The 60,470-nt window shown below is 40.1% G+C and overlaps 1 protein-coding gene across 1 annotated transcript; it reads right to left on the bottom strand.

The window, feature by feature from the left end:
* Positions 1-10,825: 10,825 nt before the first annotated feature.
* Positions 10,826-51,334, bottom strand: LOC140198687 (ADP-ribosylation factor-like protein 13B). Its single transcript, XM_072259706.1, has 15 exons — positions 51,276-51,334; positions 47,706-47,776; positions 40,582-40,831; positions 33,953-34,058; positions 24,233-24,435; positions 22,099-22,216; positions 21,211-21,424; positions 20,953-21,060; positions 19,049-19,178; positions 16,912-17,029; positions 16,023-16,236; positions 15,765-15,872; positions 13,861-13,990; positions 11,723-11,840; positions 10,826-11,047 (listed from the first exon to the last, which is right to left on the bottom strand). Exons 1-15 carry the CDS (start codon positions 51,332-51,334, stop codon positions 10,826-10,828), a joined length of 2,169 nt encoding a protein of 722 aa, XP_072115807.1.
* Positions 51,335-60,470: the final 9,136 nt, after the last annotated feature.

The following is a 60,470-nucleotide window of genomic DNA, read 5'->3' as shown; positions in this document are numbered from 1 at the left end:
CTTGGAGGCATCTTTGATAGTATGTTTCCAGGGATTTTATGTGCCTGCTGGATGTTGTCCATGACTTTGATAAGGTCCCACATAAGAGGTTAGTGGGCAAAATTAGAGCACATGGTATTGGGGGTAGGGTACTGACATGGATAGAAAATTGGTTGGCAGGCAGGAAACAAAGAGCAGCGGATTAACAGGTCCTTTTCAGAATAGCAGGCAGTGACTAGTGGAGTACCGCAAGGCTCGGTGCTGGGACCACAGCTATTTACAATATACATTAATGATGTAGATGAAGGGATCAAAAGTAACAATAGCAAATTTACAGATGACACAAAGCTGGGTGACAGTGTGAAATGTGAGGAGGATGTTATGAGAATACAGGGTGACTTGGACAGGTTGGGTGAATGGGCAGATGCAGTTTAATGGGGATAAATGTGAGGTTATCCACTTTGGTGGCAAGAACAGGAAAGCAAATAACTATCTGAATGGTGTCAAGTTAGGAAAAGGGGAAGTACGACGAGATCTGGGTGTCCTTGTTCATCAGTCACTGAACGTAAGCATATAGGTACAGCAGGCAGTGAAGAAAGCTAATGGCATGCTGGCCTTCATAACAAGGGGAGTTGAGTATAGGAGCAAAGAGGTCCTTCTGCAGTTGTACAAGGCCCTGGTGAGACCCCACCTGGAGTACTATGTGCAGTTTTGGTCTCCAAATTTGAGGAAGGACACTCTTGCTATAGAGGGATTGCAGCTGAGGTTCACTGAGTTAATTCCAGGGATGGCAGGAATGTCATAAGTTGAAAGATTAGAGACTGGGCTTGTATACACTGGAATTTAGAAGGATAAGAGGGGATCTGATTGAAACGTATAAGATTATTAAGGGATTGGACACGCTAGAGGCAGGAAACATGTTCCAGATGTTGGGGGAGTCCAGAACCAGAGGCCACAGTTTAAGAATAAGGGGTAGACCATTTAGAACGGAGTTGAAGAAAAACTTTTTCACACAGAGGGTTGTGGATCTGTGGAATGCTCTGCCTCAGAAAGCAGTGGAGGCCAATTGTCTGGATTCTTTCAAGAAAGGGTTAGATAGGGCTCAAGATAGCAGAATCAAGGGATATGGGGAGAAGGCTGGAACAGGGTACTGATTGTGGATGATCAGCCATGATCACAGTGAATGGTGGTGCTGGCTTGAAGGGCTGAATGGCTTACTCCTGCACCAATTGTCTATTGACCCCACTCCATATAGCAAGGAGGGGAGAACTATAGTTTTATAGACCAGAAGCTTAGTGTTGGTCCTGATATCTCAATCTTCAACAGCCCCCCTTTCTCAGCCTGGCAAAAGCTCCACTTGCACAGCCTATTCTGCAACTCACTTCAAGATCAATGCTGCCTCTTGAAGAAAGAAGGCTGCCAAGATATGGGAAATGATCAGTGTTCTCCAGAGGTATGTTGTCAACTTGGATGGTTAGAGGTTTAGGAGCTTGATCTGGAGTAGGTTGGTGCAGGACTCGGATTTTCTTGATGTTCAGATCAAGCTAACAAATAGATATTGAATCAAGCTAACAAGTGTAATGCCCAACTTGTTGGTTTAGCACAGGTAGAAAACCAACCCTTGAATAGGGATAAGTAGTAATTAAGGGTTTAAGAGACAATGCTACACTGTAGACAGGCCTATGAGATAAATGGATTGAAAACAAAACCTAAAGAGATTTCCCAGGAATTTAAGGAGGTTTGATTTATCATCAAACACTTAATAAACTTCTACAAATGCACTGTTGAAAGTACCCTGAAATCATGGTGTGGTATGGCAATTTGAATGCTTGTAATATAAGAAGCTGCAGAGTACTGGATTCTGTCCAATATATCACAGGCATGCTCCTCCCCACCACTGAAATCCAAGGAAATTCAAGAAGGCAACATCTATCAACAAAGAACTCCACCATCTAGGCCATGCCATCTTTTCTCAGCTACCATCAGCAGGAGGTACAGAAGCTCAAAGTCCCACACCACCAGGTTCAAGAACAGCTACATCCCTTTAACGATCTGATTCTTGAATCGACCAGCAAAACCCTCACCACTACAGTTGAGGAACATTATGTACACTTTGAACACATTGCACTGAAATGGACTTGATTCTGGTTCTAATTATGTTTTCTTGTAAAATAGTGTATAATTTATCTTTTTCTGTGAATGCTACTTAGATCATACAATATACATATGATGCTCCGAAAAGTAAATCCTTCATTGTGTCTGTGTATACATGTACTTGTGCATTTGACAATAAACTTGACTTTGAGCTTGAAAAGTTAAAATTTTCATTTCATCTTTAAGTGAGTGCAAAGCAGGAGGAGGAACAAACAACTTAAAGCACCAATTCTAAAACTTGAAGCATCATTCAAGTTTACAAAACAGGAGGTAATTATTTTGCCAGATATGTAATTGAATCCATCCAAATCAATCCTCTTTACCTTGCTCGTCCAAAAGCACAGTATTTTCGTTTACATTCATTACTTCTTCCCTTAAGGAATGTAGTATCTTTTGTCATGCCTACTGAAAAACATCTAGTTGAACAATGTCTATTCTGCTGTGGAGGGGGAGGGGGCAGACCACATTCAGAAGAACCACCAAATAGCAAGTTTAATAATTTAGCTTACAACAATATACGTGAATGACAAAGACTGATATGAAACAAAAGCACATTAGAAAATCCATGAATTCCTAAGATTTTTGTATACCTTCAACCAACCTACTTTACAATTGTTAAGGCAAATAATTGAAAAGTTTATATTTCCTTCTTTGTTCCTGTGCTGTGCTTTGCTCTTCACTGCCAAGTACTGCAAGATGCTGCTGGACTTTATAGTCGAAAGATTGAGATTGCTCCTCTCCTTTGCCATTTTTCTCCACTTCCCTCGTGCATCAAACCAAGTTCACAATCATATCGCGGATCTGGATTCTTTCATTGGTCTTTCGCTAGATTGGTCTCCACCCAAGAGGGCACATGAATCTTCAATGTAACTTCTAAATCTTCTAACAGGGCACTGCTTTCTCAGTACTGAGCTGTGTGACAGCCTGGTTTTTGTGTTCAAGTCTTTGTGTGAGCCTTGAATCCACAATTTTCAGAAACTGGTGCAAGTTCTCAACTATGCTATAATGAACATTACATCTAGACATTTTCAAATATTATTTAATAAAATTTAGTTTATAACATCCATATTTATCAATAAAAAACAAATCAAAACAAGAAAAATCATTCCCACTTTAATGTAGATTTGACCTTTAAAACAAAACTGTACTTTGTATTTCATTATTTTTACCAGTTATTACTCAAGATGGTCCAGTCATACCACTTATGATTATGATTTATTTAAACAGCAATGTCACAAAACTATGCATTTGGCATGCGAAGCAGGTGACTAAAACAAGCACTTATCCTAAACTGATATCTCTTAAATTATAGAAAATTTATCAGTTATATTAACAGGATTTGTGTTTATTAAACCCAAGTCATTCTTTCATTTATCAAGCATTCAGTAACATACAAAGATCCTTTATACATGCTTCTAAAATATCAAACAAAATACAAACACATCTGTATTTTCATTTCATCAATTCTTAAGGAATTCACAAATCAGATTTAATGTGCTTTCCAACCGTACGCTTGGTGGTTCAATAAATACTCATTATCAAATTTTTGCAGAATGAAAATATTCCTGTATTCGTCCTTTCAATTACATGGCTCTACGGTCAAAAAAGTAATAGCTTCTTGGATGAATAGATTTGATGTTATAAATCGTCTTTAGAGATAAAGTTATTTAGTCTATGACACTGTTTAAAGGGACAATTCATAGTTCTCATATTTTTTGACGAAGTCATTTCTGGTTCTTCTAAATACATGGCCAGGTTTAGGTAAACTTACTGCAGATGAACTGTACCTTTTCCTGCAGTTTGCTTTGAGCTAGCATCTCTGACAACCGTATTTTACATTTTAAATAAAGACATTTATCATAACCATCACACTATTTTACATTACTTCACTCTTTCATTTTATATTAAGTCATAACATATTAAATCATATTATAAATTACCTCCATTCACTGCTTTTAAACATTTACTTACACAAGCGTCCTGCTGGATGCACTGCAGAATGTGTTTAGCAGGGATGAGGAAATCAATAAGGTAGCACAATCCATCACCACAATGTGTTTTCTCCACTACATCAAAAACCTGACAGAGAACAGTGGATGCTGTGGCCTCAAAGGGGGGATAGAGTGTTGACAGAGTATTCTGAATACACGTATCCAAGGACTCAGAATCCTGCCAAAATAAGAGCATAATTATTCAGGAACAACGAAAATAAATAGAATTCTCCCTTGAAACTTCAAAAAAATGGGATTCACATCAACCCTTAAGTATTCTTACAAGTTAACTAATTTCTATGAAGAAAATAATGACTAATCCTATCTTTTTGACTCAGGAATACAGATGTGACCAATGGCCATTTTGTTGTATCCTATGAACAAAACACGTTGAACAAACTATATAAACAAAATGTACACAAGGTATCATTCATAAATAGATTTCGCATTTTAATTTGTTGCTATCTAAATATAATTTTTTGATAAAGGTTTAACTATGATCTTCTTACATTATTTCTTACATCATGCATTCACGTTACAACATTTACAATGACAGAGACTGCTCTACCACTAATAAATCATTGGCATTTTTTTTAATAGGAAGTTAAAGATTTATGCTTTTATCTGACTATATTGAGAAATATTACTTGTTCCATCATATGCCCATGGCAAAAAGAGTTGCTGTAAATTGTGAAGTAAAGAATAAAAAGAATTCTATTTTTGCTATGCAGCTCAATAAACAGATGAAACTCCGGAAATGCTGCACATTGCACCAATAAATATGTAAAATATCTACCAGAATTCATATCTGAGACATTGTATTCTATCCATTGTATAGAATGGATGACAACACCCTCAATGTTTGCAGACTGGCAGGTAGAACTGCTCAAATGCTTGCATCAAATCTAGTAAGGAAACAATGAGGTAGCTTAAAAAGCTTCTGTTCATTAACTAAACTTCAAGGAAGAGGTATTAATATGATGGTAATTGTTTTGAATGAAGCATAATCCTCTTATTTCACCTCAACTACATCATGCTTTATCAGCAGAAAGAGCAGCATAATTCAGAGCTAAAATTATTCACGTATAGAAGTCAGTCAGGTTTTTTTTCTCTTTATTTATTCATGGGATGTGGACATCGCTATCCATGCCTGCATTTATGTCCATCTCATTCTCTCCCTGAACTAAACAAATAGTTAAAAGTAAACTCATCAACAGGTCTAGAGCAGTGATTCCCAACAAGGGCAGTTATTTGTCCCAAGGGGGCATCAGCAGAAATAGAAGTTGTCGGGGGGTGGGGGGTGGAGCAATAAGCAGCACCCTAACTTGAGGCATGAGACTTGACCAACAATTAGTAGAACAGGCATTTTCTAAAACAAAAGGATGAGGCACTGGAACACAGGAAGAACCATAGCTCTGCAGGCAGTGAGCACTTGTCTTCACAGCACATCTGAAACTCAGCAATTTCATCCAACTGTATCAACCGGGAGGCACCTAATTAATTAGCTTGCTTGTCCCATGGGAAGATAGCTTGGAAGAGGCCTTTGAAAGGAAGCTCTTTGAAAGTAGGACAGGTCAGCAACTGTCAGCAGGCTGGATGGAGAGCGAGGTGTCTCCCAGTGGAGGTTGGTTGTAGGGGATTCGTAGCCCGTTCTTTAGTTAGAGCCTTCAGCATTTTGGGCATCGAGGGAGAGTCCCTTGAATCTCCAGTAACAGCCGGAGTGCCCCAGGGGACTGTGTTGGGACCCTTACTTTTTCTCATTTACAACAACGACTTGCCAAATATAGTCAAGTCCAAAGTCAGACTTTTTGCAGGTGACTGCATAATCTACCCTGAGATAAAAAATGACCAAGATGCTCAGCTGCTGCAAAACGATATTGATTCATTAGGTCAATGAGAGTCTCAATGGCAAATGTCCTTCAACTCATCTATATGTTATGCTGTGCACGTCAGTCACAAAGCTAAACCAACCAACACGACATACAACATGAATGGACAGATTCTTGAAACAGTCACCCACCACCCATATCTTGGTGTTGAAATTAGCGAGGATCTTAACGGGGCATGCCACATCAATCAGATTACAGCCAAAGCAAATAAAATGCTGGGTATCCTGAGAAGAAACCTCCACTCATGTAGTAAATCCATCAAGGACATGGCATATAAGACACTCATCCATCCAAAGCTCGAGTATTGCGCGGCCATATGGGATCCCCATTAAGCTAACAATAAGAAGTCCATCGAAACAATCCAGCGCCGTGCTGCTCGCTTTGTGTTAAACGATTACAGCAGGAAATCCAGTGTCACCAACGTGCTCTCTAACCTTCAATGGGAACCACTTAAAAACTGACGTATTAAACTACGGTTGATTTTCATCTTCAAAGAAGTTCACAACGTCACTCCATCAAACATCCAAATTCCTCACAGGGTCAGTTCAACTCGACAGCAAACTGGACCTCACATATTGTATAAAATTCTGAAGCAAATATCACACCGTCTTTAATGTAAAAAAGCCAAAGATAAAAAGTGGATGGGTTCCACAACAGGATAATGAACCTAAACACACCTCAAAATCCATAATGGACGACCTCAAGAGGCGCAAGCTGAAGGTTTTGCCATGGCCCTCACAGTCCCCTCATCTAAACGTTATCAAGAATCTGTGGATAGACCTCAAAAGAGCAGTGCATGCAAGGCAGCCCAATAATCTCACAGAACTAGAAGCTTTTTGCAAGGAAGAATGGGTGAAAATCCCCCCAAGCAAGAATTGAAAGACTCTTAGCTGGCTGCAAAAAGCATTTCAAGCTGTGATACTTGCCAAAGTTGGTGTTACTAAGTACTGCCATGCAGGGTGCTCAAACTTTTGCTTCAGGCCCCTTTCCTTTCTTGTTATTTTGAAACTGTAAAAGATGGAAATAAAAAAGTTTTCTTGCTTAAAATATTATAGAAATGTGTCATCTTTAACTTTATGCCTTTTGGAAATCAGTTCATCTTTTACTCGCTTAGCTATTCACAGTAACAGAAATTTTGACCAGGGTGCCCAAACTTTTGCATGCCACTGTATTAGTTGTATTCTGTACAAACAAGTCACAGATTTAGCCCTAGATCATGACAAATATGTGGATCAGTGAGAGGGGAAGGTAAAGCAAGTGATGCCAAAGCACAGGGAATTATTTGAGAACTATCCATGGGATTTCAAGTGTGAATTTTGGAAAACAGCTTTGGTTTGAGTTGCAATGTTGCAATTGTTCATTCATATCAGCTAGGTATTTGTGTGACAAAAATATGTTCAGGCTTATAACATATAATGTCCCTACTCAGCAAGATACCTGATGGTTGCTGACATTTGTACTCTAAATATGAAACAATGTCTTCAGGTGAACCAGGTTGTATTATTGGGAGAAGACAGTATTTAAAGGGTTGGGACTCATCTACTGTACGGTTTCAGAAAAACAAAATTCATGAAAACTCCAAAATTTATAAATTTATGAGATGTACAAAATCTAACTAAGCACCAACTGCATTTTAAAAATGTTATCTTGCACTGAAATATATTTGGATTTGTTGTGATCATTTTAACTGATGAAACAATGCTTGAATGTTAAATGTTTCATTGAAGAAAAACCATTAGGATTCAGTTACTGTATGAGAATATACAACTGTTAAATAGCTTTGTGATTGATGTAGTTTAAAAATACATACAGAAAGGGATATTGGAAAAGTGGAATAAAAACAATTCATGACATAATATATACTGTCGAGCTGATCATAGTTGTGATGTTAACAACTTTCTCAGAAAACACAAGCAAACTATCTCATTACTCTTAAACTGAAGTGACAATCATGGGTATTTTCAACATCTCATTGGATTCTAAATACAGTAGTTTTGAAAGTAAAAAGTTTATTCAAATGAAATTTCAATTTTATAATTAAAACCCATATGGTGCTTTATAATACAAAGCAATTTAACAGGAATCCTTTTAAAAACTAGTATTTTCTGAAACTTAATGATTCTTTATTTTGAAAGGTATGTAAAGTGCTTGAAAACTAAAGTGCTTGAAGACATCTTTGACAGATGTGTAAAGGTATTCAAATAGTCTCTGAAAACTCTTGATTGCAGAGTAAAATGGACTCTTCAGTTATGAAGATAAAGCTTAAATTGCACATATACCTTTAGTGACCACCAACATACCTATATTAAAAAGTGCTCTCTGGAAAAACATATATCGCCATCTCAGAATGGGAAGCCCAAGTTCCAACTGTAACAATTCTTCACTTGACCATAATCAACATAGATGTGATTTCTGTTTGCTGAGAATGAACCACTTTAATGACATCTTAAAGTAGTTATTGGAGCTTAACCAGAAGCAGCCCAACAGTTCAAAGGAGTGTATACATTTTCCCTTCATTGACATTGCCTGACTTATTGAGCTCCTCCAACTTTGTGTTGCTCCCGATTTCCAGCATTTGCAGTCTCTTCTATCTCCATTAAGCTCCGAAGACTTCATGGTGGTTTGTACTATATTAAAACTGATTTTTGTTCCAACTATTTTATTCTGCCAGTTTTCAGTAGATCTGTAAAAAACTTTCCTCAAAGTCTGTCATTTTTTGCATTGCTAACATGCCAGTGTTTTTCAGTACAAAGGATCAATTTCTGGAGCAATATTCAATTCTTTTTCTTCTTAGTGTTAGGTCCCACAGGTCTTTCCTGATTTCATAAAACAACTTTTTTTATGTCGTGACTATACATACAATTTTTTCTGTTTAAAGAGAATCACGACCTTCAGACCGCCGAGACCTTCAGACATCATCGGCCTCAGAGTCTGGTTCATGAATTGTTGGGAGTCGTGTCACTGACTTAGTGTCAAGCTCTGCAAAACAGGTTATATGGAAAATACACCAAGTTAATTGTAGAAACAATAAAGTTTTCTAAGTAGAATCAAAACTACAAAGCAATTGTGCCAATTCCATTTCGTCCGAAAACATGCCATTGAACTTCTGTGTAGGGAGTAGGTCGCCATCAGCAAGATATCTTTTATACATTTAGCCCTACTGACATTACAGGATAGTGTTTATGAAAATGAATAAACAGTCAACGTTTTGAGCTGAAACAGTTCATCAGGATTCAATGTCAACGGTGTATTCATTTCCAGACACTGTCTGACCTGCAGATATTTCCAGCATCTGCAGAATCTCTTGTCTTACAGAATTTTATTGCATTGCTCTGTGCATTTCTCAACACACCATGTTAATTTATATTTTGACACCTCAGCCAATAAATTATTCTCCAATGAAAATGCATTAACTGCCCTATGAGCAATCATCATATGAATTTTCAAACTGAGATCACTAAGGGCTTCATTTAGTTAAATATTATTAAAAATTTTTAAGGATGTTACAGGGGCCTTTACTTAATTGAAGCCATGGAAGAGAGATCATATAATCGCCCAGGGACATATGTATCTGTGCAAGAGAGATGCCCATGGTGTGGAGAACTATATCTATTGTTTCTGTATGACTTACTATTAAAAAGACCAGATAAAGGGTGTGAACTTGTGGATAAATGTTTCATTTTCATACAAGTAGTGTTCCACTGTAAATAATTACAAGGACAATTAGGTAACCTGAAAGACTACAAGATAATAAGATTCCTAATTGTTTATTAACATACTATGTTTTCCTTATTTCCGTTCAGTTTTCTGGAGGTTATCGTAACTTTTACCAAAAAATTTACACCTAATAAGTGTACCTCTGCTGCAAGCATTGAATTCAGCTGATCTGCCAAAATACCCTATCAGGGGATCATTCAAGTACAACTCTTGACTACATTTATAGCAGAACTTGCTTCCTATCTGACATTTGCTTTGAAATAGTGGTGTGTGGCATTTATTCTATTGCAAATAATTTTCTTCATTTTACAAACACCAAGCAATGAAATTTCAATTTACAATCCGGTGAAGTACATGGGGAGAAAAATGGCTTTGAATATCCTGCATCACAATATTAAAGGACTCAGACCTTCATTTGGACAGTACAGTATCATATTCATTCTTTATTGCTATCTCACCAGTAACTTGCTTCTTAAAAGTTCTGCTACATTACAATTATATAGATTTTAGCAAACACTTAACTGTGGCTGTTGTTCATCCATACTTGTTCAACAGACACAAAGCAACTGGTTGGTGTCTCCTGATCTGTGTTAATTTGAACTACCCAACATTATGCAATATATACAATTAGAAATCAGATTTTTGGACTGCGGTTAAGAAAGGGTAAAGATGTATTCACTAATCTTATTAATAAATAACTATATTAATTTCACAGATAAAGTATTATTTATGTTAATCCACACACACTACTTAAATCCATGTGTTCCTTTTGGTGATCAATTCATTTCAAGCAACCTGTTTACTGTCAATACATTGTTTCCCTGTGACTGTATCAGACTGAAAATATTTTTACTTACCAGGCAAACGTACTATGCTTAACTTTCCTAATCTGCCTGGTCCAACAACATTCTTAATCTCCATAAGAAACTCGTTGAAGTTTTCATTCCCTGTCACTGTTTAAAATACACAATTGTAAATATACAGCAAAATATGAACATTTGAATGTGAAGATTGATACATAACATCCATTTTAAATTTGATAATAGCCCTGCACAGGAATTCGACACACTGTTTACACTTTCCAAGCAACATTGTTTAATTACCAGAGTCTTGCATTTTCTGGTGCGATCCAGGTACTTGGAGCTTATCAGTTACTGCTTCTGCAGTGGCACCCAATTTCAGTGGCTGATCATTTGGAACAGTATCTCCGGTACTCTTTTCCATCTTAGATGGTCCCTGTTCTGCAATATTTAGTGGAGGTTCTCCATTAGGGAATCGATTGTTCTTTTCTTTCTGCCCTTCGATTTCCTCTTCATTCTGACATCAACATAAACAACAAAAATCCTTTTAATGCACAGAATCCAACAGGGAAAGTGATTGACAAGAGAGATGAAGATAGTATGAACTCCAAAGAAGCTAACAAAGCTGTTAAAATAGCTGTTAAAATGATCTCAGGAACCAGAGCATTTGGAAATTAACAATGCTGAACCATGAAAACGAGTTTAAAAGTTGCAAGATAGAATACAAGACCAGAACGGTCTGAACATTAAATAAATTGTAGGATGAGGGGGAAAGAAAAAAGGAAAATACTTGTAATGGCAGGTTGAGCCCCTTACAGGCAGAGATAGGAGTATTTAGAAAGGAGCATAAGGAATAGCAGAGGAATTAACAATTACTTTTGTACCTGTCTGAAAAATAGAAATAACACAAAAATAATGCCAGGTAAACAAACTAGAGAACAAGAAGTCAGGAGAGAATAAGAACTGGAAGAAACGGAATAACAAACAATAAGTGCCAAAGGTGAAGTCAGTCTTTACTATAAACCTTTAACTACATTATGCCACAGACACCACGAGATTAAGATTATCAGATTACATTAACGTTAACTACAGTTAGACATTACAAGCTGATGTTTATTTTAAAATTGAACACTTCAATGGGACACCCTTAAAAGTTGACAGGGGGATTTTGAGCAGATGCACCAATACCCACCACAGAAGTGACCTTGGGTAGTGGTTGAATAGGGTTTGTTTGTAGATCTGGTTCATCACCGTCATCTTGATTTAACAGGTGTCCATCTCTTTTAGCATCTTCCCTTTCTTTCAGTTCTCTGCAAAGACATGAATGTTTAAATAATATCAAGATCATCAGGTAGGAGATACAGAAGCCTGAAGGCTCACACTCAGCCATTCAGGAACTTCTTCCCCTCTGCCATCCGATTCCTAACTGGACTTTGAAGCTTTGAACACTACCTCACTTTTTTTAATATACAGTATTTCTGTTTTTGCACATTTTTTAACAACCTATTCAATATACGTAACTGATTTACTTGTCTATTTGTTTAATTTTATTTATTATTATTTTTTTCTCTCTCTGCTACATTATGTATTGCATTGAACTGCTGCTGCTAAGTTAACAAATTTCATGTCACATGTCGGTGATAATAAACCTGATTCTGATTTTCCTGTGAATTGTTTTTTCCTTCAGCGATTAGATTTTGAAAATTAATTCCTGGTAAGTGTTTGTGTTAGCTTTATACCCATATTTCATTGTCTTCAGTTGTGAGACACAACTGCTCCTGACATGATAGTAGGATTTATGAGTTAACGACGGTAGTGTGGAACTAGCCAGTCACTTATAGGCCAGAATGGTAAATATGGCAAATTCAAACCCCACCCCCCCCCACCCTGCCAGAGAGATACTTGTGTGACTGTGATTGCATTTAATAGAATCAATGCCTTTTAGAATATAACAATTTTGTGCACTAGGCATTAAAATAAGGACTCTATATGTGACCCAGATTCATGTGAACTTTACATTGGTTATATTAATAAATATTTTTTCTTTAAATATTGCTCAATGCATATTATTTACACTTGAGTTTTTCCATAATGTTTAGAAATGTAAAGGTTGAATTTTGACATCTTAATGGACTAGAAACTGGGGGACCGCCAGTGGGCAGCAGAACAAAAGTATCCTGCAGTCCAACTAGCAGAACCGCTTTGAAAACAGAACATAAACACAGCATTTTCAACATCCTGGCAAATGGTACTGAGTGAGTGTAGTGACAACACACATGGCTCAGTTTCAGAAGCAATATTTAAAGCCTCAATGCCAGCAAAACATCTATAGGATTTTAAAATCTGGCTGCACCACACCAGGGAAGCAGAATGTGGATTACACATGAATCAAGGCTGTCCCAGGATTGATTAACTCTTCACTGGATATGTTCCTAGGTACTGTTCGGGTTCTTGGGCTATCATGCTCATTAACGATGGAAGGAATTTTACTAGTGACACAAGGGATCATTCACCTGATGACTCCTACATTACATACAGGCAAGAACCGATGATGAAATTAGGAAAGGTCATGGGAAGTCAATACCACAGGACCCAGAAAGTTTAGCCGTCCTCACCCGAGCATGTGGAAAATTCCAACCTCATTTGTGCTTAAAGAGGTGCTGAGATTTCTCCATATCTCCGGATACAATAGACAGCCCCGAAAGATTTGCAGGTGAAGTGTCGCCGTCCCTGGCAGGACTGTTTGGAGGCCTGAGTGGTTGTAAGGGACGTGTACAGCATGTGTAGTACTCGTCCCACTCGTAGAGAGAAGTACAAGGAGGGAGATCAGTGGGGAGAGACGAGTGGACAGGGCAGACTCCTAGAGAGTAATCTCTACAGAAAGTTGGGGGGTTGGCGGGGAAGGGAAAAATGTGGTTCTTGGCAGTACCCCATGGGAAATGGCAGATGTTACTGAGAATCATGTGTGGATTACGGAGATCCTGGGATTGCAGGTAAGGTCAAAGGGAACCCTATCCCCGATATGACAGGAGGATGAAGCAAGTGTAGACATAGAAGAAATGGGCGAGATACAGGTGAAGGTAACATTGAGTGATGAAAGGAAAACACCATTCTTTGAAAGAAAGAGAAATCTCAGGTGTTCTGGAATGAAAAGTCTCACCTTGAGAACAGATGTCCCAAAGACAGAGTAACTGAAAGAAGGGAATAGCAATTTTAAAAAATGATAAGCTGGGGAAACTTCAAAGAGCTTGAAAGAAATGTTTCAAAAGTCATAATGTTGAAGATTAGAAATTTTTTAAGTAAGGCAAGCATAACTGTTTAGTCTTTTACCTCTCCTCTTGGATTTTTCGTACTCTTTCTGCACGTTCTCGTTTCTCTTGGTCTTCCCGTGCCTTCTGCACCATTGCATCTTTTTCAACCCGTTCTTGAAGCAACAAATGATCTGCAGGTTGAGAAGTATCTGTTGGGGGAAAAGATTTTTTCAGTGTTTCAAATCAACAACCTGCATTGGGGCTGTGGAGAGGAAAGACAGCCAGTAAAAACACCAGAGATTGAGTTCTACGGTAAAAGTCAGCTGGCAATGGGTGATGGGTGAAGGATGAGCTCCCAGGTGCATACCATTTTAACTCTTACTCCAAATTTGTCGACTACATTTGGTGCTGCTGATATGTTCCCTCTACATTAGTGTGACCAAGCACATGCAACTAATCTCCACAGCAGCTGAGCTCTGTCTGCAATGGCCACCCCAAGCACCCAGATGTGTGCCATTTCCTTCTCATTCCACACCTACTTGCCTTTCCTGTGCCTTCCCCACTGTTAGGGTGAGGCCCAGAGGAACAACACTCATATTGCATCTGTGTGGTCTACAATCCAATGGGATGAATGTTGATTTTCCAGTTTCAAGTAAACTTCCCCTAACCCCCACTCTCTCTTTCCAATTGACCTCCAGTCCTCCCATTTTGTTCCCTTTCATACATCCTTCTTCAGCCCCTCATCACTCATTTTCATCCCCCTCCTCCACCTGATTTCATCCCACCGACTAGCCTCAGATTTTGCCTACCAAATCGCTGCTTCCCCCCTCCTGCTCCACCTGAAGACCCCCTAATAGTTCCCATTATCTGCTTCCTTATTTATCAGATTTCAGCGCGGGTAGCCTTTATATTCCTGTTTATCACCTTGCTAGTCACGTCCACTTTCATTCTCCCTTCCCTCCACTTGGCTCCATTTTCCTTTTTGTTTCCACCACCATCCATCTCTCTGCCTGCCTCTGTCTTCCAATTCCATTCCTCTCCCACCTCCAAACTCCCTAACCCCCAACCTGGCTCCATCTGCCCATCAGCCTTCATCAATCTTACATCCACCAATCATTTACTGGCCTCCAGCTCACTTCTTCACCTCCTAATTTTACATTGGCTACCTTGCCACTCCACTCTTAGTCCTGAAGCAGAGTTTTCACCTGCAACATCAACCGTTTCTTTCCCCACTTCAGATGCTGCTCAAATTCCTGAGTTCCTTCAGCAGATTGTTGATGTCTCAACACTCAATGATAATGGTGCAATAACAAATTAATAGAGATTGAAAAGCGAATATGAGGGGAAACAAACAAATGTTCCTGATACTTGCTTCCTATTTGACATTTGCTTTGAGATAGTGGTGTGTGGCATTTATTCTATTGCAAATAATTTTCTTCATTTTACAAACACCAAGCAATGAAATTTCAATTTACAATCTGGTGAAGTACATGGGGAGAAAAATGGCTTTGAATATCCTGCATCACAATATTAAAGGACTCAGACCTTCATTTGGACAGTACAGTATCATATTCATTCTTTATTGCTATCTCGCCAGTAACTTGCTCCTTAAAAGTTCTGCTACATTACAATTATATAGATTTTAGCAAACACTTAACTGTGGCTGTTGTTCATCCATACTTGTTCACAAGACACAAAGCAACTGGTTGGTGTCTCCTGATCTGTGTTAAATTGAACTACCCAACATTATGCAATATATACAATTAGAAATCAGATTTTTGGAAAGGGTAAAGATGTACTGATTAATCTTATTAATAAATAACTACATTAATTTCACAGATAAAGTATTATTTATGTTAATCCACACACACACTACTTAAATCCATGTGTTCCTTTTGGTGATCAATTCATTTCAAGCAACCTGTTTACTGTCAATACATTGTTTCCCTATGAGTGTATCAGACCGAAAGTGTTTTTACTTACCAGGCAAACGAGGTACGCTTAAATTTCCAGAGTCATCCCCTACATTGCCTGGTCCAACAGTATTCTTCGTCTTCATACGAAACTTCTTGAACTTTTTCTTCCCTGTCACTGTTTAAAATACACAATTGTAAATATACAGCAAAATATGAACATTTGAATGTGAAGATTGATACATAACATCCATTTTAAATTTGATAATAGCCCTGCACAGGAATTCGACACACTGTTTACACTTTCCAAGCAACATTGTTTAATTACCAGAGTCTTGCATTTTCTGGTGCGATCCAGGTACTTGGAGCTTATCAGTTACTGCTTCTGCAGTGGCACCCAATTTCAGTGGCTGATCATTTGGAACAGTATCTCCGGTACTCTTTTCCATCTTAGATGGTCCCTGTTCTGCAATATTTAGTGGAGGTTCTCCATTAGGGAATCGATTGTTCTTTTCTTTCTGCCCTTCGATTTCCTCTTCATTCTGACATCAACATAAACAACAAAAATCCTTTTAATGCACAGAATCCAACAGGGAAAGTGATTGACAAGAGAGATGAAGATAGCATGAACTCCAAAGAAGCTAACAAAGCTGTTAAAATAGCTGTTAAAATGATCTCAGGAACCAGAGCATTTGGAAATTAACAATGCTGAACCATGAAAACGAGTTTAAAAGTTGCAAGATAGAATACAAGACCAGAACGGTCTGAACATTAAATAAATTGTAGGATGAGGGGGAAAGAAAAAAGGAAAATACTTGTAATGGCAGGTTGAGCCCCTTACAGGCAGAGATAGGAGTATTTAGAAAGGAGCATAAGGAATAGCAGAGGAATTAACAATTACTTTTGTACCTGTCTGAAAAATAGAAATAACACAAAAATAATGCCAGGTAAACAAACTAGAGAACAAGAAGTCAGGAGAGAATAAGAACTGGAAGAAACGGAATAACAAACAATAAGTGCCAAAGGTGAAGTCAGTCTTTACTATAAACCTTTAACTACATTATGCCACAGACACCACGAGATTAAGATTATCAGATTACATTAACGTTAACTACAGTTAGACATTACAAGCTGATGTTTATTTTAAAATTGAACACTTCAATGGGACACCCTTAAAAGTTGACAGGGGGATTTTGAGCAGATGCACCAATACCCACCACAGAAGTGACCTTGGGTAGTGGTTGAATAGGGTTTGTTTGTAGATCTGGTTCATCACCGTCATCTTGATTTAACAGGTGTCCATCTCTTTTAGCATCTTCCCTTTCTTTCAGTTCTCTGCAAAGACATGAATGTTTAAATAATATCAAGATCATCAGGTAGGAGATACAGAAGCCTGAAGGCTCACACTCAGCCATTCAGGAACTTCTTCCCCTCTGCCATCCGATTCCTAACTGGACTTTGAAGCTTTGAACACTACCTCACTTTTTTTAATATACAGTATTTCTGTTTTTGCACATTTTTTAACAACCTATTCAATATACGTAACTGATTTACTTGTCTATTTGTTTAATTTTATTTATTATTATTTTTTTCTCTCTCTGCTACATTATGTATTGCATTGAACTGCTGCTGCTAAGTTAACAAATTTCATGTCACATGTCGGTGATAATAAACCTGATTCTGATTTTCCTGTGAATTGTTTTTTCCTTCAGCGATTAGATTTTGAAAATTAATTCCTGGTAAGTGTTTGTGTTAGCTTTATACCCATATTTCATTGTCTTCAGTTGTGAGACACAACTGCTCCTGACATGATAGTAGGATTTATGAGTTAACGACGGTAGTGTGGAACTAGCCAGTCACTTATAGGCCAGAATGGTAAATATGGCAAATTCAAACCCCACCCCCCCCACCCTGCCAGAGAGATACTTGTGTGACTGTGATTGCATTTAATAGAATCAATGCCTTTTAGAATATAACAATTTTGTGCACTAGGCATTAAAATAAGGACTCTATATGTGACCCAGATTCATGTGAACTTTACATTGGTTATATTAATAAATATTTTTTCTTTAAATATTGCTCAATGCATATTATTTACACTTGAGTTTTTCCATAATGTTTAGAAATGTAAAGGTTGAATTTTGACATCTTAATGGACTAGAAACTGGGGGACCGCCAGTGGGCAGCAGAACAAAAGTATCCTGCAGTCCAACTAGCAGAACCGCTTTGAAAACAGAACATAAACACAGCATTTTCAACATCCTGGCAAATGGTACTGAGTGAGTGTAGTGACAACACACATGGCTCAGTTTCAGAAGCAATATTTAAAGCCTCAAGGCCAGCAAAACATCTATAGGATTTTAAAATCTGGCTGCACCACACCAGGGAAGCAGAATGTGGATTACACATGAATCAAGGCTGTCCCAGGATTGATTAACTCTTCACTGGATATGTTCCTAGGTACTGTTCGGGTTCTTGGGCTATCATGCTCATTAACGATGGAAGGAATTTTACTAGTGACACAAGGGATCATTCACCTGATGACTCCTACATTACATACAGGCAAGAACCGATGATGAAATTAGGAAAGGTCATGGGAAGTCAATACCACAGGACCCAGAAAGTTTAGCCGTCCTCACCCGAGCATGTGGAAAATTCCAACCTCATTTGTGCTTAAAGAGGTGCTGAGATTTCTCCATATCTCCGGATACAATAGACAGCCCCGAAAGATTTGCAGGTGAAGTGTCGCCGTCCCTGGCAGGACTGTTTGGAGGCCTGAGTGGTTGTAAGGGACGTGTACAGCATGTGTAGTACTCGTCCCACTCGTAGAGAGAAGTACAAGGAGGGAGATCAGTGGGGAGAGACGAGTGGACAGGGCAGACTCCTAGAGAGTAATCTCTACAGAAAGTTGGGGGGTTGGCGGGGAAGGGAAAAATGTGGTTCTTGGCAGTACCCCATGGGAAATGGCAGATGTTACTGAGAATCATGTGTGGATTACGGAGATCCTGGGATTGCAGGTAAGGTCAAAGGGAACCCTATCCCCGATATGACAGGAGGATGAAGCAAGTGTAGACATAGAAGAAATGGGCGAGATACAGGTGAAGGTAACATCGAGTGATGAAAGGAAAACACCATTCTTTGAAAGAAAGAGAAATCTCAGGTGTTCTGGAATGAAAAGTCTCACCTTGAGAACAGATGTCCCAAAGACAGAGTAACTGAAAGAAGGGAATAGCAATTTTAAAAAATGATAAGCTGGGGAAACTTCAAAGAGCTTGAAAGAAATGTTTCAAAAGTCATAATGTTGAAGATTAGAAATTTTTTAAGTAAGGCAAGCATAACTGTTTAGTCTTTTACCTCTCCTCTTGGATTTTTCGTACTCTTTCTGCACGTTCTCGTTTCTCTTGGTCTTCCCGTGCCTTCTGCACCATTGCATCTTTTTCAACCCGTTCTTGAAGCAACAAATGATCTGCAGGTTGAGAAGTATCTGTTGGGGGAAAAGATTTTTTCAGTGTTTCACATCAACAACCTGCTTTGGGGCTGTGGAGAGGAAAGACAGCCAGTAAAAACACCAGAGATTGAGTTCTACGGTAAAAGTCAGCTGGCAATGGGTGATGGGTGAAGGATGAGCTCCCAGGTGCATACCATTTTAACTCTTACTCCAAATTTGTCGACTACATTTGGTGCTGCTGATATGTTCCCTCTACATTAGTGTGACCAAGCACATGCAACTAATCTCCACAGCAGCTGAGCTCTGTCTGCAATGGCCACCCCAAGCACCCAGATGTGTGCCATTTCCTTCTCATTCCACACCTACTTGCCTTTCCTGTGCCTTCCCCACTGTTAGGGTGAGGCCCAGAGGAACAACACTCATATTGCATCTGTGTGGTCTACAATCCAATGGGATGAATGTTGATTTTCCAGTTTCAAGTAAACTTCCCCTAACCCCCACTCTCTCTTTCCAATTGACCTCCAGTCCTCCCATTTTGTTCCCTTTCATACATCCTTCTTCAGCCCCTCATCACTCATTTTCATCCCCCTCCTCCACCTGATTTCATCCCACCGACTAGCCTCAGATTTTGCCTACCAAATCGCTGCTTCCCCCCTCCTGCTCCACCTGAAGACCCCCTAATAGTTCCCATTATCTGCTTCCTTATTTATCAGATTTCAGCGCGGGTAGCCTTTATATTCCTGTTTATCACCTTGCTAGTCACGTCCACTTTCATTCTCCCTTCCCTCCACTTGGCTCCATTTTCCTTTTTGTTTCCACCACCATCCATCTCTCTGCCTGCCTCTGTCTTCCAATTCCATTCCTCTCCCACCTCCAAACTCCCTAACCCCCAACCTGGCTCCATCTGCCCATCAGCCTTCATCAATCTTACATCCACCAATCATTTACTGGCCTCCAGCTCACTTCTTCACCTCCTAATTTTACATTGGCTACCTTGCCACTCCACTCTTAGTCCTGAAGCAGAGTTTTCACCTGCAACATCAACCGTTTCTTTCCCCACTTCAGATGCTGCTCAAATTCCTGAGTTCCTTCAGCAGATTGTTGATGTCTCAACACTCAATGATAATGGTGCAATAACAAATTAATAGAGATTGAAAAGCGAATATGAGGGGAAACAAACAAATGTTCCTGATACTTGCTTCCTATTTGACATTTGCTTTGAGATAGTGGTGTGTGGCATTTATTCTATTGCAAATAATTTTCTTCATTTTACAAACACCAAGCAATGAAATTTCAATTTACAATCTGGTGAAGTACATGGGGAGAAAAATGGCTTTGAATATCCTGCATCACAATATTAAAGGACTCAGACCTTCATTTGGACAGTACAGTATCATATTCCTTCTTTATTGCTATCTCACCAGTAACTTGCTCCTTAAAAGTTCTGCTACATTACAATTATATAGATTTTAGCAAACACTTAACTGTGGCTGTTGTTCATCCATACTTGTTCAACAGACACAAAGCAACTGGTTGGTGTCTCCTGATCTGTGTTAAATTGAACTACCCAACATTATGCAATATATACAATTAGAAATCAGATTTTTGGAAAGGGTAAAGATGTACTGATTAATCTTATTAATAAATAACTACATTAATTTCACAGATAAAGTATTATTTATGTTAATCCACACACACACTACTTAAATCCATGTGTTCCTTTTGGTGATCAATTCATTTCAAGCAACCTGTTTACTGTCAATACATTGTTTCCCTATGAGTGTATCAGACCGAAAGTGTTTTTACTTACCAGGCAAACGAGGTACGCTTAAATTTCCAGAGTCATCCCCTACATTGCCTGGTCCAACAGTATTCTTCGTCTTCATACGAAACTTCTTGAACTTTTTCTTCCCTGTCACTGTTTAAAATACACAATTGTAAATATACAGCAAAATATGAACATTTGAATGTGAAGATTGATACATAACATCCATTTTAAATTTGATAATAGCCCTGCACAGGAATTCGACACACTGTTTACACTTTCCAAGCAACATTGTTTAATTACCAGAGTCTTGCATTTTCTGGTGCGATCCAGGTACTTGGAGCTCATCAGTTACTGCTTCTGCAGTGGCACCCAATTTCAGTGGCTGATCATTTGGAACAGTATCTCCGGTACTCTTTTCCATCTTAGATGGTCCCTGTTCTGCAATATTTAGTGGAGGTTCTCCATTAGGGATTCGATTGTTCATTTCTTTCTGCCCTTCGATTTCCTCTTCATTCTGACATCAACATAAACAACAAAAATCCTTTTAATGCACAGAATCCAACAGGGAAAGTGATTGACAAGAGAGATGAAGATAGCATGAACTCCAAAGAAGCTAACAAAGCTGTTAAAATAGCTGTTAAAATGATCTCAGGAACCAGAGCATTTGGAAATTAACAATGCTGAACCATGAAAACGAGTTTAAAAGTTGCAAGATAGAATACAAGACCAGAACGGTCTGAACATTAAATAAATTGTAGGATGAGGGGGAAAGAGAAAAGGAAAATACTTGTAATGGCAGGTTGAGCCCCTTACAGGCAGAGATAGGAGTATTTAGAAAGGAGCATAAGGAATAGCAGAGGAATTAACTATTTCTTTGTACCTGTCTGAAAAATAGAAATAACACAAAAATACTGCCAGGTAAACAAACTAGAGAACAAGAAGTCAGGAGAGAATAAGAACTGGAAGAAACGGAATAACAAACAATAAGTGCCAAAGGTGAAGTCAGTCTTTACTATAAACCTTTAACTACATTATGCCACAGACACCACGAGATTAAGATTATCAGTTTACATTAACGTTAACTACAGTTAGACATTACAAGCTGATGTTTATTTTAAAATTGAACACTTAAATGGGATACCCTTAAAAGCTGACAGGAAGATTTTGAGCAGATGCACCAATACCCACCACAGAAGTGACCTTGGGTAGTGGTTGAATGGGGTTTGTTTGTGGATCTGGTTCATCACTGTCATCTTGATTTAATAGGTGTCCATCTCTTTTAGCATCTTCCCTTTCTTTCAGTTCTCTGCAAAGACATGAATGTTTAAATAATATCAAGATCATCAGGTAGGAGATACAGAAGCCTGAAGGCTCACACTCAGCCATTCAGGAACTTCTTCCCCTCTGCCATCCGATTCCTAACTGGATTTTGAAGCTTTGAACACTACCTCACTTTTTTTAATATACAGTATTTCTGTTTTTGCACATTTTTTAACAACCTATTCAATATACGTAACTGATTTGTCTATTTGTTTAATTTTATTTATTATTATTTTTTTCTCTCTCTGCTACATTATGTATTGCATTGAACTGCTGCTGCTAAGTTAACAAATTTCATGTCACATGTCGGTGATAATAAACCTGATTCTGATTTTCCTGTGAATTGTTTTTTCCTTCAGCGATTAGATTTTGAAAATTAATTCCTGGTAAGTGTTTGTGTTAGCTTTATACCCATATTTCATTGTCTTCAGTTGTGAGACACAACTGCTCCTGACATGATAGTAGGATTTATGAGTTAACGACGGTAGTGTGGAACTAGCCAGTCACTTATAGGCCAGAATAGTAAATATGGCAAATTCAAACCCCACCCCCCCCCACCCTGCCAGAGAGATACTTGTGTGACTGTGATTCCATTTAATAGAATCAATGCCTTTTAGAATATAACAATTTTGTGCACTAGGCATTAAAATAAGGACTCTATATGTGACCCAGATTCATGTGAACTTTACATTGGTTATATTAATAAATATTTTTTCTTTAAATATTGCTCAATGCATATTATTTACACTTGAGTTTTTCCATAATGTTTAGAAATGTAAAGGTTGAATTTTGACATCTTAATGGACTAGAAACAAAGGGGACCGCCAGTGGGCAGCAGACCAAAAGTATCCTGCAGTCCAACTAGCAGAACCGCTTTGAAAACAGAACATAAACACAGCATTTTCAACATCCTGGCAAATGGTACTGAGTGAGTGTAGTGACAACACACATGGCTCAGTTTCAGAAGCAATATTTAAAGCCTCAATGCCAGCAAAACATCTATAGGATTTTAAAATCTGGCTGCACCACACCAGGGAAGCAGAATGTGGATTACACATGAATCAAGGCTGTCCTAGGATTGATTAACTCTTCACTGGATATGTTCCTAGGCACTGTTCGGATTCTTGGGCTATCATGCTCATTAACGATGGAAGGAATTTTACTAGTGACACAAGGGATCATTCACCTGATGACTCCTACATTACATACAGGCAAGAACCGATGATGAAATTAGGAAAGGTCATGGGAAGTCAATACCACAGGACCCAGAAAGTTTAGCCGTCCTCACCCGAGCATGTGGAAAATTCCAACCTCATTTGTGCTTAAAGAGGTGCTGAGATTTCTCCATATCTCCGGATACAATAGACAGCCCCGAAAGATTTGCAGGTGAAGTGTCGCCGTCCCTGGCAGGACTGTTTGGAGGCCTGAGTGGTTGTAAGGGACGTGTACAGCATGTGTAGTACTCGTCCCACTCGTAGAGAGAAGTACAAGGAGGGAGATCAGTGGGGAGAGACGAGTGGACAGGGCAGACTCCTAGAGAGTAATCTCTACAGAAAGTTGGGGGGTTGGCGGGGAAGGGAAAAATGTGGTTCATGGCAGTATCCCATGGGAAATGGCAGATGTTACTGAGAATGATGTGTGGATTACGGAGATCCTGGGATTGCAGGTAAGGTCAAAGGGAACCCTATCCCCGATATGACAGGAGGATGAAGCAAGTGTAGACATAGAAGAAATGGGCGAGATACAGGTGAAGGCGACATCAAGTGATGAAAGGAAAACACCATTCTTTGAAAGAAAGAGAAATCTCAGGTGTTCTGGAATGGAAAGTCTCACCTTGAGAACAGATGTCCCAAAGACAGAGTAACTGAAAGAAGGGAATAGCAATCTTAAAAAATGATAAACTGAGGAAATTTCAAAGAGCTTGAAAGAAATGTTTCAAAAGTCATAATGTTGAAGATTAGAAATTTTTAAGTAAGGCAAGCATAACTGTTTAGTCTTTTACCTCTCCTCTCGGATTTTTCGTACTCTTTCTGCACGTTCTCGTTTCTCTTGGTCTTCCCGTGCCTTCTGCACCATTGCTTCTTTTTCAACCCGTTCTTGAAGGTTATCATAATCCTTTGCTATGGTAACCAAAAGCCAATTAAGGCCTTCCTTAATTGCCTTGTCCAATGTTTTTCCATATCCCCGAACAGCAGAACATGGTTGCTATTGATATCAATGGGAAAAAAATATGCTCAGTGAACAATTACTACTTCACTAAAAAGGACAACACGTGTTGAGATGCATTTCCCATTTGCATTTAAGCACAGAATCTGCAATAGAAACAGATCATTTGAAGAAACTGCTGTTTCAACATTGTCTGGAAATCAAGTTCCATAACTTTGTGATGTATTTGACAACTGTAAGGTTGACATAATTGTTTATATTCTTTCACTGCTTTGAAAGCATGAGTTCAATGAACTGAATTATCCTTCATTAGTTTCTAGGATTCTGTGATTTACTTTTTGAGCAATGTTTTACAAAGCTTGGGATGCACAGTTGTTTAACAATAGTGATAAGAGGAATTATTAGAATTGTGTAGAAGCCTCTCGGATTTGACTGCAACCAGAGGAGAATGTACAGTTCCCATAGTGCAACTGCACCGGTCCCATGAAATAATGGCTACGCAACCTACAGATGTCCTTGAAGATTTATTTTTATTTCTCTCGTTCTTCAGCAGACACCGTAAAAACTACAAGAAAATAAAAGACATAAAGGGTTTGAAAGATATATCTCTCAGTCTTTTAAAGTCTCTCAAGCTAGTGTCTGCCGATAAACAGGCTCAAGACGTCAGCAAAACAGAAGTGTGCTGAAATCAAATAAAATCACTGAAAACGTATCACACTGTCCATGTAAAGGCACATCAACAACATTATGTACAATAGAAAACAAATTTTAAAAAAGCAATTACCGTGTGCACCTCTTGGAGCACATGCAGAATAAGATTATTTTAGGACCATAAGTCTTTCTCTGCCTCCATGTTGGTTCTGACCCATAATGCCACAGTCATGCTCTTATTAAACTCTGGTCATGTGACCCATTACACTCTACAGTAAATAAAACCTTATATAAAAAGCACAAAATTCTTAATCAAACAATATTTTAAGGTAATATGCTTTAAACAATTTTTTTATTAATGTTACCCTTTTAACATCATATTTATTACATTTTTAATCTTTTTTACAGCTATGAACTCAAATACTTATGAATTTATGACAGAAACATATAAAATAAACATCCCAGTGAAACACGTCTCTGAGACAGTTACACATAGATTCAGCGATCATCTTGAATTGTGTGATTCTGAGGTTTGGTTTCAATAGAATCTGGGGTCTGGAAAAGATTATTTAAATATGCAAATGGGATGGTGGATGTCAAACAATGTCTTTGCCGCTGCAAGGTTGGAAGTAGCAGTACTGCATGGGTGCAAGGGCTGCAAAGGTTAACTATGACACAACAGGCATTCTGCAAACTGACAACAAGAATAGCAGCAGGTATTGAATTGAAAATACACTTGGACTAAGATGTTAACTGTCCTGTGCTATCACCAGTGGGATCATCAGTTGGCCTGCCACCTGTCTTCAGGAATTTTGGCCCGCTTATGGTCAAGACTCCCTCAAGGTGGTGGGCCAGCAATGCTAAAGCACCACCTCCCACTGGTGAGCTTAAAAACTTGGCATATGCCTCTATCAGAGTTGTTGGTCGCTTCCATCCAACAGACAGTCTGCTCTTCAGGTGTCCATGCAACTACTGAAGGGTTTGCAAAAGATGTATACACTGTCTGGCTATCTGCCCCTCTGGACATACTTGGTCCACACCCATGATGATCCTGTCTCTGCTGCCTCAGCTACACCCCTGCTGGTTGACTTTATCTTTCTTCTAGTCAAGTCAAGGTCACACAGCCACTTCTGGAAAGTGAACACCATAAAGCCACGGCAACCTACTTTGAATGGATAGCATGAGACCTTCCACCCTCTGTCTCTGCACTCTGATCTTAATTCTGCATACTTGGTTAACTTGCGTTCATGGGCTTCATCGATGTTGTCTTCCCAGGGGACTGTGAATTAACCAATAACCACTTCTCTACTGGTGTCAGACCAAATGATTATATCTGGATGCAATGTGGTGAAAGCTATTTGCAGCAGGAAACTGCTTTTCCCATCCAGGTCAGCCTTGACACACCGATCATTGGCTGAAGAAAGTATGCTTGATATATTTAGATATATTAAGCATCACACATAAAATGCTAGAGGAACTCAGCATGTCAGGTAGCATCTATGGAAATGAATAAACAGTCAACATAACAGGCAAAATCCTTCTTCAGGACTATAAAGGAAGGGGGAAGACGACAGAATAAAAAGGTGGAGAGGGGAAGGAAGATAGCTAGGATCTGATAGGTGAAGCCACATGGGTAGGAAAGGTAAAGGGCTGGAGAAGAAGGAATCTGATAAGGAGAGGAGAATAGACCATAGGAGAAAGGGATGGAGGAAGGTACTCGGGGGGGGGCGGGGGGGCTAGGCAGGTGATAAGAGGTAGGGAAATAGAAGAGGGAAGGGGGAAAGAAAAATGTTTTTATCAGAAGGAGATGGGTACCATAGGACAAGGTTTTGAGGGGAATGCAGGAAATTGGGACTAGGTGGTACTGTAGTTGACATGGACTTATTGGGCTGAAGGGCCAGTTTCTGTGCTGTATTGCTCTATGACTCCTTAAAAACATGGAAGTACTTAGGATGTATGCAGTGAAGATTCATTGCTGTATGCTGAGAGATCAAGTAAGCAAGGCCTCTGTCATCTACAGTTTGACCTTATTGCAAAGTATTGAACTGTCTGAGTGCTCTAAAGTGCTTGATTATGGAAGACATTTTCCAATAGCTAGAGTTTGGAACTAAGTGTCAAAATTTCAAACATAGGATTGGAATGAGGAGAAATTTCTTCAGTCAGAGGATGCTTTGCAAGTCTCTAACACAGAGGGCTGTAGAGGCTCACTGTATTCAAAAATAAGAATAACACAGATATTTAGATTTCTGTTTGTGGTAGAAGATCAATATTCTTGAGGGACCACATAGCCTATTCCCATTTCTTTTTTATATTGAGTTATCTCATGTTTTTGAATTATATACTCAGTGGCCACTTTATTTGGTACCCCTGCTTGTTAATGCAAATATTGAATCAGGCAATCATATGTCAACAAATGCACAAAAGCATAGACATTGTCAAGAGGTTCAGTTGTTCAGAAAAAATTATCAGAATGGGGAAGAAATGTGATTGAAATGACTGACTGTGGAATGATTGTTGGTGCCAGATGGAGTGTTTTGAGTATCTCAGAAACTGCTGATCTGGATTCTTAAACACACAGCATTCCCTAGAGCAGCGGTCCCCAACCACCGTGCCGCAGACCGGTACCGGGCCGCGAGGAAACGATATGATTTGGCGATAGGAGTCAGCGGCACCTTTCCTCATTCCCTGTCACACCCACTGTTGAGCTCGAACGCACGCGAGATGATTACCCGCGCGTCATCCATGTCAGCACGGGAAGGAGATCAACTCCATGAGCTTGCAAATGACGGCAGGCTGAAAAGTATGTTTGACATAACATCTCTGCCGGCATTCCGGATCAAAGTCAAGGCTAAATATCCTGAGATAGTCAGGAAAGCACTGAAAACGTTGCTTCCATTTCCAACATATCTCTGCAATGAATGCAACGAAAACTAAATTGCGGAATAGACTGGACATAAGGAACCCCCTTCGAGTATCGCTGTGTCCCATCACCCTTCGATAGGACCGTCTTGTTGCAGGGAAACAAACCCAGGGCTCCCACTGATTCAGCGATATTGGTGTGTTGAAATGATTTTATATGTTCATACGGGGAAAATATGCACTGTGTGTTTAATATCCAAACATTACTTAAAATGTTATGATGCTATTATAAGTGACTTATATAACCATGGAACAATTACGGCATGGAAATAGGCGATCTCGGCCCTTCTAGTCCGTGCCGAACGCTACTCTCACCTAGTCCCACCAACCTGCACTCAGCCCATAACTCTCCATTCTTTTCCTGTCCATATATCCATCCAATTTTTCTTTAAATGATAATATTGAACCTGATCTACCACTTCTACTGGAAGTTCATTCAACACTTCAAGCTCCCCTGTCCTCCCCTGATAATTGTCTTATCGCTATATTCATGCGAGGAAAATATGCGCTGTGTGTTTAATATTAAATTCATTAGATAAACCCTTTCAGAAACGAAATTGAGTGTATTAGCCACTTATCACCTATATTCCGGTTGTGATTAACACGCCGCCGCCGCCAACAGAATCGGCAAAAACAATTTTTAAGAAATCAGCACGTAAACACATGCGCACTGGTGCCCGCGCAAGGCTTCATGGTCATTGTAGTCTTTCTCAGGGTAAACCGACGTATTTGACTGCTACTCTTGTACGTTGGCAACCCTACCCCTCCCCCCTCTCGGCCGGTCCGCAGTACGAGAAAGGTTGGGGACCCCTGCCCTAGAGTTTATAGAGAATGATGCAAAAAACAAAAACAAAAAACTAGCGAGCAGCAGTTCTGTGGGCAAAACTGCCTTATTAATGAGAGAAGTCAGACGAGAATAGCCAGACTGATTCAAGCTGACAGGAAGGCAACAGTAACTCAAATAACATCGCATTACAATAGGGGTGAGAAGAAGAGCATCTCTGAGCACACAGCACATCGAACCTCAAAGTGGATGGGCTACAACAGCAGAAGACGATGGACATACATTCAGCGGCCACTTTATGAGATACAAGAGGTACCCAATAAGGTGGCCGCTGAATGTATGTCAATAATACACCTGAGTGTATTAGGTGACTAAGGGAGACAAAACCTTTAGCTTTGAGAAGAAGTTCTGTGATAGTAATTAATACACATCATAGAAAGAACTTTAATAAGCCAATTAAATAATTTTAAGCCTCAACTGCTTCCCTGGGCAGAGATTTCCATAGATTCAATCCTCTGTGGAAAACGCAATTCCTCCTCATCTCAGTCCTATATCTAATCCCCAAAATATTGAGGCTATAGTCCCCCAGTTCTAGTTCTACCTACCAATGGAAGCAACTTTTCTGCTTCCATCCCTTTCACAATTTTATATGTGCTTAAAAGATTCCCTCTACTCATTGTTCTGAATTCCAGTGAATATAGTCCCAGGCAACTGCATCTTTTCTTGTAGGCTAACCCCATCATCTCTGGCATTAACCTGGTGAATCTCCTCCACATCACCTTCAAAGCTGGTATATACTTTCTCAAGTCAGGAGACCAGAGCCACATGCAGTACTTCAGCTGTGACCTCCGTAGTACCCTGTATAGCTACAGCATGATCTCTCCGCTCTTAAATTCAATTCCTCTTGCAATAAAGGACAACATTGCCTTCCTGTTAACCTGTTGTATCTGCAAACCAATCTTTTGTGATTCTTACACAAGCACTCTCTAGAATCTCTGCACATCAGCATGCTGCAATCTTTCACCATTAAAAAAATCCCATCTTCCAATTTTTCCTTCTAAAGTGGGTGACTTTGCATTTACCAGCATTGTACTCCATCTGATCAACTCTGCTCCATTCGCTTATATATCTCTGCAGACTCTTCACATCCTCTGCACAATTTAGTTTTCCCACTCTATATAGTTCATCAGCAAACACTGCATTTGGTCCCCTCTTCCAAATGGTTAATGTACAAACACTTTGTATATCGTGAACAGCTGCGGGCCCAGCACCAATCCCTGCAGCACACTGTTCACCAGAGAAACCTATTTATCCCAACTGTATGTCTCTTATTAGTTAACCAATACTCTTCTTATGGCTTACCTCAACTTCCTAAGTCTTTTCTACCACATCATATCAAACGCGTCTGAAAATCCAAGTATAGAACATCCATCCACTGCACTTATTATATCCTCAAAGAACTCCAGTAAGTTTGGCAAACAGGACTTGCGCTTCCTGAGGAAACCGCCACTATCCAGTCATCTCACCATTTCTTCCTTAGTGATAGCTTAAAGCATTTTGCTGACTACAGATGTTAAGCTAACTGGCCTATAGTTAACTGCCTTTTGCCTATATCCTTTTTTTTAAAAAAACAGTAGTTGACATTCAGTGTCTTCCAATCTGCCAGGACCTGCCCAGAGTCCAGATAATTTTAGTAGATTATCAGAAACACTTCTACTATAATTTATGCCATTTCTTTCAGTACCCTGGTATGCATTCCATCAGGACCAGGGGCCTGACCTACTTCTAAGGCCACTAGTTTGTGCAGCACTACCTCTTTAGTATTAACGACTGTATCGAGGTCTTCACCCGCCATTGCATCCATTAGATTAGATTCAACTTTATTGTCATTGTGCCGAGTACAGACGCAAAGCCAATGAAATGCAGTTAGCATCTAACCAGAAATGCAAAGAATAGTGTTATATACAAAATAACTGCGAATAAAAAGTAACTGCTGCAGCACACAAATATAAAAGTACTGAGACAGTACAATATGGGTGCAACACTGCTGAGCGCTGTGATGTGAGGTTCAGCAGGGTCACAGCCTCAGGGAAGAAGCTCTTCCTCAGCCTGCTGGTGCGAGAGCGGAGGCTCCTGTAGCGCCTACCAGATGGGATGAGAGTAAAAAGTCCATGGTTAGGGTGAGATGCATCCTTGATAATGCTTTTTGCCCTGCCCAGGCAGCACTTATGGTAGATGTTCTCAATGGTGGGGAATCGGGTGCCGATAATCCGCTGGGCAGTTTTCACCACAGGCTGGAGTGCTTTGTGGTCTGATACGGGACAATTGCCACACCACACTGAGATACAGTTGGTGAGTATGCTCTCAATGGTACAGTGGTAAAAGTCCGTCAGTCTCCTGGGACAGAGGTGAGATTTCTTGCTGCTCCGCAAGAAATAAAGGCACTATTGCGCCTTTTTGATCAGGATGGAGGAGTTCAGGGACCAGGTGAGATCCTCGGAAATGTGGACACCAAGGAATTTGAAGCTTGATACACGCTCCACTACAGCTCCGTTGATGTAGACGTGGACGTGATGTGAGTGTGGCTCCTAGCATGCCTGAAGTCCACTATGATTTCCTTGCTCTTCTGGATGTTAAGGGCCGGGTTGTTGTTGGCACACCACGCGGCCAGTTGCTGGACCTCATCCCTGTAGACCGTCTCGTCATCCCCTCTGATCAGGTCAACCACCGTGGTGTTGTCTGCAAACTTGATGATGGAGTTAGAACCATGTACAGGAACGCAGTCATAGGTGAAAAGGGAGTACAGAAGAGGGCTCAGCATACAGCCTTGAGGCACGCCGGTGTTCATGGTGAGAGTGGAGGAGGAGAGGTTGTCTAACTTAACTGATTGGGGTCTGTTAGTCAGAAAGTCCAAGGTTCAATTGCAGAGGGATGATGAGCATTCTATCTCTCTTTGCCATATTTGAGATGTCCTCCATCGTAAAAAGTGACACAATATAGTCATTCAAAGCCTCAGCCATCTCCACATTACCCACTATTAATTTGCCTTCTCATCTTCCAAGGAGCCTACATTCACTTTACATAATTACAAAAAATAATACTGTTTTAAATTTTACTTTACTCTCATAATCTATATTGTCTTATTGCTTGCTTAGCGGATTCTTTTTTTTGAGATACAGCCTGGTAACAGGTCCTTCCAGCCCAAAGAGCCCATAATGTCCAATTAGACACGTGTGACCAATTAATCTATTAACCAGTATGTCTTTGGAATATGGGAGGAAACCCATGAGGTCATGAGGAAGACACACAAACTCCTTCAGACGTCGGCAGAATTGACACCAGATCGCTGGCTCTGTCATAGCATTACACTAACTGCTACACTACCTACCATTTGGCTCAACCCACGCTAACTGTTCTTGCTTTTAACTAGAATATAATTTTCTTGAGCACTGTGAAAAAATCTGATTTCCACTGTTCCACAAATTTCCCACATATAGTATGTGTACACGAACCAACCCACCCTGATTCAGGCATCCGTTAGTCCTGCGAGTCCATGGATCTGTGCCTGGAAAGTCTTCACTGTCCAGGGCGCAGGCCTGGGCAAGGTTGTATGGAAGACCAGCAGTTGCCCATGCTGCAAGTCTCCCCTCCCCACGACACCGATGTTGTCCAAGGGAAGGGCATTAGGACCCATATAGCTTGGCATTAGTGTCGTCGCAGAGCACTGTGTGGTTAAGTGCCTTGCTCAAGGACACAACACGCTGCCTCGGCTGGGGCTTGAACACACAACCTTCAGGTCGCTAGTCGAATGCCTTAACCACTTGGCCACGTGCCCACTACTTAGTCATAATACATGGGTTTTAGATTGAAAATGGTTGTTGTGATGTATCTAGTGTGGTAGTGTGGTGGATAGTGCTTGTGGCTCTCACTTTAGCTTCTACTGCTGGCTAGCAGACTTGCACATCCATCTCTCCATTTGGCAAGTCTCTCCCTGCCAGTATACGGCCTCTCCAACAGCAAGCCTCATGTACTGCCCTCTCACTGGTGACACACAGAAACGGACTCCTTTCAGACAAAGGCTGAACTACAGAAGATGGGGAGGAGATCTGGCCCCTGCACATGCAGCACGCTGACGCACTGGTGTGTAGACACGCCCTGGTGCTTGTGAACCAGATCCCCAGCTATGGGTAAGTAGCTCCACTACATTGTGAGCAGCCTCAGGAGAGGCGACGACGACAGAAGTGAACTCAGACAGCAAATCCAGAGTGGAGTGCCTAAGACAGCTGGACACCATTGAATATCCTTATGGCAGCTCCTGCAGCCAAGCTGGTGGATTACACTGGTGAAGCAGACAGAGGGATCTTGACACTGGGCATCTCAGGATCTCCATACCTTCCGTCCAGGCTTGTGATCTTGATCATCACCCATTGTCCTTCGAGACAGTCAGATGCCAACCACAGTTTGAACTATTGTACCTTCCGAATGAATGGGATATTCAACCAAACTGTGTTCACTCTTTCCAAAGGATCCTGAACTATGAGGTAGTTAATGTTAACAGGCTCATTAAATGGGACCAGATCTAAGATATATTTTCCTTTGCATGTTTAGTAATATACTATTCAAGAAATCGTAATCTTTCTTTGAGCATTAAAAAAAAACATTAGGATTTTAATAAAAGAGAATATATGCTGCTTAACCTGGAAATTGAACAAAAATCCATAAATGAAGGCTGCTGTTGATGTAATTTTTAGAAAGTAACTACTGCCAAATCTTTCTGCAGCTTCATGTACCAAAATATTGATGGGAATACAAAATCTAGTCTTATTAGATATTAAGTTATATTTATATATTAAAGTAAGCAAATTAAATATCAACGTTGACGGTGTTGAGGTATTGTTTCCATTCAAACAATATGAATGGGAACAAATACTGAGTGCAAATATAGTAGCAGTAACAATTAGTAGCTCAGAAGCACAAATCACAAAGTGTAATAATGAGATCTACATTTGTGAGCTGGGAAATACAATAGAAACCCATAAAAATCAATAATATGTTCTCTTTAGACTTTATTACCTTCGTTCAGGAAAGACATTAAGATGATAGAGAGGAAAGAAAAAAATCACTGTGATAACACAACAGCTTTAACAGTTAAGAAGAATGGAAAGAATTTTTATTGAAGTAATTGACTGCACAGGTACTTACAATTTTGCAGAAGCTTTTATTTTCATCGACCAACTTCTTCAATGAAAGGCGCTCTATGAGTTCAGCCTCTCCTAAAGCACCAACACAATCTTGTTTGTTTGCCAATCTAAAATAGACAAAGCATTGATTATATTTCAATTTAACTGTTCATTTTACCAATAGTAATAACATACTTGGTGAATTATCAGGCACTTAGAAAATGGGCTAAATTATCATTTGGGCATTTGCAACTGAACTTCCTGGGATGTTCTAGGGTGATCTCATATTTTTCACATTTCTTGAAGGAAGATTAGTCTTTAAAGGGATTAGACAGTCATTAGTTCATATACAGTGGCATGCAAAAGTTTGGGCACCCCGGTCAAAATTTGTCACTGTGAACAGCTACGCGAGTAAAACATGACCTGATTTCCAAAAGCCATGAAGTTAAAGATGACACATTTCTTTAATATTTTAAGCAAGATTACCTTTTTTACTTCCATCTTTTACAGTTTCAAAATAACAAAAAGGGAAAAGGGCCCGAAGCAAAAGTTTGGGCACCCTGCATGGTCAGTACTTAGTAACACTCCCTTTGGCAAGTATCACAGCTTGTAAATGCTTTTTGTAGCCAGCTAAGAGTCTTTCAATTCTTGTTTGGGGGATCTTCACCCATTCTTCTTGCAAAAGGCTTCTAGGGCCGTGAGATTCTTGGGCCGTTTTGCATGCACTGCTCTTTTGAGGTCTATCCATAGATTTTCAATGATGTTTAGGTTGGGGGACGGTGAGGGCCATGGCAAATCCTTCAGCTTGCGCCTCGTGAGGTCATCCATTATGGATTGTGAGGTGTGTTTAGGTTCATTACCCCGTTGCACAAGCCATCCTCTTTTCATCGTCAGCTTTTTTACAGACGTTGTGATGTTTGTTTCCAGAATTTGCTGGTATTTAATTGAATTAATTCTTCCCTCTACCAGTGAAATATTCCCCGTGCCACTGGCTGCAACATAAGCCCAAAGCATGATCGATCCACCCACGTGCTTAACAGTTGGAGAGGTGTACTTTGCATGGAATTCTGCACCCTTTTTTCTCCAAACATACCTTTGCTCATTGCAGCCAAAAAGTTCTATTTTAACTTCATCAGTCCACAGGACTTGTTTCCAACATGTATTAGGCTTGTTTTAGATGTTCCTTTGTAAACTTCTGACGCTGAATTTTGGCCCCAATGGGCAAAGGTATGTTTGGAGAGGGTACGAAAGGAAGGAAACATCATCAAAAGAGCAGTGCATACAAGACGACCCAAGAATCTCACAGAACTAGAAGCCTTTTGCAAGGAAGAATGGGCAAAAATCCCCCAACAAGAATTGAAAGACTCTTAGCTGGCCACAAAAAATTTGTGGGCAGAACTGAAAAAGCGTGTGCAAGCAAGGAGGCCTACAAACTGCAACCTGACTCAGTTACACCAGTTCTGTCTGGAGGAATGGGACAAAATCCCAGCAATTTACTATGAGAGGCTTGTGGAAGGCTACCCCAAAGCGTTTGACCCAAGTTAAACAACTTAAAGGCAATGCTACCAAATACTAACAAAGTGTATGTAAACTTCTGACCCACTGGGAAAGTGGTGAAAGAAATAAAAGCTGAAATAAATCATTCTGTCTATTATTATTCTGACATTTCACATTCTTAAAATAAAGTAGTGATCCTAACTGAGCTGAGACAGGGAATGTTTTCTAGGATTAAATGCCAGGAATTGTGAAAAATTGAGTCTAAGTGTATTTGGCTAAGATGTATGTAAACTTCTGACTTCAACTCTGTATATTAATCTCAGCAATTAGGCTTCAAAGGAAATTTTATAACAAATTTAAACATGTTTCTATGAAACCAAATATTTTTGCATTTTAGCTTTGAGCATAATTTTAAAAAAACCTCTGCTAGCATCTGAGCAGCTGTCCATGCCACGATAAGGCCACCCTCGGGTTGCAGGAGCAACATCTTATATTCCATCTGCATAGCCTTCAACCAGATTATTCCCCACTCTGGCCCCTTCGCTCACCTTCCCTGCCTATCACCTCTCCCTGGGTCCCCTCCTCCTACCCTTTCTCCTATGTCCACCTCTTTCCCATCAGATTCCTTCCTCTCCCTCTCTTTACTTTTCCTACCCACTTGGCTTCACCTATCACCTTCCAGCTATCCTTCCCCTCTCCCTACCTTTTTATTTTGTCATCTCTTCCACCCTACCCCACCTCTGCATTTCCCATCCTCAAGAAGGGTCTCAGCCTGAAATGTCAACGGTTCATGCATTTCCATAGATGCTGCCTGACCAGCATTTTGTGTGTGTTGCTTTGGATTTACAGCATCTGCAGAATTTATTGTGTTTAAGATTCATGGTAAGTTGATGCAAAGCATTTTTGTGCATAAAGCTGGTGGATATTTAAATAGGAAGAAAAAAGAAATTAGCTTTATTTGTCACATGTACAAGAAAACATTGAAACAGGCAGTGAAGTGTATCATTTGCATCAAATAAAATCAGCAAGGATTGTGCTACGCAGCCCAAAAGCATCATCATGCTTCTCCAAAACACTGATTTTATTTGAGTTTCATATTTCAAGTAATTTTGAAATCTGCAATAGAATATATTTTTCTCTTACGTCAAGCACTGTACATTATAAAGACAATTCATTTTTAGAACAAGGTAGGAAATTAAGATGTCTGGGCTGTTCTTACATTTTGATTCTTTTTTAAATATTGTTGCATCCGACAGTTTAATTCCAGATTAGCCTATAATTGTATCTTTCTTTGCATTCTAACAATTAAAATACAAAGTATAATTCTAGAAAGCTCTGTATGTTTCTTTGCTCTGAAATTACTTACATAAGTGCATACTCATTGGTTAACATGGCACTACCAGTATTGCATAGCTGCTTTCTAATTGGTTAAATCTTATCTATAGATTTAAATGGATTTTTCCTTATCCGAAGGTATAAAACAGCTGAACACAAAGCAGCGCCATCTTAAACTTCTTGAATTTAAGACTTCTGCTTCTAGCTCCTGCTCCTGTTTCTTTCAACACTTAATAAAATGATCGTGAAGGAACAAGTTTTGCCCCCATTTTCTAACTTCTGAAAGAACCTTGGATTTAAACATCAAAATCCAACAAGTGGCGAAGTCAGCAGCACGGTTGTGGAGATTTAGAACTTGCAACAATCAAAGCCAAAAGTGAAATTGTCAGCGCCTAAACAAAAGCGGTAAGAATTTCCTCTTTATGTTCCAAATTATCTGAGAGAGAATTAGTTCTGACTTCAACATCGTCGGATGGGTGTTAGGAGTGAGGACTGCTACACTGCTCTTTTAAAGAAATGCAACTCGGTAGATCCGTGTGCAAAACTGGTCGAGTGTGGATTAAATATGCAAGCTGATAGACTGTCAAAAATGAAATTTATACAAGCAGTGGAGCACAGATAAACACATAATAAACTTGCACAGGCCAGCAGAGTGCATGAGAGAATTTACATACTTACAAGCTGGCAGAGCATTAAGAGAAAAAAATAAACTTGGGTTGCAGGACAACTTATTAAAATTTTGGCTGTATTACTATAAATACTTCAAGATCACCAAATAATAAAAAGAGCATACAAACTAAGATCAAATTAAAGCAACGTCCGAAGTCGAAAAACCAACTACACAATCTCCAGTTACATGGGAACAGATATTTGAGCGTTTGAGCTCCTACTTGAATAAAACATTCCATTTGTTAAGTTTAATGCGAGAAACTGGACGGAATATATGATCAATATTGAATCTAATGAAACATAGCTCCTAAATGATACCATGAAAGCACGGGATAAAATCCAGAAAACACCTGCTACTGATTTAGAGATAAAACTGCATGGTCAGTATGATCAAATGTGGAAGCGATTCAAAGAGATAACAGGACAAGTAAGGTCTTTTACTAATCAAAATAAATGCTATAAACTACAGAAACAGCATGATAAAGACAGTTATAAAGCATAAAAAGCAAATCAGTGCATTAACTGAACAAGCAAAGTAGCAATACACTTGTAGGATTTTGTGAATAAAACATGAGTCATTTTATGAGCTTGAAAGCCGCAACCCTTTACTTCCATTACAAACAAAACCAAAAGCAGTTGCCTTACACTGACATCATTATGTCAGACATCATCTCTTAAAGTGAAAACAACAATTAATGAAGTGGTTTGTGAATTATGTAGAATAGTTTCTATTTATGAACAATACGAAACAATAAATAATTACTTCCGTAGTAATTCAATTGAAGTGTACTCTGCCGAGTTCAGAAGCAAAATAAAATGAAATGTAAAAAGTGCAGCCACGACTTCAAGTGGGTGGTCCTGCCAGTGATGCTACTGCTAGTGCTCCGCCCGAGGAAACACCTGCTTCTGAAGCTCCGTCCAAGGAATGAAAACTCACATTGAACAATTGAGTCTCCCCATACAGCACCACCATCCAAACTCTTGAGAATTACACCTAATATCAGACAGACTCCAGAGACAGTGACACCACCTGAACTCTGAGGAATTACAGGATGGACGTGACAAAAACGCTATAGCAGCCCTGACCAACTCAACGGAGAATGACAGTGATGGAACAATAACATTGACAGCTATGTCACAGCTTGCTCCAATGAAGACCAAAGGAGTGAAGACACGTAGGACTGAAGAGGAAACCAATGTAAATCAATACATTGACAAGTCAGTGGCAGATCCATCAACAATTGCTTAACTACTCAAGTCTGCTGAAGGACAGCAAGTCCTCAGACTCTTAGTTAAGAGCAACTCAGTGTTTCAAACTTTAAAGGTGACATTCTGTTCTGCATCTGCATTGTATCCCTGATACAGGTAAACATTTACCCTGTATGTCAACAAGAAACATGTGATGGCAGTCTCAACTCAGAACATGGAGACTGACAGTGTGCTGTTGATTGTTACTCCAATCATCTGATTCTGTACACTGATGAGTAAGTGTGTGCCTCCATGTACCCTGAAACAGCATCTTTAACAATCAACTCCAACATCTCCCAACCACTGACGTCAGGCTAACTGGCCTATAATTCCCTTTCTTCTGCCTCCCTCATTTCTTGGAAGAGTGGGGTGACATTTGCAATTTTCCAGTCCTCCAGAACAATGTCAGAATATAGTGATTTTTGGAATATCATTAATAATGCCTCCACAATCTCTTCAACTAAATTTTTCAGAACCCTCGGGTGTAGTCCATCTGGTCCAAATGACTCAACTACCTTTCGACCTTTCAGCTTCCCAAGCCCCTTCTTCCTAGTAATAGCAACCACACTCACTTTTGCCCTGACATTCTCAAACTTCTGGCATACTGCTAGTGTCTTCTCACAGTGAACACTGATGCAAAGTACTTATTACATCTCCAGCATCTTTTTCCAGCAGTCTAGTATCTACTCTTGCCTCTTTTACTAATGTTAAAACATTTGGCATCCTCTTTGACATTATTGGATAGTGTACCTTCATATTTCATCTTTTTGCTCCTTATGGCACTTTTAGTTGCCTTCTGCAGATTTTCAAAAGCTTCCCAATCCACTATCTTCCCACTATTTTTTGCTCTATTATATGCCATCTCTTTTGCTTTTACATTGGCTTTGACTTCCCTTGTTAACCACGGTTGTGTCATCCTGCCTTGTTGTTTCTGAAACTGGAATGCTGGCATCGGGAAGCATGGCTCCTAGTACCTCTGTGCAACAGGCAGAACAGAAAACTTTGATCGAAGCCTGTAAGAAAGATCAGCGAATATCTCCACTGATTCCTCCAACCTGAGCATGCAAGGGGTATAAGTGCTACACCTGCCCCTACACCAAAGGATCACTACCATTTAGGGCACCAAACAGTCCTTCCAGGTGAGGCGACACTTCACCTGTGAGTCTTTTGGGGTCATATACTGTGCCCAGTGCCCCTGGTGTGGCTGCATATATAATCGGTAAAACTCCAACGTAGATTGGGAGACCACTTCACCGAGCACCTATGCTCAGTCCACCAGAAGAAGCAGGATCGCCCAGTGGCCACCCATTTTAATTCCACTTCCCATTCTGATACGTCAATCCTCTACTATGGCGATGAGGCCACACTCAAGGCCACAGTCATATGACACAGCATTATATCCGAAAACAAAACGATACATGACCACCCATTGGCTAATAGCACCCTGCTATCTCTAATAACCCAAGCAACTGTCTAGCTAGAGACTTCCTCAGCATTCCCCAGTATAACGTAACAAAAGAAGCCATTTTAAAATTAACAAAAAAAAGAAAGACCCGGTACAGTTAATATGAAATATTACATTGTAAAACTTAGCTGTCAACATAATAATTGAAATGTTTGCTTTTCTCCTTTGTTTGAATTTGTTAAGCTGACATAATAAATCCAATGCCTTGATCATAATGGCCCAAGATCAAGTATTTCCATTCTGTGCACTACAGCAAAACAGGAAATTTTACAATTGAGTCCGGAGAAGCAGAGGAGCCCAGAGGTTTAGCTACTAGAGATTCAGCTTCTTGCTATCAGACATAATACTGCACTGTGTGTTATTACTTTTCCAGGAATTGGAGGAAGTAAACATCGCAAAGAGATAGGCTTTGTTTTATATTCAGATGAGACACTTACACAAGCACAGGTTTTCCAGAAATCCCAGGATGCCTTATGACGTCGGTCACAGCTTTTTTAACTTCTTCCATTCGAATAATATCACTGGAGTCCACGACGAAAATAACGCCAAAGGATTCAGCATAATAGTTCTTCCAGATAGATCTGATATTTCTCCCTCCACCTAAGTCATAAATGGTGACTTCGAATTTCCCCTGTTTTATATCAACTCTTGAAAACCCCACTGTTGGATCTGTAAAATATGGAGGTTCTGTAAAAAAAAAACAAAAAAAAATTAAGAACTACAGATGTCAGAAATATGAAATAAAAAAACAAGAAAGCATTTAAATGTTTAAGCAAAGGAAGCATCTGTGGGGAACAGCATCTCAAAGACACGTGGGTTGGTAAATTAATTGGCACCATAAACTGCCCCAAATGTGTAGATGGTGGAATCTGGATCGGTTGGGGTATAGAGGTTGATGAGAATGTAGGAAGAATTTTTTAAAAATTGGGTTAATGTACGACTCCTGGAAATGGGTGGCTGATGGTTGGCATGGACTTGGAGGGCGGCATCTCTCTATGTATATTAGATAACCTGAGGACATCTGAACTCAAAAGCAAATCCATTCACTCAGCATTCTCTGATCTATACCATTCCTAAGCAACAGATACATTTTTAAACCCTCATCACCATTTCAAATCTTTCTATAATTGCATCCATCTTCTTTTCAGTAACTTCTTCAGCATTCTCCCTCAGTATGTCTATATATGGCTTCTCACACAAGAAACTTCATTCCACTTCACCCATGGCAGCTATACCTTCAACTGCTAAAGCTCTAGAATCTCCTCTTCATATCAAGTTCAAATACATTTATTATCAAACAATGTATAAATTATACAATCCTGAGATTTGCTTGCTCACAGGTAGCCACAAAGCAAGAAAGCCGAAAGAACTCAGTTAAAGAAGTAAAAAGACCAACACCCAATGCGCAAGGGAAAGAAAAAAAAACACACAAATCATGCAAACAATTGAAGCAAACAACAATATTCCAAACCAAAACTGAGTCCTCAGAGCTGAACCATGGAGTAACCCGGAGTCGACCTAAAGCTTTGCTGAGCAGTTAAACATATTAGCAGGCACAGAGCACAGCAGCCAGGGCAGTCTTCATAGCCTCAATGCTATGGAGAGGAGTGACCATCACAGACAGTGAGCAAAATTGGCCATCACCCCAGATGCCAACACCCTATCTTTCCAGTCTATTTGGGCTGGTGTTTAAATTGACCAATTGACTGAATAGTGAAAGGCTCTGGAACCCAGGAGAAAGGAGTGACCATCACAGAGAACAAGCAAGAATCCACTCTCGCCTCCGATCTGGGCCAGCGTTTAAATTGTCTAAACAGCAAATTGTACCTCACACTAGGACACAGTGGCAGTGAAAGGCTCCAGGCCTAGACCACACCATCTAGCGACTCAATCTGGGCCCATATTTCGCCATTCAGCCTGAAGCCACTCTCGAGCTCTTCAAATCGGCTCCGCGCCCGGGGAGATCCAACCTCATACCTGGACCAGTTGTACAGGCACCAAATCTCCTCTGTTCATCTAACTTTTCTGTTAGACAACTGTTTTATCACAATACTTCTGTAGCTCTTCCCATATTTGGTAGGCTGTTTAAAATCTCCATCTGACCAAGTGTAGGGTCATCTGCTCTAATTCACCTGTAGCTCATTGTCAATTTCCTGTTTCTTTTGATAAACACCCCTATATCTTTATGGTATATTTAAGACATTATACAAAAAGATGCAAACTGCTGGACATAATATTACAGTAGTTTGAGGGTTTGAGAGCATTTTGAGACCCGTCGGCTACCCTCACCTGGTTTACCTGGATAGGGAGTTGTCTATCCCAGCATGTGAAGACAGACTCCGGCGGATTGAGCGGATGAGACCTATGGAAGGTCCAACAGTCAAGAAGGCGGTCTCTGCAAGCGTTGTGGAACGTGTAGAGCAGGACAAGACACAGAAGACGTCATCCACTGTGCCTAGTCCCATCTCCAGCCATCTAGACTCTGTCTTGCCACTGGATCCAGATGGGAATTGGGAAGATAGAGTGAGGCTGACACTGCGCAACTCTCCCTCATTTAAATCCAAATCACACGCTAGTCTCGACACCATCATAATGGTGTCGAGGTCCTCATCGGCGTCAATGATGGACGAACAACATTACAGTAGTACAGGAAGCCAAAGGCAAACGTCATGAAATAGAAAATTAACAGGGCAGGTTCAGAGTCTAACTACAGACCAAAAAGATGTGTCTCATAATCCAATCTGAATTTAGTCTTCCCAGTGTAGAAGAACTGCAGTTTATTGTCCGTTATACTATGTTAAGCAGAAAATAAGGAAAACATGATTACTAGATTTTAAAATATACCCTTACATCATGTTCTCCAAGAGCCAGCAAGAAAAAGGTACAGGGCTTAGAAACACCACAATAGGTTCCGGTGACGTCATCGTTCAGAATGGCAGCTTAAATCAACAGCTCCTCCGGAAAAACGCATATTTTGCCCAGTTAGTCTATCAAGTATAAGATCTTTTGAAAATATCAGAATTGATAAGGGGGCCAAGAATGGGGAGAAAGAATCGAGATGAAAAAAAGCACCACTGCGGAGCCTATGCAAGAGAGAGGTACAACGCGTGGCTCTCCTACACGTGCGTGTGGCGGCGAAGCTGACGCTGGGCTTCGTGCGGGTGAAGCTGCAAATATGATAAAGATTCTGGAAGAGATAAGGGAAGTCCAAAAAGATATAAAGCAGCAACTCAATGATATAAAGTCAGAGCTCGCCAACGTCAATCAAAAAATAGCGGTGGCAGAGACTCGAATTGAGAAGCTGGAAGATCTCGTGCAAGACATGGAACAGATACTAATTAAGATGATAAAAATATTAAATCAACAGGAAAGTAAATTGCTTGACCAGGAGGGAAGATCGCGACGGAAAAGTATCAGGATTTATAATGTTCCCGAAGGAGCGGAGGGATTGTCGATGACGGACTTTGTAGACAAGCTGTTGCGGGAAGCGCTGGAAATTCCTCAGACTATGGAGACTGAAATTGAAAGGGCGCATCATTCGTTTGTCCAGTGGCCTCCCGGAGACAAAGAAGGTAAACCGCACTCCATAGTACTTAAATTCCTTCGATTCAAGAGCAAGGCGGAGATTCTACGAAGGGCCTGGGGTAAGAAGAAGATGCTTTGGAACGGGAAGTTAATATACTTCGATCATGATTATCTCCCAGCAATCCTACAGAAATGGAAGGAATATTCCAAAGCGAAACGGATATTAAAGCAAGAAAAGATTAAATTCCAAATCCCCTACCCTGCTAAACTGAGGGTATTTTACCAAGAAGGGATGCATCTGGACCAGAAGGTGGAGGAGGCGACTACAGACATGAACAACAGAGGACTGCCCATTAGCATGTTCAAACCAAGAGAAACTCTGGCTGAGCAGTTGTCCCGAGCTGCTTGGGAAATAGTAAGAGAACCTAGAAAGCAGGGGACGGGAGCAGAACGCGAGGAGGATTTTAGGAAAAGATGGTCAGTTCTGAGGGCAGCTCTCACCTCCTCCAGAAGAGCCATAAGGTTTGGCTAACTTTAAAAGTGCTGATAAACTGAACGGAAGCAAAAATAGACTGTGATATACCTGTCTCGAGAAATACGTGTTATAATGTGGATTTTATATTACTCAATTTTTTAAAAAATTCATTTATTCATTCCTTTTACCCCACCTAAATTAGAATATATACATGGGAGGAATACACAGGGAAATCATTTCTGTGTAATGGACAGAGTTTTTTTTTTACTTACTTTTATAGGTACTGCAACAGGGGCCCTCAACCCACAGGTAGGAGGGGCTATACCCCACGGCTAGACTTTTCTTCTAGCCCAACCCAGGGTCATCTAGAGACTCCAGCCTTGGAACCACACTTTCATTACCTTTTGTTACATTATTCACTTCTCTTGGTTCTTATTTGTTCGGATCGATTAAGTTATATTCTGCAAATTTCAATGATATACTAACAGATAAATACACTTAGACAGTAAGACCATATATTTTGGGTATATACCTCAAGAATGGTTGAAAAGAGATAAATATAAATATTTAATGAATGTACTGCTGGTGGCTGGTAAAAAGACCCTTACCAGGAAATGGTTATCTCAAGAGAGCCCAATTTTAAATGTATGGATGGAAATTACAATGGACATTTACAAAATGGAGAAGATAACAACATCTGTTAATTATAAATTGGAACAATTTTATTCATACTGGAAAAAATGGTTTAACTACATAACACCTCACAGGCCTGATTTTATTCTCACAATCAATGAATATGTTGTAAAAAAAATCACTCCCTACTCTGTACATAGTTTTCTTCTTTCGATTGTTCTTTCTTTCCTCTTCTTTCTATAAGTGTATACCTCCGATAAATATTATGTGGAGATTTGTGACAAATATGATTATATGATATATATGTACAGTATCTGAAATTCCACTTTAAAACGTGTACACTTATCTAAAGGAAGGAATAGGTCATCTGATAACTCAAGCCCTAAAAAGTGCAAACTGCCAATTAACACTGCAAACACGATGGCAGATAATCTGTGGTGTATATTTAACTAAACCCCAACCATCAAAACATGCAGCCAATTTAAAAGCTCTACCCTACAAAATCAGAAAAGACTTAATGCCCTGTGTATTGTCATGTTAGAAAAATCAATAGTGATCACAATTGCAAAATGACATTGTGCGGGTTCCTAAAGACTGGAAAATTGCATATGTCATTCCATTCTTCAAGAAGGGAGGGAGGTAGAAGAAAGGAAATTGTAAGCCGTATAGACTGCCTTCAGTGGTTGGAAAGATGCTGGAGTTTATTAAGATATTTCATGGTATTTGGAGGCACATGATAAAACAGGCCAAAGTCAGCATGATTTTCTAAAGGGGAAATCTTGCCTGACAAAGCTGTTGGAATTCTTTGAGGAAATAACAGGCAGGATAGACAAAGGTGAATAGATGGATGTTGTGTAGTTTGATTTTTAAAAGGCCTTTGACAAGGTGTCACATGAAGTTGTTGAACAAAGCAAGAACCCAAGGTATTACAGAAAATAGATAAAAGATTGACTGAGAGACAAAAGGCGGAGTGGGAATAAAGGGGGCCTTTTCTGGTTGGCTGCCAGTGACGAGTGATGTGCCACAGGGGTCAGTGTTGGGACCTCTTCTTTTCACACTGTATGTCAATAACCTGGACGAAGGAATTGATGGCTTTGTGGCTAAGTTTGCAGATGATACAAAGATAGGTGGAAAGGCAGGTAATGTTGAGGAAGCAGAGTGTTTGCAAAAGGACTTGTATTGGGGGATTGGGCAAAGAAGTGGCAGATGGAATATAATGTAGAATGAGTAAAGTGCAGAGGGACTTGGAAATCCTTGTGAAAGATTCCCTAAAGGTTAACTTGCATATAATAACTCATATAAGCATTTGATATTTAATTTAAGGACCACTTTGAAGTATAGGAAATTATAGCATTTATATTCATTTCAGACATACTGCTGAATCCAAATAACTTTGAAATAGGCTCAGGAGACAGCACATTTACAGGTTTTTTGGCATCAATCCATAACTTGCTCTTGAGAATAATCGTGAAATAAAATTCCACAATGACTGTACAAGTTTTATTTTCATAGTTCCCTCTTCAATACTCTTGATTATTTTCAATGTACATTAAAAGATACAATTCTATGGCAGTAGCTACATTCAAAAAAAAAGTCAGACTGCAAGATTCCATTATAACGTATTGGCCACCAAATTAAAAGTCTATGATACATAGGGTCACTGAATAATAATCTTGATGATGATTTCCCATAATCTATTAGATTTATCAGACATGCTTTCTTCTATGCAAGTACAAAGCATCCTTAGCTGAAACTAATGCTTCTACAATAATTCAGGTGCCTTGCTGTTCGACGTGGGCGATCATGTCTCTCCATCCATTACGGTCCCTAACCCTCCGAATGGTAGTTGTTGCCTCCCCTGTTACTAACCACGATATTATTCCATCTATCATTTTCATTCTCCGTTTGCCTCTGCTTCTTTTTCTTTCCAGCTTTCCAGTTGTAACTACAGCATAGTTAAATGATCAAGTGATTAAAACTAAGTTCAGAGTATAGCAAGAGGAATTGGGGTGGAGCTTAGGAGGAATGATGGCGCTTAATGGCGACTCCTTTGCTTGCATCTTTGGAAACAGCTCTATTTCTACTTTTCTACCTTTAATATCTTTATTTTTCCTTTCAGGGTTCTTTTGAAGAACCTGACCTGGAGTTACACGCAGGCTTCGGTTCTTTGCGGGAATGGGACCCGTTCTCGGGGTTCCACGACTGGCCGCTATTCGACATGCCAAGAGTTTGGCCTGAGAATCTGAATCGTGTTTGAAAGCCCAAGATCTTGGGGCTCTGGAGACGGGTGGATTGAGGGTCAGTGTCACAGCCGAAGACTCGTGTGTCGTCGGGGAGGCCAGAAAATCTTTCACCGTGGGCCCGAAGACCCAAGGTCTTTGCCATCTTTGGACACAAAGCTCGAAAAAAGCGACGAAATGGACTCTTAAGATTGTAAGCGAGCGGGTTGTTGTTATGTCTCCCGCTTGCCGTGAAAATGGGGGACACCTCCCTCTCCCTTGCCAGGGAGAGAGAGAACCTGTGGGTTGTCGAATTCGGATGAAATGCAAAGCTTTTGGGGTAACTTTGGTCTGTGTCTTTGCTATTGCTTTGCACACGCTTAGGTTCGGTGATTGTACCGATGAGAATTTATTTTTGCTGTTTGGGGGAGGGGGATCGTTGCTCACTGCCACTTACATGCGGGAGAGCTCGGGGGTGGACTTTGGGCTTCTCACACTTAACTGTCGTTCATTCTTTGGGGCACTTCTCTGTTTTCGTGGATGTTTTGCAAAGAAAAAGCATTTCAGGATGTATATTATATACATTTCTCTGATATCAAACTTGACCTTTGAACCTATTAGATAAAATTGAGTTAAACTTAGTGTTTTGAATCCTACAACTAGAAGAGAATTAGAGTAAAAACGTAATGTCTTTCCAGAGATTGCTTACCTCCTTGAATCCCTTTTATAGTTGCAGTTTTTCCAGCATTATCCAATCCCACTATTAGTAGAGTAACCTTCCTGTAGAATAAATGTGCTGCATTACTTTTGAACAATACTTGATCATTAGCTTATCATCTATACTGGTGGCAGATTCAGTTCTCCTATGTTTCATTTGTTATACGGTAATATCATGTGTGTATGTGCTAGTGCATGTTTCTATTTTAAATTACTTTTCACCCCAAGAGGGATTCATGAGTTAGTACTTCCAAGATGCAATTAAACTCTGTCTCTGCAATATTCAACAAAAACAGAACTGCACAAGTATTGCTAAGTAACAAATTCCAACATTCATATTACTTCACACAAGCAGAAAACTTACTGAATACTCCATTCAAGTATTACTAATAGAGTATTCAAACAGTGACTCCGTTTTCCTGTCATGATAATCTACCAGCATTGTGGAAGTCCTAACACATGGCAGATGTTGAACAAGTGAAATGAACTTCAGTGAACCGCCATCCACAAAAAGTCAAAAGGTAAATGGCACCGACAGATTAATCTGCAGAAGCCAATTTCCAGTGGCTCACCCAGTTGACTTATATCTAACATGGAAAATTTCCCTTTGAAACAAGGTTATCAGAAAGTAGCCTGCTTAGTTATAAATGATTTTCATTTATAGAACTATCTTTACCACGAAGGTAACTACCGTGTAGGAGGCTGGATATTATTTATACAACTGGTAAACTGCAGATATATCAAGCGTTGACAGATTTTGAATTACAAGGGAGCCAACAAAAAGAAATTAAGTTGAATAGCTCTTATTTAACTATAAATAAATTAGAGTTGTAGGCAAATTTCTCCCAGCATTACAGTGGGTGAAATTTACTCAACCTGTTATAAGATAGAAATACCCATGAATCTGAATGGAGATTCCTATTCTGCAAATAAAATGTATTTTTTAATTAATTTCTTTAAATCATTAAAATGATTAATTATTTTTAAATACCTTTGATGACCAAACAAGCATAAAAACTCTTACAGACTTCGACGAGACAAAACTGATGAAGTCTTATCTTCTGTCAAAGGCTGTTTGGACATACCAGAGGCAGAGTGTCAGCAATTCACTGAATGAGATCAAATCAGCACTAAAGTAACACATAAAAAATGCTGGAGAAATTCAGCAGGTCAAGCAGCATCTGTAGAAGTGAATCAATAGTCAAAGTTTTGGGTTGAGACCCTTCATCAGGACTGGAAAATGCTAAGATGGCGGAGGGAGAGGAAGGAAGAAGGTGATAGGTGAAGCCAGGTGGGTGGGGGAGGAGGGATGAATCAAGAAGCTGGACCAAGTGAATTTAATGGCAGGGTGGAAGCTGGAGGCAAAGTTGATGAAATTGATGAGCTCAGCATGGGTGCATGAAGCAGCACCAATGCAGTCATCAATGTAGAGCAGAAAGCATTTGGGAACATTACCAGGGAAGGGTTGGAAAATGGACATAGCCAATGAAAAGGCAGGCATAGCTGGGGCCCATCTGGGTGCCCATGGCTACCAGGGCCGGACTTTAGGCAGGGCTAGGCCGTGCTGCAGCCCAGGGGCCAGAGCTGCAGAGGGGCCCAAAATAGGTAGCTATCATCATGGCGAACAAAAAAAAAATACGAGAGTGGAGAACAGAAAAGAAAAAAGAAACAAGAAAAAGAGGACTGTGACAAAGAAGCATTAAAAAAGACACTGAAATTGACTGAATTTTTTTAACCTGTTCTCGATGATACAGCAGTACCATCGCTCTTGACACAGTCTGAGACCGGTGGACAAATGGAGACTTGTTCAACAGCTAGCGTTAGCACCAGCGTTAGCACAGGACCACCGTCCTTGCCACAGTCAGCAGCTAACGTTGAAGAGGCAGAGAGCATGACTTTGGGATTCCCGACCACAGAGGCCTCCGAACAACCAAGTCATTAACCTTTAATTAACATTAACCATTAATGTTAACGTTACCACTACTGAGGATCCTTACAGCACTGATCCTGCCTGCTGGGGAGAGGAAACGTTAGATGATCCAGTCCGAGTGTACTGGGCTCAGAAAGGCCCGGAGTCCTGCCAGAATAATGATGTGGATATCAAAGCTTCGGAATGAGTAGACAAACAGCAGAGAGGTTTTTTCTCCAAATTTCACTTTCAGAAGCTGGTAAATGGTGAGTACATTTCAAGGCAATGGCTCTTCTATTCCCCTTCCACTGGCTGTGTGTTTTGTTTTGCATGCTGCATCTTCAGTGATGGTAACTGTCAGTCCATCTTCGAAACTGGCTTTAGCGACTGGAAACATGCCGCTGAGCGCATAGGAGAGCATGAAAATAGCGAACACCCAGGAAAACAATACTGACCTATGTTACACTAGCGTCTGACAGCGGAAGAATAGATACAGAACTGCAAAAACAGTTCGAGTCAGAGTGTGTCTACTGGACCGACGTATTGAGAAGAGAGGTGTTGTTTGTGAAGTTTTTGATCGAGAGGGGACTGGCTATCGAAGGTTCCAGTGGCATATTTGGCAGGCCTGTAACGGCAACTACATGGGCATTCTAGAGGTAATAAGTGAGTTTGACCCGTCTTTGAAGGCGCACATACAGAAATTTAGAAATGCAGGATCAGCTTTGATATTTAGACCAGTACGACCTTTGCTCTTGTTCTTGCGTTTTTTTTGCTTGGTACAGTAGCATTTTACGGTGTCGGCAGGGGCCCATCAGGGCCTCCAGCCCAGGGGCCCCGGCCCCACTAAATACGGCCCTGAGGGCTACACCCCGAGTTTGGAGAAAGTGGGAGGAGCTGAAAGAGAAAATGTGGAGACTTAACACCTTTTTGATGGGGGATGGAAATACTAAAGTATTAGGACAAGGTGAACCAAGACAGTTGAAGACTTGCATCTGCACCAGGTTAGTACAGATGTGGGAGAATGTCCAATTTCGCTGGAGACAAGAAAGAGAAACAAATTGTAGCATTCAATCCACAGAAAAATTTACTCACTGTGCTCATAACCCAGTTCTTCCATGCATAAAAAATAATTTACGTGTTAAACGAAAATGATGATTGAAAACAAATTATTCTATTGTCAGCATTCATGGTACCCTCTTTTTGTATCTTATGTGCCTAACGCTAATATTAATTTTGAGGTGAACAATTACCTTTCCCCATTCATACCCACTTGTTTTTAACCACATAGACATCTAAGCAACATTAATAGATTAATCACAAGCAAACTTACACTGATAACAAATAACTGAGAGCGCTAAAGACACTGAAGCACAACTAGAATATTAGGTAAATATTTAATGTTAGAAATGGGGAATTCCCATCCTTTGATAGTATAATTTATGTTGCTGTCGGACATACAGATAGGAATTATTGCTGTGCAACTTGTTGAAAAAAACTGCATTTTTGAGGGGAGTTTATTTTGGAAATATCCTTGACTTTATTAGAATGAAGCTTGTCATTCAGGAGAAGTTGCTTTTCCAATCCAATTGTACACAGATCAATCATGTAGCGTTGTTGACAAGAAGTTCAGTCAAAGCAAATTTAAAATCATACCTGACAGGTTCTCGCCAACCTTTCAGCCAGCAGCAACAATTAGCCAGGAAACTAAACATTTCTCCTCTGAAATACTGGAGGATCAGACTTCAGCTGCAGATAAACCAACTAGAAATCAGTATCTGCAACAGAATAAAGAGAGCTTACATCAACTCATTTACAAGAAAGCACTTTCAAAATTAGAAATAACAAACTCTATGCTACTTCATGCAAAAAAAAAATGACTAAAGTTTAAAGTATGAAGAAAACGTAAATTAAATTTTAGTTTGGGCATTAATGACCAAGCCCTTTCAACCTAGGTTGGCAAATGCAAAATACACCCGTATGCATTCTCAGCAAATCAGGTTGCATCAGTGGAAAGAGAAACAAAACACTGTCACTGCCTGACCTAATGAACATACTCAGCATTTATGTTTTTGTTTCAGATTTCCAGTAAGAATGATTTTTTAATTAATTTACTGGTAAATCTCCATATTAATTATCCAAGTTACACAATGCCATATTTTTCCAATTCCTGCACATTCATTCAACTATATAAGAGCCTCTTGGATGCCATGATTGTACTTGGCTCCACTATCACCCCAAGCAGTGCACTCCAAGCACCCTCCAGTCTCTGTGTAAAAGCACTAGCCCCGCGTATCCCCTCTGAACTTACCCCCTTCTCACATTAAATACATGCCCTCTAGTATGAGACATTTCAACCCTGTGAACAATACACTGGCCGCTCATAGTTACGCCTCTCATAATCCTATAAACCTCTATAAGATCTCTCCTCAGCCTCCACCATTCCAGAGAAAACATCGCAATTTTGTCCAACATCTCCTATAGCAATGTAATCCAATTCAAGCAGCATCCTGCTAAAGCTCATCTGTATCCTCTCCAAAGCCTCAACATCATTCCTATAGAGGGGCAACTGGAACTGAATGCAATACTCTAGATGTGGTCTATATAAAGATTCAACACAACTTCCCAACTCCTGAACTCGCTCTATCAACCTGTGTAACATTCCTACCATTGAAGTGGAACTACAACCCAGATCTATAACTTCCATATTGGCTAGAGAGGACAGGAAGATATCAGTCAAGGCCCCAGCAATCTTACCTCTTGCCTCTCTCAATAACCTGGGTCCTGGGAATTTCTCTAGGAAGAGGTACAGTCGACATTTCGGACCAAGACCCTTCGTCAGGACTAACTGAAAGAAGAGCTAGTAAGAGATTTGAAAGTGGGAGGGGGAGATCCAAAATGATAGGAGAAGACAGGAGGGGGAGGGATGGAGCCAAGAGCTGGACAGTTGATTGGCAACAGGGATATGAGAGGATCATGGGACAGGAGGCTTAGGGAGAAAGAAAGGGGGAGGGGGGAAGCCCAGAGTATGGGCAAGGGGCATAGTGAGACGGACAGAGGGAGAAAAAGGAGAGAGAGAAAAAGAATGTGTGTATATAAATAAATAACTAATGGATGGGGTATGAGGGGTCCAGCAGGAAGTCGCCCACTGATTTTCCATATGCTTTAGAAGTTGTTCATGATTTTGGAAACTTATGAGACAAAGAATTTCTTACAGCTGTAGGAATCCCAATCAAGAATGGCCAACTAGTACAAGAACTTATGGATGCGATACAATTGCCGTCAGAAGTTGGTGTATTAAAATGTAAAAGCCACTCTAAAATGACAACAATTGAAAACCATGGAAATGCATTGATGGATGATATTACAAAAAAAGGCAGCACGGGAAGGTGTAAAAGAGACAAAAGTATCAAGAACCCACAACTGGAATTATGGAAACAGTGGAACTCAGTATAACAAATGAACTAACAAGATATTCAAGATGCAAGCTCAATGCTCTAACCAGGAAAAGTGGTTCTCGATGGAGAATGGTAGGATGAATGGAGAGAGCGAGAGCAAGCAAGCGAGCGAGAGAAAGCAAGCGAGAGCACGCGAGCGAGAGCAAAAGCAAGCCAGAGCATTTGAGAGCGCACGAGCGACCACAAGAGAGACAGAGAGAGAGCGCGAGTGACAGCACGCCATGGCAGAGTGTTCCAAAGAAAATATAAAACATACGTCACCCCAGACTACACTAAAGTGTACCCCTGCCTAATAGGGGTCAAAGTAATGACAGTGTTGCTCGCTGCACTGTTTGCAACAGTGACTTTTCTGTTGCCCATGGTGGGTTAAGACTGTAAAAGACTTGTTGAGGTGAGTTTAACAGATGTCATTCGTTCATTAGCATAGCTAATGTTATTTAAACCAGCTGGCCAGCTGCTAAGGAGCTATTCTATTGCAGACATCCCACCTCTCCCGGAAGTCTCCCGCAAATTCATGGTGCTACCTCCCTGAAATGAGTTTTTGCAGGGAGGGACGTCTGGGTTACTTTTTAAAAATTGTTACTTTGTGTGATTTTGATCGTGGCGGACTGTGGAAAGACAAATCTCAGTGTTGTATGTTGTACACATACTTTGATAGTCCACTTACCGCGAATTGACTGATGAAAATTGAATGGTCTTTCCATTGTCCACATCACCCAGAGTCATTAGGACAAGTCAAACAAATGAATGGAACCGTCAAGCAATGACCAAGTATCATGAGGAAGGTGTGCCATGGCCTATGGTTCTTCCTGTGGTCTTGTGCAGTATCAGAGCAATCCCAAACAAGAAAACTAAACTAAGTCATTTGAGGTAGTAACAGGACCTCTTATATAACTGCTGGGAGCCTTCAATATCAGAGAGGCTGATATACACATTATGGCAGACACTTTAGGTAGCTGTTGTTTGAAATTAACTCGGGCTTTACAGTCTGCTTCTCAACAGGTTTCTACCACCTGGGAGGATACAACACAATCTTCAGGAGGATAATTCACCCTGATTCTTCACAATGGTTCATGATTTAACAAACTGAAATGGAACCATTGGGAGCTGGATGGAAAGGTCCTTATCAAGTGCTGTCAATTACCACTTGGTAGAGAAGGCCAAAGGTAAAAGTAGAATGGTCTGTCATTAGATCTTCTCTTAGCAGCTAAGAGGGTGGGATCATGTACAGTTATAGGTATGGAATGTTGTACTTACATACCTGACAAGCCTGAAGACATGAAAGACATAACTAATTTGGCTGATCATATTCGTAAAGAAACAGCTAAAAATACATCAATCTGATGGATGGGATTTCTTTGATTGGACTCATTTAAGTCAGAAGCTGAGTCATATCATTCAGACTAATCTGCTTTATCACAATTTACATTTTTTTAATTCACTTAAAGGCAATCATCACCAGAATAGTTCAAACTCCTACTGATCTACCAAACCATGACATAATATTATGAATACTTTGAAGAATATATATACTTTTGATACTTCATAATCCAAGTAGCTTTGATTACTTATACATAATGTAAATACCACAAGGTTTTTCTTCCACTGAATTTTCAAAAGTAATGATTATAAATGGCAGGGGGGGGGGAATTATTGGATCTGACCATTTAATTTTAATTGCCATTTTTTTTGCAGTTTAAAAATAAATTAGCTATTTGCACTTTGTGGCCTTTATATACATAACAGTTTGGTATGCCTCTATTGGCTATACAAAGTATAATTCCAGAGTTTCTTTGTTCTTTGACTAAGTAGCGAGTAGTTTATCAGTGAATCTGAATCAGAGTCAGGTTTAATATCACTGGCATATGTCATGAAATTTGTTGTCTTTTGGGCAGCAAGACAATGCAATACCTAACAATAGAAAAAATATTAATTATAATAAATAGATATTAAATAGTTAAATCAAATAAGCAATGCAAAAATAGAAATAAGTAAGTTGGGAGGTAGTGTTTAAGGGTTCAATGTCCATTTAGAAATGGAAGAGCACTTTAGAAGCTTTTTGTATGACGCATGGCTCTGGGGCTGAACACCTAATGGGGCTTTTCCCCCTCACTTTTTCTTGCTTAGTAGGGTTTTTTTTTTGTCAACAAAATTTTTTTCAATCTTAGACCATAAGACAAAGGAGCAGAAGTCGGCCATTCGGCCCATCGAGTCTGCTCCGCCATTTTAGCATGAGCTGATCCATTTTATCCTATTTAGTCCCACTGCCCCGTCTTCTCACCATAACCTTTGATGCCCTGGCTACTCAGATACCTATCAATCTCTGCCTTAAATACACCCAATAACTTGGCCTCCACTGCTGCCCGTGGCAACAAATCCATAGATTCACCACCCTCTGACTAAAAAAATTTTTTCGCATTTCTGTTCTGAAAGGGCACCCTTCAATCCTGAAGTCATGCCCTCTCGTACTAGACTCCCCCATCATGGGAAACAACTTTGCCACATCCACTCTGCCCATGCCTTTTAACATTCGAAATGTTTCTATGAGGTCTCCCCTCATTCTTCTAAACTCCAAGGAATACAGTCCAAGAGCGGACAAACGTTCCTCATATGTTAACCCTCTCATTCCCGGAATCATTCTAGTGAATCTTCTCTGTACCCTCTCCAACGTCAGCACATCCTTTCTTAAATAAGGAGACCAAAACTGCCCACAGTACTCCAAGTGAGGTCTCACCAGCGCCTTATAGAGCCTCAACATCACATCCCTGCTCCTAGACTCTATTCCTCTAGAAATGAATGCCAACATTGCATTCGCCTTCTTCACTACTGACTCAACCTGGAGGTTAACTTTAAGGGAATCCTGCATGAGGACTCCCAAGTCCCATTGCATCTCAGAACTTTGAATTCTTTCCCCATTTAAATAATAGTCTGCCCGTTTATTTTTTCTGCCAAAGTGCATAACCATACACTTTCCAACATTGTACTTCATTTGCCACTTCTCTGCCCATTCTTCCAATCTATCCAAGTCTCGCTGCAGACTCTCCGTTTCCTCAGCACTACCGGCCCCTCCACCTATCTTCGTATTGTCAGCAAATTTAGCCACAAAGCCATCTATTCCATAATCCAAATCGTTGATGTACAATGTAAAAAGAAGTGGCCCCAACACTGATCCCTGTGGAACACCACTGGTAACCAGCAGCCAACCAGAATAGGATCCCTTTATTCCCACTCTCTGTTTCCTGCCAATCAGCCAATGCTCTATCCACGTATGTAACTTTCCTGTAATTCCATGGGCTCTTATCTTGTTAAGTAGCCTCATGTGTGGCACCTTGTCAAAGGCCTTCTGAAAATCCAAATATACAACATCCACTGCATCTCCCTTGTCTAGCCTACTGGTAATTTCCTCAAAAAATTGTAATAGGTTTGTCAGGCAGGATTTTCCTTTAAGGAATCCATGCTGAGTTCTGCCTATCTTGTCATATGCCTCCAGGTACTCTGTAACCTCATCCTTGACAATCGACTCAAACAACTTCCCAACCACCGACGTCAAGCTAACAGGTCTATAATTTCCTTTTTACTTCCTTGCCCCCTTCTTAAATAGCGGAGTGACATTTGCAATCTTCCAGTCTTCCGGAACCATGCCAGAATCTATCGACTTTTGAAAGATCATCTCTAATGCCTCCGCAATCTCCACAGCTACTTCCTTCAGAACACGCAGGTGCATTCCATCTGGTCCAGGAGATTTATCGACCTTTAGCCTATTCAGCTTCCTGAGTACTTTCTCTGTCGTAATTGTGACTGCGCACACTTCTCTTCCCTGCCACCCTTGAGTGTCCGGTATCCTACTGTCTTCCTCAGTGAAGACTGATGCAAAATACTTGTTCAGTTCCTCTGTCATCTCCTCATCTCCCATTACAATTTCTCCAGTATCATTTTCTATCGGTCCTATATCTACTCTCACCTGTCTTTTACTCTTTATATACTTGAAAAAGCTTTAGTATCCTCTTTGATATTATTTGCTAGTTTCCTTCACATTTAATCTTTTCTCTCTTAATGACCTTCTTGGTTTCCTTTTGTAAGGTTTTAAAGACTTCCCAATCCTCTGTCTTCCCACTAATTTTTGCTTCCTTGTATGCCCTCTCCTTAGCTTTAACTTTGGCTTTGACTTCTCTTGTCAACCACGGTTGCATCCTTTTTCCACTCGAAAATTCCTTCTTTTTTGGAATATACCTGTCTTGCACATTCCTCATTTCTCACATAAACTCCAGCCACTGCTGCTCTGCTGTCTTTCCCGCCAGTGTCTCTTTCCAGTCAACTTTGGCCAGTTCCTCTCTCATGCCACTGTAGTTTCCTTTACTCCACTGAAACACTGACTCATCAGATTTCGGCTTCTCTTTTTCAAATGTCACAGTGAACTCAATCATGTTATGATCACTGCCTCCTAAGGGTTCTTTCACCTCAATCTCTCCAATCACCTCCGGTTCATTACACAATACCCAATCCAGTACAGCCTATCCCCTAGTGGGCTCAACAACAAGCTGTTCTAAAAAGCCATCTCGCAGACATTCTACAAATTCTCTCTCTTGAGATCCAGTGCCAACCTGATTTTTCCAATCTACTCGCATGTTAAAATCCCCCACAATTATCATAACACTGCCCTTCTGACAAGCCTTTTCTATTTCCAGTTGTAATTTGTAGTCCACATCCCTGCAGCTGTTTGGAGGCCTATAAATAACTGCCATCAGGGTCCTTTTACCCCTGCTATTCCTTAGCTCAACCCATAAAGATTCTGCACCTTCCGATCCTATATCACCTCTTTCTAATGATTTAATATCATTTCTTACCAATAAAGCCACGCCTCCCCCTCTGCCTACCTTCCTATCCTTCCGATACAATCTTTAAACAATGTTTTTTTTTCTTGAGACATTGTAAGTGTTGCCTACTTCCATGTACTCTTGTTAATTTTGGATAATAATAATAAAAAGATTTGAAAAGAAAAGTAATGGAAGAGCAGAAGAAGTTATTCTGAATCATTCAGTGTGTGCGTCAGGCGTCTGTACCTCTTTCCTGATGGTAACAATGAGAACAAGGCATAACCTGGCTGGATGGGGGGCCTTAATAATCGATGCCACTTTTTTGAGGCATCAAAATGTTTATTTTGTTTTAGTTGTGTTTGAGATGTGGATAATGCTTGGCATAAAAGAAAAAGAAATTTTTCGAATGGAAAAAGGATGCAACCGTGGTTGACAAGAGAAGTCAAAGCCAAAGTTAAAGCAAAGGAGAGGGCATACAAGGAAGCAAAAATTAATGGGAAGACAGAGGATTGGGAAGTTTTTAAAAGCTTACAAAAGGAAACTAAGAAGGTCATTAAGAGGGAAAAGATTAACTATGAAAGGAAACTAGCAAATAATATCAAAGAGGATACTAAAAGCTTTTTCAAGTATATAAAGAGTAAAAGACAGGTGAGAGTAGATATAGGACCGATAGAAAATGATGCTGGAGAAATTGTAATGGCAGATGAGGAGATGGCAGAGGAACTGAACAAGTATTTTGCATCAGTCTTCACTGAGGAAGACAGCAGTATACCGGACACTCAAGGGTGGCAGGGAAGAGAAGTGTGCGCAGTCACAATTACGACAGAGAAAGTACTCAGGAAGCTGAATAGGCTAAAGGTCGATAAATCTCCTGGACCAGATGGAATGCACCCTCGTGTTCTGATGGAAGTAGCTGTGGAGATTGCGGAGGCATTAGTGATGATCTTTCAAAAGTCGATAGATTCTGGCATGGTTCCGGAGGATTGGAAGATTGCAAATGTCACTCCGCTATTTAAGAAGGGGGCAAGGAAGCAAAAAGGAAATTATAGACCTGTTAGCTTGACATCTGTGGTTGGGAAGTTGTTGGAGTTGATTGTCAAGGAGGTTACAGAGTACCTGGAGGCATATGACAAGATAGGCAGAACTCAGCATGGATTCCTTAAAGGAAAATCCTGCCTGACAAACCTATTACAAATTTTTGAAGAAATTACCAGTAGGCTAGACAAGGGAGATGCAGTGGATGTTGTATATTTGGATTTTCAGAAGGCCTTTGACAAGGTGCCACACATGAGGCTACTTAACAAGATAAGAGCCCATGGAATTACGGGAAAGTTACATACGTGGATAGAGCGTTGGCTGATTGGCAGGAAACAGAGAGTGGGAATAAAGGGATCCTATTCTGGTTGGCTGCCGGTTACCAGTGGTTTTCCACAGGGGTCCGTGTTGGGGCCGCTTCTTTTTACATTGTACATCAACAATTTAGATTATGGAATAGATGGCTTTGTGGCTAAGTTTGCTGACGATACGAAGATAGGTGGAGGGGCCGGTAGTGCTGAGGAAACGGAGAGTCTGCAGCGAGACTTGGATAGATTGAAAGAATGGGCAGAGAAGTGGCAAATGAAGTACAATATTGGAAAGTGTATGGTTATGCACTTTAGCAGAAAAAATAAACGGGCAGACTATTATTTAAATGGGGAAAGAATTCAAAGTTCTGAGATGCAATGGGACTTGGGAGTCCTCGTACAGGATACCCTTAAAGTTAACCTTCAGGTTGAGTCAGTAGTGAAGAAGGCGAATGCAATGTTGGCATTCATTTCTAGTGGAATAGAGTATAGGAGCAGGGATGTGATGTTGAGGCTCTATAAGGCGCTGGTGAGACCTCACTTGGAGTACTGTGGGCAGTTTTGGTCTCCTTATTTAAGAAAGAATGAGCTGATGTTGGAGAGGGTACAGAGAAGATTCACTAGAATGATTCCAGGAATGAGAGGGTTAACATATGAGCAACGTTTGTCCGCTCTTGGACTGTATTCCTTAGAGTTTAGAAGAATGAGGGGAGACCTCATAGAAACATTTCGAATGTTAGAAGGCATGGACAGAGTGGATGTGGCAAAGTTGTTTCCCATGATGGGGGAGTCTAGCATCGAGGGCATGACTTCAGGATTGAAGGCGCCCTTTCAGAACAGAAATGCGAAGAAATTTTTTTAGTCAGAGGGGGGTGAATCTATGGAATTCGTTGCCACGGGCAGCAGTGGAGGCCAAGTCATTGGGTGTATTTAAGACAGAGATTGATAGGTATCTGAGTAGCCAGGGCATCAAAGGTTATGGTGAGAAGGCAGGGGAGTGGGACTAAATAGGAGAAAATGGATCAGCTCATGATAAAATGGCGGAGCAAACTCGGTGGGCCGAATGGCCTACTTCTGCTCCTTTGTCTTATGGTCTTATGGTCATATTCGGAAATTTTTAAAATAGAAATGTTATTTCTGTCCTTAGTTATAACCTAAAGTGTGTTTCACATTCAATTCATTTTGAAAGTCACAAATTCAAGAGAACAAACCTCCAAAACGTTACCATTAAAAGCA

The sequence above is a fragment of the Mobula birostris genome, chromosome 6, assembly GCF_030028105.1.
Source record: "Mobula birostris isolate sMobBir1 chromosome 6, sMobBir1.hap1, whole genome shotgun sequence".
NCBI classification, from domain to species: domain Eukaryota; kingdom Metazoa; phylum Chordata; class Chondrichthyes; order Myliobatiformes; family Myliobatidae; genus Mobula; species Mobula birostris.
Note: the sequence above shows the minus strand (reverse complement) of the source record. Positions and strands in the feature narration are given on the sequence as shown.

Coding starts and splice junctions, on each gene's coding strand:
- LOC140198687 (XM_072259706.1), bottom strand. CDS start 51,334: ATGTTTAGTTTCCTGGCTAATTGTTGCTGCTGGCTGAAAGGTTGGCGA. Junction 16,237..16,911: donor TACCCAAGGTCACTTCTGTG/GTGGGTATTGGT, acceptor TGTTGATGTCAG/AATGAAGAGGAAATCGAAGG. Junction 11,048..11,722: donor TACCCAAGGTCACTTCTGTG/GTGGGTATTGGT, acceptor TGTTGATGTCAG/AATGAAGAGGAAATCGAAGG.